Here is a 57,458-nt window from a genome sequence, read left to right as displayed (position 1 = left end):
GTCCTTGATTTGGGGAGTTCTATAATTCTATCAATATCTATCCAGTAAACTTCAATTCCATGCAAAGAACTAGACAGATTACTCATAAACAGATTAGAGAGTCCACTACCCAAAATGCTGGCAATGCACACAGCCTCCTCCAAGGCCCTCCATCAGCACCTCTCATCTCCAAGTACCTCTTTAGTCTGACCTGAATAAAAAGAATAACAGTTATTGCTTAAATAAGCCATTAATATGATACTTCAGAAATGGACCAAAATTCAAACAGTAAGAACCTCAGGAAAAATTGTTGTTAGGTGATTCTCCCAATCATTAAGGGTTGGCAATTCACCAGGAATGCAAGGAAGTTTTCCAGCTAGGAAGTCCTGACAAGCAATTAATAAAATTTTAGGGGCAGAATGAGGACATTTTCAAGTTACAACACCACTAAGGATAGATGTAAACCCTGAACGTCATTCCAGTGCAGTCAATGTACTTCTTCTTCCGATAAACAAAATACATTGGAACATCAAGGGCATAATCAACGTACTGCTCAAACCTGCAAAAGATTTTGATAAACACAAAATTCTGTCATGTGATTAAAATGACAGGGAACACCCCTAAACCTTCCAGAGAGATTTCATTCAAGCAATCTCACATGCATGCAACACGTGCAGAGAAAGAGATGTCAATTCCCTACAAGTAAACAAAATTTTAAACTCACCCGAATGAGTCATCAAAAACAAAAGGCAGCATGCCAGTACGATCCTTATCCGTATCAGTCCAAATTTGGCTGCTTAGAAAAGAAGGGTAACTAAGAAGTCCCAAAGAAGCAGAGAGAAAAATAGCAAGTACAGCTACTATGTGATGATGAATATAAACCTTCTCATGCTGAGATAACCATTTGGCTTTCCTTCAGTGAAAGGTGAATTTGCAAATAGAGCTGTTGCTATCTGTTAGTTGGGACTTGTTAGAAAAATGGAATTGGAGAAAATTTGAGTTAAAACAGAATCTGCAAATTTCTCACCGGTTGCAAAGCAAGACCAGCACGGAATTTCCTTATCATGTCAGCTTCAGAACTGAAGTCCAGATTAACCTGTGGAAATGAATTTTGATGTACAAAGATTACTGAGATTGTTCTTAATCAGAAAAATAAAAGGATTCAGTATTAATAACTAAATTAGACAGCAGAAAAGAGTTTGCTTCAGAATGGCCAAATCAGAGAAAATATACAGTTCATCAAACCTGAACAGTGCATGTCCTAAACATCATATCAAGTCCTAAAGTGCCAACTTTGGGCATGTAATTCCTCATTATCTCATATCTTCCCTGAGATAAAATGCAGGAGAACAAACAAGTAATTAAAAAAGTTTCCAAAAGCAGGAAAAATCTGAGAAGGCATAGGGACGAAACCACAGAGCTGAAAATATAAAGTCGCAGTTAATATTCCAGGACGAAGTGGAAAGGTGACCTATGTGAATATTTTGAATAATTGGAAGCAGATAACTAGATGAACCTTTTTCCTCATGACAGACTTATAGTTCATTTTATGCAATCTAGAAAGTCAAAACAAGAAACAGAGGATTTGTATAGTTGCCTAGTCGAGTAAGAATATAACTAGCATCAACGAAACTAGACAATTATCAGGAGATAGAATATCAGATACTGAGCTAGCTGACCGGCCAGAGATAAATCCTGTGGTATTTCTTATGGACATAACTATCACAATCTATATGTTGCAAGTTTTTACCTAAAAAAAGCTTTAATGGCAGTCTATGATCCTTTATATTAGAAAGAATCAACATTTTATTTCAAGCATCCACTATTTTCCTTAATAATTAGGGAGTTCATGTGTTCTCCATAGTAAGGACTTCAAATAATACCTTGGGCATAATAGGTATATCTTTAACTCCCCATTTGGGCTGGAAACCAATTCCTAAGAATCCGATTCCCATCTCCTCTGTAACAGCTTTAACCTGGAAAAAGATAACATCATTAGCATTAATAAGCTCAAAAGCATATAAAACATGCTTCTCATAAGACGTGGTCAGCCAATCCTATGAGGTTGCGACAACAAGATACCACATAGGAAGACAAATGGTACGATAATATCAATACACCATCAAGTAACTACTGAATTTGCATCTACTAAAACGTTTAGTCCCCTAGCCCAAGAAACCTGTGAAAAAGAGCCTAGAATTTAAGTAATGCATAAAAGACTATTGGTAGTGATGATTGTCAAAATATTATAAGCTAAGAACCTTTTATGTTGTGCAATTTCCAGAAAATAATTTATCTTGTTACTGAAGGAACAAATAGTATGGCAAACATTTACCAATATTATTTCAGGCGAAAATGGTTAGGATTATGAAGAAAGAGAAGCACAAAGACTTTCCCTAACAACCTGTTTGTTCTTGCAAATGATAGTTCAGCATACCTGATAAAGGTGTGAATTGACTTCAGCACAAGTTTGATGCAAAGTCTCAAGTGGTGCACCACTAAGCTCAAACTGACCACCTGGCTCTAGTGATATGCTCTGCTTCCCCTGACTCAAGCCACATAAAATATTCAATATTATTCTTATCAGTTTCAGGAACCAAATTCTTGATAGCTGCTGAAACAGTCACTCTTGAGAAATTAATAGAAGAATTTGTTGTTTTTCCTCAAATAGAATACTAAGTGTTTCATGTGGCACAAACAAATGCAAAGAAATATAAGGCATTGCATACATACAAGATGCAATTATATGGAAAAGAAATAAAGATAATTGTGATAACCATTTTACCTGTTTGAGTCCTATAATGTAGTCGCCTTCCATTACTTTCTCCCAATCAAATCTCTCAGCAATACCATTAAGCAATTCTGCAATTTGTTCATATTTCATAGGACGTAAAGTTCCAAGTTCAAATCCAAACTTCTCATGTTCTGTACCTATTCTGTGAAGAACAACATACTTAAGTTATTAACTATTTTGAGAAAAATCTCAGTTCAAAGACAGCATTTCTCAATGTTTAAAAATACAGTCTAAATAAGTTGAAGCACGACATGTTCAACTTCAGTCCGACTAAAGTGCAGATAGAAACTCTTCCTCTATAGAAGGTACTGATACAATACTGACAATAAAACACATGGGCTGCAATATTGGCTTCCTTGTACTTGAGGCACTTGTAAGCAAACAAATCAACCATCAAAGTTTGACTTTACTTACGTTGCGGTTACTACTTAGGAACATTGTAATATATTCACAGAGGACAGAATAAATCCATAAACATATAAAAGGGAACAGATGAAATCAGCCGACAATTAGATATTGAAAGCAATATTTTATAAGAAAGAAACTAATAAACAAAGAGATATGTTGATCTCGCTAATGAAATAATAATACAAACTTTTATCAGAACATGCATGTACCTCCATTTTTCCTTAGGCTTGCAGCCAGAGGCGAGGTATCCTACAAGATCCTCTTTAGTTAGTGGTTCTGTAGCAATCACCGCGTCCTCTATAGGAGGGCTAGCAGCAACAATCATTTGATTCCCTCTTCTACTTCTTACCCATGAATTTTCTGAACTTGGAAGCTGAGGTATCTTAGTAGAATTACATGACAATGAAGAAAATCTAACACATGTTTCCTTCAGTTTAGATGTCTCAATGCTATTAAACACACCAAGCACCGCATTTTGTCCAGTTTTACACCTTGTTATGTCAGTGGGGACATAACATGATGGACCTGCCTGGGAAATGACCGGCATACCTGCAATAATGGACATCCGTTCTCTCAATTAATGAAGTCACAACTAGCCACCATCACCAAGCATCCAAGAGCAATTAATTGTTCGGAAAGTCTAAAAATGCAAGAATTCAGTTAAATTGAATTCTATTTAGTCAATTGTTTGGAAAGCTGATAGCTTGTACATTTCAACTCTTGCAACTTAATCGAAAGAAATGAGAATCATGTCAATTAAATTCTTCCACATGATTTATTCCAAGAAATGCCTAAGATACAGAGAAATAACGAAATGTAAGAAAAGCAATAAAAAAAGCGTATTCGGCTATGCTCAAGGTAAATTTGGACAGCCAATTTCAATTACGCATTCTTGTTTCAGTAGCTACTTTAAGATAAACACATTCTCCGCACTTTAAAATTTGGCGATTAGAGAACAAGCGAAGGTCAATAAGAAGATTATTCTCATGAAATATTTACAATATCATCAAAACAATAATGCCATTTGCAAAATTTTGCTATCCCTTCTGTTAGAAATAATAACTTATCTGACAATTGGACACAACAGCTGGCATGCCCATCTCAATAACACAGAAACTAAATCCCATTGATGCAATCACCAAAACTAATAATAACACTAACTGGTTTCAAACCTAACTAATGATTGCATAAAATTTACAAGCAAAGTAGAACAAAGTTCAAACCTTTAAATAACCAAAATGAGCAGCAGAAAGAGAGGCGGGGAAAAACAAAAGATGCGGATAGAGAAGCGAGAAGAGAGAAAAGAAGACAAAATTCACCTAAATGAAGCAGAAAGAAGTGATGTTTAGGGTTTGGAGATAAGATTAGGGGTATTCAAGTTGGAGTCTTTGAGCTTTTTAAAGGAGGAAACTTATTTTTAATTTTGTTAAGTTGGAAAGAGAAGAGAGGGAGTGGAGGAAGAGAAAAGAAGTTGGTTTTGTTTTGTTTTGTTTTCTTTGTGCTGAAAGTGAAGTGATGATGAAGGTGGCTGAATGGTGAAAGGGATTAAATTAAATAGTACTATAATATGCTACTTTATGCTGCACGTCAACTTGGCTGCTCACACGTCATCAACTCTTTTTAGATTCCTATCATCGTCGTCCTCTACTTTGTGTGGGCCACCGCTTGATTCCTAATCATTTTAATTTAATTTCTTAATCAAAGGTAATTATGAGAGTATCAATCTGGTGATTAGATATTAAAAAGTAATTTTTTAACTAAAGATAGTTAATTTAAATTTCTAGAATGGTTTATCTAAAGTATTTTATTACATATTACAGGTTTGATTTGAATAAACTGAAAATATTATATTTAATATGACGTCATATGCCGGGTAAGAACGAGAGAGAAGAAAAAAGACAAATTGAAATGTAAATTTTGGCTGTTTTCATGTGTTGTTTGGACGATAAAATGGAAAAGTTGGATGATGTATTTGGTGACGCTGCTACAGTTGCACAACTATCTATCTATATATATTTATATAATGTTGAAATTACCAACCAAATCATCGGATGGTAATGATTCATACATCAGAGTTTGGACAGTAAATTATTGGAAAGTCTTTAAATATATTTATAGTATAATTTATTCTCTAAAATACTATTTCTTAATTTTTTTTAAAATTCATATAATTAATTTCTATTGTTTTTTAGTTATTTTAAAATAATTAAATAAAGTAAAAAACAACTAAAATTATAATCTAAAAAGTTAAAATTATATTTTTAATGTTTTAAGGTAATAAAAATAAAAAATATCATAAATTTGATATAAAATAATAAAAAAGAAGATATTTGTAATATTTTTTCTGAATTATTTGAGATAGGGCTTTCCCTGTCATGCCTCCAAGATTAAACCTCTGCTTAAGGGCCACTTAAAGCAACCCAACCCATTATAGACAGGATGCCAGACACTTCCAAAAGAGAGAGAAGAAAAGAAAGAACAGTTTTGTTTTCATCCACACACATTAGAATCCTCAGAATCCAATTCAACGCAAATCTCTTAATACACAAGTTACTGAAGAAAATGAATTTAAAAAGAAAAAAAGAGTTACTGAAGAATTTTTGAGAATGAAAGCTGGAATCGAAGCAACAATTGCACAAAGTTAAAACTCTAAGCAACACTTTGACTTCAAAAGATGAAGTTAGTACAAATTAAAAGAACCCTTCCTCGTTAAGCTTGTCATGCCTTCTTTTCCAGGAATTCGCATACCAAATACACTAATAATCAGCAGTGCCTTTAACATCTTCCATCGCATTCTTAAAAGATAAGAGACTGTTCCCCCTATTACTAGGTCAAATTGGATCAGAAATTGTGCCAGTAATACAGAGAATCACCCCAGAACCCTTGAGAAACACGAGTTATCAAAAGCCATTAGAAAAATACTGCTATGTCCAGAATATCCGTAGAAAGCACGAGAGAAGAGACCACTTTTGCCAATATTATCACCGGTCCTACCTCCAATACGCATTGGGTATTGTAATTATGGAGTTAAAAACAGAGAGAAGCACAGCCAAATAGATTACTGAAAGACAATTTTATATATATGGTACAGATAATACATACATGATAATATTAAGGTCGTCCAATGCAGACTACCTTCTATATTTTCCTTTTTTTTTTTTTTTTCTCAATCTTTCTGTTTATCCTCTTTCTTCACCTTAACCTTGTTTCCCCTTATACACAAGGGGTCTAACAATTTGCAGTGTTGTTATATGCGATAATATAAGACTATTGTTCCAAGAATTTACTGTACAATTCACAGGAGTCACCAGAAAATATCATCAACTCCAACTGCTGTAGATCGATTCTCTTCCTCCTCCAGCTCCATCTCTGGCTCAAGAGACCCAAATTCTGGTGATTCAATATCAGCAAGGTTCTTCAGATCAACAACTGAAAGCTCATCTAGGTGCCTTACCACTAAGTCTGCAGCACTGAGTTCATACACAGGATGCTTGCTAGCAACAGCTACACACTTCATCCGAACATCATGAGCAGCCTCCACAGTCTGATTAGAGTTCCCAAACACAATACAACGCTCTGGAATAAACTTTAGAAGTTGTGCTGCATAAATAAACATCTCAGGGTCAGGTTTCCCTCTATGAACATCTTCTGCTGCAACAATAGCACTGAAATACCCTTCAATCCCAATGCTTCCAATTGCAGATTCAAGAGTCTTCCTTGGACGCGTAGATATCAATGCCATCGGTATCTTGTAATGCATCAAAACATTCACAAACTCTTTTGAGCCAGATCGTAATCTATATATCCCGCCTTGCAAAGCTTGGTATATTTCTTCCTTCCTAGTAGCCATTCTTCTCAGTTCTGCTGGGTCTCTAGACCAACAGAGAACTTCAGACATTGCTTGCTCATTCTTCATCCCTTCTATACGTCTTAGGAGGAAAGCTGGAGGAGGAGATTTCCCTTCTTCTTCAGAAAGAGCAAGCCAGGCTTGCTTCTCAAGATCAGGATTATCCTCAATTATAACACCCTCCCACTCAAATATGGCACCTAACCAGCCACAGCCCATCCTTTCTTGTCGGAGCAAGGGGTTATTCAATGACGCGTTATCTGCTCTATTTTCTGGGGGCCACAAACCTGGTTTTCGATCAACACCAGTGTCAGCCTGGTAACCCCAAGTTCGTGGTATTCTTTCCTCCTCCTCCCGAAACGAATACGTCTCTTTTGTCAACTCCATTGCGAGAGCCTTAATTGATGTGACCACTAACCTATCAACTTTCCATCCCAACAATCTAGGAGATAAAGCAACAAGTTTTCTGCCTGTAAATTCTGATCCCAGCACACGACAGTTACCCGAAGATCTCCTTTTGCAAGAAGCATCCTTAACAGAAAATCCCCTGCACAAAGGTCTATACCCAACGAGAGATGTTGCTGCAATCGAATCCGCCATAGTTACCAAGTAATCGAACCTCGAGAAAACTTAATACCACTAACCCTTTTCACTTCTTGTAAACTATAACAAAATTACAACTCAACTTTCTAAAATCAATCTCTCTAGCCAACCTAACTAACTAACAATTAATAACAGAAACCCCAAGTTGACAATTAAAGAATAAAAAGAAGACACCATAATTATTCCCTTTCAAGACAAAACTAAGCATAACCCAAGAATCCCAAATATCTAAAACCCTCAATTAAGTAATATAAACAGCTAAGGAACCTAAAAAAGAACCAAACCCATAAGTTATATACTATATACAACAAAATCCATCAAAGAAAACACAAATCACAGCCTATAAATTGAATGAAACTTGCAATACAAAAATAGGAACTTTGTTATGTATTTTTATTGTATATACAGAGAGAGAAGAAATAAAAATTGAATATATATATAATGAAGAACCTGGGTTTGAGGGAAAGATTGAAGAGAGAAAACTAGCTTCTTCTTGGGCTAGTGAAGGGGATATCTTGAAATTTTTCTCTCTGATTTTTGGAATGTTGAAGAAAGTGGAGGTGTGGTATCATTTTTCCGATTTTGTGGTTTATAATAATAGAGGCCTTTAAGGCCTCTAACAGTGACCGGTTATGCCGGTGAGAATGACCGATTAAGAGTACACGCGCCGGTTTTCCCCTGCTTAATAAACTCTTTTCCTACCTAATTAACCTTTTTCCATGATTTAATGCGATTAGGAAAAGTTGAATAAAAAAAGAAAAAGAAATAAGATTAGAAAAAAGTTAAAGATAACAAGACACCTTTTATTTCATTGTTTCATGTTTACAAAAAAGAAATATAACTTTATCTTTTTACGACATCCGCTTGTACATGAATAATATTTAAGCTGAAAATTTATATAATATATAAAATCTGAAGTTAAAAAATATATTTAATATAGAGTAAAAGAAAATGTTTAATTTCAAGTCTATATGGTCTTTCCAAACATGAGTTTATTGGGAAACAAAAAAGAAAAATATCTTATTTAATTAATTGAACATATTTTGTAAAAAGTATTCTTATTATCTGAACAATTATTTTTCAAAAGTGCTTTAAGTACTTAATTAGTATTGACTAACTAAAACCAGACTCGTTAAATTATATAAATTAATGATACTTAAATTCGAGGTTTAGTTTAAAATAGCGGCACCTTACTATTAATAACAAATAAACATATATGCTAGTAGAAGAAGATGAAGGCGACAAAAGATTGGGCAGGGTAATATTCTTGTCGGTTTTGGCCTTGACACGTAGTACGCTTGAATCTTCAGAAATCAAAGCAGCTTCCATGAAATTGCAATAGCGTGCAAGTCTGCAATACCAATGTTTATTATCCATTTAGATACTATTTATAAATTAATGTAACTCAAATGTATTAAATTGAATTTTAATTAATAAATCGGCAATTAAATATTAATCTTAATCAGTACCTTTCTTTTTCTTTTTCAGGAAAGTTCCATTGATATCGTTCACTATGAACCCATTAGACATTATATTATCCAATGATAATGAAGAAAAAACATTGGTTACTGCTACAATTAACGCGATTCTTATCAATTCTTTTATCGTTTATTTAGCAGCTTATTATATTTTTTCCATTTGGGATTATAAATGTGGCACCTCTTGGCCATGATAGTTGTTTTTGAATTCTTCCTACTTAATAAATTTTGACTAAAAATCGCATTCAAATATTTTATTTTATCACAATAACTAATTTAGCTTATACTATTACCAAAATTAACATCAAAAAATAATAAACTAACAAAATTCATTGAAAAAGATTATAGATTGAATATAAAAATTTAAAAATAATTCTATAAACGATGAATTTATATTGTTAATAGAAAAGAAAAATATAGTATATAAATATAATATAATAATTTTTTTAATTTAACTAAAATTTTATTATATTATTATATTAAAATTTTTAAAATAATATTTTTATAAATAAAAACTATATTCAATAACTTTTTAGATAGTTAAATTAATTTTTGAGGGCTATATAGGACGTGACTATAGACTGATCAACGAGTTTACTTTTCTCCTTTCTCTTTTTTGGAAAAAAAAGTGGAAGTTCGTTGTCCTTGAATCCAGTCGCAGTCACAGTCAGCGACTTTTCTTACAAATACTATTATTATTCTTTCTTTATTTTTGAAAAATCATAAAATAATACTTAAAATTTTAAAATTTACCATAAAATATTGCTAAACATTCAAACATTTACAAATACAATTAACATAAAAATAAAAATCTAATGAGAATTTTATATAATATTCTTATTAAAGAAACTATTTTGATGTTATTATTAATATTGTCAATTTGGGATTGATTGATTAAATATTGTCATTTTTAACAAAGAAATTTTATCGATTAATAAAAAATCTATAAACATATTTATATTTTTTTTTCTAGTTAAATAATTATTGGTTAAAAGTTTAACTTCTTAGAAAATATGTTTTGTACGGGAAAGAACTTTATATATCAAAAAAGGATATTAATATTAAAAGAGTCATAAATTAGTTATAAAATAAAAAACTCGAAATTTTTTTTTATTCTTAAAATTTATAAAATCAATTAATTATAAAATTAAAATAGTAAAATATGTGAATCTCAAAAAAAAAAAAAAATAGTAAAATATGTTTTAGAGTTTGATTTTACAAAATAAGTGGATTTATTTTAGCTAGTCGGCACGTGGCCTTCTTAGCGAAGTAAAGGAGCTTGGACTTCGTTTACCTGCGGTTTTCTTTTCTAAACTCCGTCCTGCTCACCAACTGTTCGACTAAATTCCGAACAGAAACCTTGAAAGTTGAAAGAACCATGGGCAAGAAAGGAGGGATTAAAAAGCCACCATACACGCCAACTCCAAGTCACACATCAATCTCCTTGAGACAAGAAACAACCGGCAGAATACAAGCCAAAGGCGCCACTGTTCGTAATCCAAAATCATTCTTGAAACTCGAGCACTTGCAAAACCTGTCATTATGGACCGCCAGAGAAGCTTCTATCCCCTCTCTATCCGCCTTCTTCGGACGCCAACTCGCCGCTGCTGGGGAAGCATTGGGATTCCCTTCTGACCCTGCTCTATTTCCTTGCCAGAGGTCTGTATCTCGAGCTTTCTTTGATATTTACTTGCATATAATTGTACTTAAAATTTTCATCAGTTTCTTGGGTTTGCAATTCTTAAAGACAAATCTTTATTCACAGTTGAATTTGTTACAATGTTTGAAAGTTGCTGAAATCTTTCTCTTTTACTAGGGTGGGTTGCTGGTTTTTGTATTTGGGCTCGACTTTATGCATTTAAACTGCTGCATGAGGTGTTAAAGATGATATTCGTTTGAAGTTTTTTAATTGGTTCAGTTTCTTGTTGACAGTATAGCGCCCGAGAGAAATATTTTCTTGGCATAGATTCTGAAATAATAGTATTGATTGTGTGGATTATCTTTTTCATGCTTAACTAGTAACTACTAAGGTCCTAGAGCTAGAGCGATGATGATTTTCTCTACTTCGTGATTATTGTCATTGGTAGAATTGCTTCTGCTCCTACTGTTTTGCAGATGTGAGATACTTCTTCAGCCTGGTTTTAACTGCTAGAGCTAACCCATAGGCTTTCTCACTTCGGCTTCAAATTGTAGGGTATTGTTGCTTTCACAAATGTAACAGTTGATAATTTTTTTAATTGGAGCATTTGTTTGTTAGTTTATCTAGTTCTATGATTTTAGCTCGTTGTCTTATCACTTCTGAAATTCCATGGTTCTATAATTGGTAGAGTTCCTTCTGCTTGAATTTAAATCCCACTGTTTTGCAGATGTGAGACACTTCTTCAGCCTGGTTTAAACTGCACAGTGCGAATCGCGAAGACCCTTGCAAAGTCAAGGCGAAGACACAAAAAACCTAATACCTCAATGCAGAATAACGTGGTTTACAATTGCCACTTCTGTTCACATCAGAATCTAAAGAGAGGATCTACAAAAGGCTATATGAAAGAAATATGCCCATCTAAGCCAAAGCAAAAGCCATCAGCTAGGTCAAAACCTTCCAAGCCAATGCCTGAGAAGTCTGTCAGCTTGGAGGATGTATCAGAAATCAAGGATGAGATGGTCAACATGGATGAGATAGCTTTGCCCCCATTATTTGGCGATACTTGTATCACAAACAGCTCACCAACTCCATTAGTAAAAAGTGGAGCCACTTTACTGGATGCAAAGAGGAGAAAGAGAAACAGATCAGGAGCTAAAAGATCAGAGGAATCTGACAATACAAATGCTGCAAAAGATGGTGAAAGAACTGGTAATGCATCGAGTAAAAGAAAGAGAAAATCTTGGACCAGCCTGAAGGAAATTGCTGAGAGTAAAGAGCATGATAGCACTCAAAATGTTGCTAATTTGGCAATCCCATTTTTCATATGAGTTCACCAATTTTCATGGTGTTAAGAGAACTGAGAAGGGCCTAAGGGGTTCTTTGATCATGTGACATCAATTTTAAGTGAAAGAGAGTGCAGTTGTAAGCTTTGTTTATAGAAAAGGGGTTTGATCTTATATTCCCTTATTGGCAAATCAGCAGTTTTGTTGGTAACATCGTTTTTCTTTTAAATGTGCATTTACTGGCGAATCATAGGTTAGTCTTTTGTTTCTAACTTTCGCTGTGAACCAAATTAAAAAGATGGTTAAATTTTTTGTACGCAGCTCATGTCTGTCATTGATTGAAGTAGTTGGAAGGTGGTATAGAGTTTTGATGCCACTGGTAGATATTGTAAAAATTATTAACAATAAAACTAATCTATTATTTGTAGATGTTAGTAATAATAACATCTTTTGTGTACCTCTCTATCTTTTCCGCATGTATGTAGAATAATGCCTAATGAATAAATAGCCTCTTCATTTCCTTTTCTTGAAGATAATTGTAAGAGCTTTAATCCTTGTTTGACATGCGCTGATTTGACGAAATAGTGGCTTCCATTGATAAACATCGCATAATGATTTTTTTTTTTTTTTCTGACATAATTTATTAATTAATGAGACTTGATTTTTTATATATTCTTACATCTTACCATTTGAAGAAGATATTCTTGTCCAATCTCTCTTCTATATGCATATTCTCTCATTGATATTATATGAATAGCATATACATTCTTTTTATTTTTTCAGCTTCCGTCAATTAATAAGATCCATGAATGACTATTATGTTGTTGTAGACATTGTTGATTTTCCAAATAAAAAGAGCATGAGAATTTCCTTTTCTTTTTAAAAATTTATTAATTTCACAAATATCTTATTATTAAAATTATTATTTTTTAATAAAACCTTAAAATTATAACTCAAATAGCTCATATAAGTGCAAATTCTTTCATAGTTGTGTTGTTATATTGTATTTGCTATAATGGAAAAACACCACTTTTCCTTACATTAGAATAAATTACAAACATAAATAAAAAGAGAAACACAAATATAAAAAATCATATATTTGACCTAAACAACGTAATAAGAATTTAAATATATTTTGATCAAAATTATCTAAGTATCTCCAAGACAATAGTCAGTTCACACTAATCATAAAAATTAAAGTTAAATTTATTAATTTCACAAATATCTTATTTACTGTTTTTAAAGGGTGAAGCTTATGTCATAAAAAAATTGTGATTTTTTGTGTGGATGTTTTATTAATATCTTTTTTTTTTTTTCTAACATACTTAAAAAAAAACTTAAAAATATTTGCTTTTGCAAAATTAAGAGTAATATCCTATCCCAGTTAATACGTCTTCTATTTTATTTTTTTTATAAGAGAATTCGTATTAGGCAGAGCCACTAGAATCCAGAATACAAGCTTCTAAAGCAAAACTAGGAAAGTTATCAGTCCAGAACAATAAAGAACATGGAAAAATATACTTTGCCAGTAAATGAGCCACGTTGTTCCCTTGACGATGGACGAACGACCACGAGCAGCTTAAGAAAAAATGTGAGTTGAGGTGGATATCATCCAACACTATACCTATCTCGCTCAAACACTGATCATCGTTATTCAAAATGGAAATGACATGCAGCGAGTCACTTTCAAAAATAGCATTTGTAATACCCATATCCTTTGCTGTTTGCATAGCAAAAAAGATTGCCTGAGCCTCTGCAACATCAGCCGACCAAGATTCACGACTAAGCTTGTACGTCATGAACACCACCTTTCCAGCACAGTCCCAGCAACGGCCCCAAGACCCCAATCGCCATCTCGACGTTGACCAGCTTCCGAATTAATATATATGCCATTTGCCCTTGGAGCCCTCCAACTCGGAGTCACAATGGAGGGTTTTGTCCAACTGATTAGAATTTGCCTATTTGTAGTCAGCAATTACTCTGGAAGCTAAAGCTATGACCTCCATCGGTTCAGTTGATTTTTGTTCAAAAACAAGTTGATTCCTAGCAAACCAATTACTCCACATAATTCCACATACCAGAGACAGACCATCCTCATCCATCGTATTAAGCATGCTCAAGAACCAGTCAACTATTGAAGAGTTTTCAAAGCCCTGAGTGTTCAATCCTAACACTGAGCCAAACCAAATGCATCTGACCCATCTAAAATGAACGAAAATATGATCAGCATTTTCATCAGAGGCACCGCATCTTTCACATATATTAGTTCCCAAGCCTGTTCTTTTAAAAAGCAGCTCTCTTGTTGGTAAAATTCCTCTCACAAATCTCCACATGAAATGCTTTAGTTTTGGGGGAATAGCAAGTCTCCAAATTTGAGACCACACTAAAAGAGTTATTAAGACCAAAAGAAGAGTTGCTAGCATTTCCTAATCCTTCGCTGTTCATTAGCAAATGGTATGCAGTCTTTACCGAATAAAAACCTTTTGATGAGTAGTGCCAGATCAATTTGTCTTGTCCAGGATTAATACTCAAGGGGATTCCCATAATTGAATCTGCATCATCCCTAGAAAACTTCTCTACGATTAACTCATTATTCCACCGTCTTCCCCCATCTAGCAGCAAATCACGCACTAACGCATCCCTACTCAAATCTCCTGTACCTTGCCCAACCATAAACGGCGCTGTCCCAGGGAGCCAGCCATCATTCCAAACGCTGATGTTTCGACCATTACCCACTCTCCATCGCACCCCTATTTTCAGCTGTCCCTGTGCATCCAAAATACTATTCCATGTAAAATTAGCATTTGCTCCTTTCCTAGCTCTAACGAATGTGTTCGGATAATACCTCGCCTTCAACCTTGTTTAGCTAGGAGTGCAAGATTGAAAGCTTCAGAATTACGGAACCCAAGCCCGCCTTTCTTCTTTGGTAAACAAACTTTATCCCAACTTAGCCAATGAATAGTTTCCTTCTCTATGCCATGTCTCCACCAGAACCTAGCCACTAAGGACTGAAGATCATCGCACAAGCTCTTTGGTAGCCTGAAAACACTCATAACATAAGTAGGAATGGCTTGAACCACTGACTTAGGAAGGATTTCCTTACCCGCCTTCGATAAAAAAATTTCCTTCCATCCCTTAGGCTTTTTCCACACACTTGCTGACAGCATACCAAAGATTTCCTTCTTTGAACGACCCACCATTGCCGGGAGCCCCAAATATTTTTCATGTTTCACCATACCCTCGACTCCTAAGAAATTGCATAATGGTCTCCTCCTATTGTCATCGACATTGTTGCTGAAAGACATGGAAGACTTATCAAAATTGATAAGTTGGCCAGAGGCGTCCTCATATAGTTTGAGGATATCCTTAATCACTTCCACTTCCTGAAGGGTAACAAGGCTAAATATGATGTAATCATCTGCAAAAAATAAATGTGAGATTTTTGAGGCCTGTCGAGCAACTGAAATGCCGTGGATCCTTCCTTCCAATTCAGCATTAGCAATGAGACCTGAAAGAGCTTCAACACACATGATAAATAAGAAAGGAGACAGTGGGTCACCCTTTCTAACTCCTCTTTTTGGAGTAAAATGTCCCGAGGGGAACCATTCAACATGATAGAGAAGGACACAAAAGAGATACACTTCACGAAGAAGTTTGTATAAATTTGTATTGATAAAACAGTGATAAGTATTTTACAATTCTGAGTTTATATAATTCTGAGTTTATGTACAACTGATTGAAGAATTTATACTGATACTTGTATATGTCTAACGACTACTTTTTGAGAGGGGAAAGGTAGAAGTGACCTTTCCTGCTTTGCAGGAAAGGTTGCTCCCTTTCACCCTTGGTCAGTGATGAGAAACCTGCACAAGCAATCCAGCCTGTGCAGTCTCTGAGACCATGCCTTCCATGTCCTTCTTTCTGCTTTCTTTAACACTCCCCCTCAAGCTGGGTTCATATAGGTTTATTGAACCCATCTTACTGAGAATGGACTTATGACTCTGCTTGTCAAGGGCCTTTGTAAATATGTCTGCCAATTGATCTTGACTCTTGACGTAAGGAGTTTCAATTTCTCCTTTTTGAACCTTTTCTCGGATGAAATTACAGTTGACTTCGATGTGCTTGGTCCTTTCATGAAACACTGGGTTTGATGCTATGTGCCGAGCGGCTTGATTGTCACAAAACATTTTCATAGGCTCCATCGTTTCTACTTTCATGTCCTTGAGTACTTGCTTTACCCAAATGAGTTCGCTGGCCGTGGATGCCATCGCACGATATTTTACTTCGGCGCTTGATCTAGCAACAACGCTCTGTTTTTTGCTTTTCTATGTCACCAAGTTTCCCCCGACGAATATACAGAATCCAGTGGTTGACTTTCTATCACAACTTCCAGCCCAATCCGCATCCGAGAAACCAACTGCATTAGTGGAGCTATTTTTCTTCATCCAGATTCCCTGTCCGGGTGTTCCCTTTAGATATCTGAGGATCCGATCAATGGCTTCAAGGTGGCTGGTACGAGGAGCATGCATAAACTGACTTATTATACTAACTGCAAAAGAAATGTCAGGTCTAGTGACAGTTAAATAAATTAATTTCCCTACTAAACGCTGATAGTGCCCTATGTTGATCAAAGGATCTCCATCTTCTAAATTGAGTTTAGTTTTAGTTTCCATTGGAGAGAGAGCAGGTTTGGCTCCTATCTTGCCAGTTTCCTTTAATAGATCAAGGGTATATTTTCTTTGGGATAGGAATAAACCTTTGCTGGATTTTGCTATTTCTATGCCTAGAAAGTATGATAACTGACCTAGATCTTTAATGTCAAATTCCCTTTTTAGACATTGTTTGACATTTTCTATCTCTTGATTATCATTCCCGGTTATTATGATGTCATCAACATATACCAAAAGAATAATGGTGTGTGTGCGAGTGTGTCTAACGAACATGAAAGAATCAGAATCACACTTATTGAAATTGATACTTAATAGGAAACAACTGAGTTTAGCATACCATGCCCTTGGAGATTGTTTCAGACCATAGATTGCTTTCTTGAGCTTACATACTAGGGATGAGTCTGAGTTTGTCTTATACCCAGGAGGAATGGCCATGTAAACTTCTTCTGCTAAGTTTCCTTGAAGGAAGGCGTTCTTGACATCCATTTGGAATAGATTCTAACCTTGATTGATTGCTACTGAGAGTAGGATCTTAACCGTATTCATCTTGGCCATTGGAGCGAAGGTCTCTTGATAATCGACTCCGTAAGTTTGAGTGAAGCCTCGGGACAGTTCTTGCTTTAATTTGAAAATATGTGCGAAGTTGTTTTGATGGCCGTAGAAAGTCTTTATTTTTTCCCATATTGCTCTTGATGTCTCCATAAGGATATATAGTCGAGCTATTTTGCTGTCCATTGCGTTGGTGAGCATGGACATGACCAAATGGTCAGATGATTGCCACTCTTCTAGTTTTTCTAATTCTTCTTATGTTAGTGCTTTTGGAATTGCTGGTTTTGGCTTTTGTTTGCTGTCTATGATGAATCTAATTTTTTTTTCTGGCATTGAGGGCGATAAAAATGGATTTTGACCACTCGAAATAGTTGTGACTGCCCTGCAACACAATATTGGTGATTTTGGTGGTTTCATTGTGAGCCATTGTTTTGAGTGTTGAACTGTGATTTTTTGTTGTGGCTCGATAGGTGATGACTGGCTAAACCAACTCTGATACCATGAAGAAGTTTGTATAAATGAAATAGTGATGAGTATTTTACAATTCTGAGTTTATTTACAACTGATTGAAGAATTTATATTGATACTTGTATATGTCTAACGGCTACTTTCTGAGAGGGGAAAGGTAGAAGTGACCTTTCCTGCTTTGCAGGAAATGTTGCTCCCTTTCACCCTTGGTCAGTGATGAGAAGCCTGCACAAGCAATCCAGCTTGTGCAGTCTCTGAGACCATGCCTTCCATGTCCTTCTTTCTACTTTCTTTAACACTTCATGACAAGAGAAATCCAAAGTTTAGGAAAACCCAATTTAATCATCACCTGTTCGACAAATTTTCAGAGCTATAAAATCTCTATTTCCCCTTTTTTTATTTTTCATAGCATGAAAACACTCATATAAGGATATTATCGGTAATAAGCCTTCCTTTCACAAAAGCACTTTGGAAAGGAGAAATAATATGCGGCGAGACCAGCTTTAATCGATTTTTAAGCATCTCGGATACTATTTTGTAAAGCAGATTACACAGGCAATACGTCTTTTGGAATTTAGGGGATTGGTTTTAGAACTTGGAAAGAAAACCTCAAAAAATTAAATATGTTGGATTGAAATAGGTTGCAAAAGTTTGTAACAGGAGACCAGTTCAAAAATCTTTATATTAGATGGGTAGAAGTCTTACCACAAAAGTTTTATTGAAGACATGATTTTACTATCGGACTCATATCAAAATAAAAATATTATGTGTCAAAATTTAAATAAATAATATTAAAAAATTTTAAAATTTAAAATTTAATAATATATATAGATTAATAAATAGATTTATAAAGTTTAATTAGTTAAAGAAATATACAGAACTAATAAAGAGTATTGTAAATGGAATAAATTACATTTTTAGTGAATACATGGTCTAATAAATAAATTCAAATTATCTCTTTCAGAAAAATAAATTCAAATTATTTGAAATAACACAAAATAACTGAATAAGTAAAATATGAATATAGTGTCTTTTTAAACAGAAAATTAGATATTTATTAGGATCAATGACCTAATTAGTTCTGATGTTTTTAACTTTCTTTTTAGTTTTCTTTAGGAGAATTGGACGAAACTAAAAAGAAATTTAAAAGCTTAGGATTAAATATATCATTAAGCTTATTTATTGAGGAAAAGATATAAATTTTTCCAACTATTTTTAAATTTGCCTGTTAAAAACTGAGCTGCACATAATAAATCAAACTTCGAAAAGTATCCCAGTAATACTAGTTTAGCGTGCCATTTTGCGGCAGCAAACGAAACATAACCGGAAAAAAAGGCCAAAAATGGGAAACCGGAGATTCGCGCAGGTATCCACCAGCGACGACGAAGACGAAGCGCTACCGCCGCCACCGAAAACTCGGTCATCGATGGCGAAGTCAGAAGACAATGAGAAAAACAAGAACAAAAAGAAGAAAATGAAACTTCTAGAAAAAGATGAAGAAGATGAGGAAGAAGCGAAAGTGAGAGGAGGGAAAGCAAAGAAGAAAGGAAGAGGAAGGAAAGGAGTTGAATCGGAAGAGGAAGAGGAGGAGGAGGAGGAAGAAGAGGAAGAGGCGCCGCAAGAGGATGCGAAACCGATTGGTGAACCGATTAAGTTTTCTGGTAAAGGAAGAGGAAAAAGGAGTCATTATGAAGCTTTTGAGTTTGATGGAAATAGATATGAGCTTGTAAGTTTTTTGGGGTTCAGGATGGTTAGTTAGGGTTTCTGTAAATCATGTTTTCTTTGTGTTTATACACATTATTATTTTATTTATGCAGGAGGATCCTGTCCTTTTAGTTCCTGAGGATAAAAAGCAAAAACCTTATGTGGCAATTATCAAGGTAAGAAACTGGGATTTCTTTAATATGTATTGAGAATGTTGTTTTAGCTATCGAAGTTATGCAGTATTTTTATTCGATAACATTTTTGTTTGGAAAATAGTTGTTCTAGGTCAAGTCTTTTGTAGTTAGTAGCACTTGGTTCTTTGTTAGGTAAAACCTATTACCTGTATTATTAGATTTTGTCAGTCTTAATAGGGTCATGATTAAGCATTTTGGATATTCAGGTTTATGTTGAATTGGGATTTAGTTATAAGTTTTAACTTTTAACTGAGTTTCAAGATCATAGGAGCTCCCCTGTCACTTCTGCTGCTCTTTTTTATGTTTCTTTTTTGTACTTTTTTCTTTTTTCCTGCTTCTCCTAGTACTAGCTAAATCTGGAACATTAAATGCATGTTTTACGATTTCTCTATTTTTATTCATACAGAAAAAAGTTCTGCCTTAGGATAATAAGTAGGCATCTTTTGAATTATTCTAGCGCTTTGTATAATGGCATTGCTCTTCTTCTGATAGGATATTGCTCAGACACAAAAGCTTAGCATGATGGTCACTGGACAGTGGTTTTATCGTCCTGAAGAGGCAGAGAGAAAAGGTGGTGGAAGCTGGCAGTCACGTGATACCCGAGAATTGTTTTACAGTTTTCATCGTGATGAGGTTCCAGCAGAATCTGTAATGCACAAGTGTGTGGTGCATTTTGTCCCTATTCATAAGCAACTTCCAAATCGGAAACAGCATCCTGGTTTTATTGTCCAGAAAGTGTATGACACTGTAGAACGGAAACTTTGGAAGTTAACTGATAAGGATTATGAAGATAATAAGCAGCATGAAATTGATCTTCTTGTTCAGAAAACTCTATCGCGTTTGGTAGACCTTCCTGATATTGAAACTGAAGATTATGCTGCTGAACAACCAGAAGATCAGTCAAAGTTTAAGAGAACTCTCAGGAAAAAGAATATTACTCCACTTGATGTTTCAAGGGAGGAAGAGGCATCTGGCAGGCATGACAATTTAAAAGCTGAAACACCAGGAAGCTGTACAGCCAATACCTCGGAGTACTATGCAATCTTAGAAAAGTTTGATGTACTAACTGGAGATACTCATCGCGAAAAATGGTTGGAGAGGCTTCTTCAATGTATTCAATACATGTGCAGATCTCCTGACGATGAAAAAGTGAAAGCCAGTTCTGATGGCATTGATGGTGAAAAAGAGAGCAAGACACATAGCAATGGAAATGGATCTCAAGATAAGAGTCCTAAAGTATGTAGCATTTAGCTAGTCTTTGTTTTTACTATCAATATTCTGGTTTAACATGATTGACGATAATGAACAAAAAGAATGCTATCCCAGGCTTCAGCTATTTCTATCCGAGTTCTTTCCTCTCTTTTGTATATTCTTGAATTTTAGAATCTAAAGGTTCTTTGGTTCTGATGTTATCCTTTGTTGCTTTTGACAGAGTAGCAAGACTTTTCGATGGCCTGATGCTGCTGTTTCTGCAGTATGTGCCCTTGAGAAGGCTTCACATGAAGCTCTTTCCTCTGATTTTCAGAAATATAACCAGAAGTTGCGTTCTCTTGTTTTCAACCTCAAGGTCAGTTTATCTACTTATGCATGCATGGTTTTACCCATTTCTTTTCTCTACATATCTTTTGTTGATTTTGTTGATTTGATTCAAACCTAGTTGGGAATGGAAATGTAATTGATTTGTTTTCGTTCATTTCATCCTGTCTAGAGGAAAAGGCTTTGATGGAGTGGGTAGGAGTGTTGTGGAGGACTCATAAATGATTTGCAGTCATGGATCATAGTATGGGATCACAGATTAAAATGTTAAATCTTGTCAAAGTAAATATTCAAATATAAATTCTAAATGAAGCAAACTTTTTTTAGTTTTCTTTGTTCATTGGGCAAAAAAATTGACTAACTCTGACAGAATTTATGAAGGTGAAAGTAATAATATTCAACCATTGTTGGTAATGTGGTACAGTAATCTTATTGGCGGAGGATGTGATACTTTATGTCTCTGTTTTTGCTGTGCAAGAACAATGTAGGACCATTTTTTTTGTTGGAGTTGGAAGTAGAGGAGTTTGTTCTGACAAATATCTTCCCTTGACAAAATTATATTAGCCCCTTTGTGGTGTTTGCAACTGACTATTGTAATTAGTTCCGTTTGTTTTCATTTTTCTGTCAGGTGCTGGGTGCACGTGTGTGCTTCCTGTTCTAGGGCTGTGCTGCCTGCCTTTATGTACTTCTCTCCCACTTTGTGGGTGAATTTGTTGCTTATATTACATGTTTATATGTTATTTGGGTGGAATGGGGGGATTAAAAGAATGAACTGCATTATGATCGATTGAAATAGAATGTGAAATAGCTAGATATGTTTGCTTGAAAGATCATCATTTGTTGCTGACTTTTGCTGAGTTTTCAGCTGTACCTCTAAGACATGTTCCTTTTCTTACAGAATAGCACGCTACTGGCACGGCGTTTGCTCAATGGACAGTTGAAACCTTCGAAAATATTAAATATGTCACCAAATGAATTGAAAGTATGGTCTTCTGACCCCCCTATATGTTATTTTTGTCCTCCTTTTTGGGAATGTTCTCTTGTGATCTGATTTGGTATTAAGTGAATAATGTCTGACTAATTAATTTAACTTTAGGAAGGGTTGACAGCTGAGGAGACAGCAACAAAAGAGCCCGACGAATCAGCAGGCATGCAGGTCATATTCTACTCTTTTGGCTATTGTCAAATTTTCTGGAGCTTCTCACTTGTGGTGTTAGATGTATGGTTATGATCACTGTCTGACCTGTTGCATTTGTAGCAGATGACTGATGCTTGTTGCTCAAGATGCAATGAGAACAAAGTTGGCGTAAGGGACATCATCCAAGCTGGACATGGAGATCGCTATCAGGTTCTTGCCTATTTCCTTCATACACACGCACAAACTATGTTCCCTGCATAAATGTTAGTTTTAATGAGCTGAGGTTGTTATCTTATAATAATTTGCATGTGCAAGGACCTTGCATTCTACTTTTCGTGAATAAGGGTTCACCAGGAAAGATGGCATGAAGTATGAATGACTGACTGCTAGCCTTTTAACTTCTTGGATTTCAGCTGGAGTGTACTGCCTGTGGAAATTCTTGGTATGCTTCCAGGGATGAAGCATCGATGCTGACAATAGATGGACCGGGTTCTGCCAAAAGTGTAGGCACTGCACCCTGGGCAACTGCCAAATTTGAAGAGGTCGAGAAGAAGCTGGTCAGTCCCCGCGAACCTGAGAAGGCAGCTGAGGTCATGAAGAAGACAAGTGAACCATATATACCTATTGTCGATTCCCAGAGGCCATTTTCCAAGTCCAAGAGTGAAGAGAATACTGTAGCTAAGAAGGGAGCTGAGGTCATGAAGAAGACAAGTGAACCATACGTACCTGTTGTAGATTCCCAGAGACCGTTAGCCAAGTCCAAGAGCGAAGAGAATACTGTAGCTACAAAGAATGCGGAGTGATGCATATACTACAAGAAGTTTTCAAGTTGTACAGCTAAAGTTAGTGCGTCTGTTGTACATAGGTATCCTGAGTTTCTGAAGCAAATTTCTTTCTCCAGTTAACCAGTTCAAAGTTGATATACTCTACAAAGGAGTAGGAATAAGATCGTATTAGTTTTGGCTTAATCTCCAAGTAGTGTCTTGATGGATATATGTCTGTATATCTTCGGACCATTGCATGCCCTTGTGCTATTTTGAAATGCATTTGAGGTGAATGTCAGATCATTTAAGCCACCTAGTAATCAGCTCTTCTTGTGTTCTTAACTTGTTAATATGCTCCTTGAAAATAATTATCTGTAAGATTATGGTAAAATTTGCTAGTTACTCTAGAAAATGAGTGGACGTCCAAGGCTTTGCAAAACTGAATTTATTTAAATTACTGAATTTTAACAAAGTTGGTAAAATTGTTAGATGAATTTTATATTAGTAACTTAATATGTATAGTAAGATCAGACTATTTTTCAATTTTATTATTTTATTTATTTTTTCATATCTCTTTTTTTTAATATTTTATTATAATTCATTTTAAATAATTCATTTCATTTGAAGTGAACCTATAGATATTATTTAATATGTTAGAATTTAATTGTAAATAATTTTATTTATAATTTATTTGTAAATAAAGTGAATTTTTGTATTTCAATCAATCATGAAGTTAGTATGAGTCAAAATTTTAACCATTTATGCAGATTTTTATATTATATAGGGTAGTTATTTAACTAAGATAATTATATTTTTGATATATAAATTTATCAAAAAATAACAATCAAATAATTGAATTTTTAAAATTACTAATTAAGAGTGAAAATCTGTAAAAAAAAGTGACAAAATAAAACGTATTTTTATTAAATCATTAGAGTCTTATAACGCAATAATATTAGAATTTATAAATTGAAAATTAAGGATTAAGACTACTAAATTCAGAATTAATAGAAGTTAGAGAAAAAGAGTTATATAAGATAAAATTTACCCTGAAGCTATATCACTTGTAACTACATTTTAATTTTTTACGTGTTGAATAATTTTTGCTCTCTCATCTGTATCTGTAAAAACTTAAAGAAAATCTGAAAGTTAGATAATGAAAATTCTATTTTATTATTTTTTTATAGATTGACAAATTTAATTATTAATTTTAAAAATTTAATTATTCAATTGTTATTTTTTGACAAATTTAAACACTAATAATACAATTATCCCGTATTTAACCTGGGTCTATAACCATAAAGGGGAGGAACCGATTAAATTTAACTATTTGTTGAATTTAAATCAACCTTAAATCTGAACATGAGGTCTAAGCTACTTCAATTTTTAAATAAAAAATAAATAAATTAAGTGAATTAGATTTTTAAGCTTATGCACTTAAATTTTATGGTTAAAATTGTTTCAATTAAATAAAAAGATATTTGATCGTATAGAAAATATAAAATGTTAATTGAGTTCATTTGAATTTTAATATTTCACCAAATAACAAATGGTGATTAAATTAAGTTATGATTTTAACTTTCATGTAACATGTATGATGTGTCTTCTTTAGTACTCGCAAGTGCACGAACCGTTCCTATAGTAAGGGTAAGTTCACCACGAGGTCGATATCTCAATGAACTATAAGGCCACTTATTATAAAAACTACTTATCAACACAAAACAATAAAAGTAAATTTAAACACTCTAAATCGTATGTTTAAGAGGATAATGGTCATAAAGCAAAGTAACTAAACAATAAATAAATATGCAATGCAAATGCAAATGCTTATGATCTAAAACTATATGCTAAAAATAGTATTTAATCTAGCCATTTACTTAGTAATCTCCTTGTTTTACTTTAAGCCTGATCTAATGAATGAGATGGTGATGTGCCTTTTCCCTAAATCACTCAAGCTAATGATGCAATTTAGGTTTGTTATACCAACATAGATTAAAGTAAAGATGATGTTTCTAATACTTTTAAACCTAAAGATTTTCATAACAATTACTATTGCTAAATTAATATGATGGTTAACTAACAATAATAACTGAAATTAATAAAGATATGAAGGTAAAGAAATCATTCATTAAATAAATAAATAACAAGGTTCATACAAAGTAAAAAGACTAAACTAAATACTTATGAAAACTAGCCTAACATATTTAACCCAATGATCATGGTATTAAATAGAAAGACATAAAACAATAAAATAAAAAGCTCCCTTAAGATCCAGAATTTCTTCAAGTAGGAAGAAGGTTGGTCCTCAGTCTCCACTTCTTGAAAGGCTCCTTAGATCCTAAAAGAACAATGAAAACTAAAACTAAGTGTTTATGAAAAACTGTAGAGAATTATGGAGAGAATAATAGTGGCAGGTGTAGAGAGCAGGTAGGAGAAACCTCCCCTCCTCTTTTTTCTTTCTTGCAGAGATTTATATAGAGGAGAGTCCTCCTCTAAATAAATCTCTCTAGAGATGAGTATACTAATATAAGTCTATCTAAGAGATAAGACTTTAAGTATCTTAATTTCCATCAAATACTATCTCATAAATAACTCTTAATATAAATCATAATAATTATACAAAATGACTAAAATACCCATTGGGCCTTATAATTAGCAGTCCATGCATCTTAATTTTGGGCATTGGCACGAATATGTCACATTAAGCTTCTTTTAGCTCTATATTTTTCTCTTTTTGCTAATATTCTTGAAAATAGACAATTAAGCTTAAGTGAGGCAAAAACATATATTTTCACCATTTTATATATAGAAATATATCATTAAAGCTTTAAAATACTTTTAAATATTTATACATAATTTGGACGGATCAATGTACTTATTATAACAAACATTATAAATAAAATGTACACCTAATGAATTAAAGAGTGTAATGGATTTAAATATTAATCTAACAATATATAATATTTTATAAATTTTAGATAAAAAATTTTAAATTTTCAAAATTTGAATCAAGGTTAAACTATAAACTAAATAATAATGAAGCAGAATTATAAACTGGCTCGAATCGTTAGATTCTTAAATATAAATCAAATGTTTTCTAAAAAATAATATTAACTGGTTTAATTTTTAAACGAACCATAAATTAGGAGTTCACAACGGATTTAGACTTTTTGCAAGACCTACTTTTAATCCTTATATTACTAATCCAGTGGTGGAGATTCAGAAAAATGTGAATATTTTGATAAGATTGATGATATGAATATATAAAATCCCAAAAGAATTCCTTTTGCAGCTAATATAATAATATCACATTTTTTGATCAATGCTCTAAGAAAATTGCTTCTCTCTTTAACACTTTGTAGTGTGGCAAAATATTTCTTTTTGGTTATCACTAAAAAATTTCAAATTGTTTCTCCTTTTCTTAATTTCCTCCAAATATTTTAATCACCAACTTTGTTCTAATTTAAAAATTTACTTTTAATTATATCCAATTTAGTAAAATTAAAAAATTAGCGTGTGCATAGACGACGTATTTACCATTTAAAAATATATTTATTTATTATTTAAGTTTGTGACATGGAATATAATAAATAAAAGTGTAGAAAAGAGAGGGCAATTGGAAATCTCTCATTCTTTCATCATTATCAATTGAAACCCTAATACAAAAACCTACAATAATAATAATCAACATAAGATAAAAGTTACTTGCTTTTTTTTTTTTTATTAGGTTTGTTCTTTAGCCATTGAATTACAGTAATAGTGTTTTTTTCTCTTAAATATTTAGTGATAATATCATGAAATTTGGTGAGAGAAGAACGTGAGGTAATTTTTTTAGACTAAAAGGAAATATTAGGTTAAAAGCCATGTAAGCAAAGGGTAAAATATAAAACTACAGTCCACAGTTTTCTAAATGGACACGTGATCCATACGCAGAAGCTAATTTCTTAATTTCACTAAGTTGGATATAATGGAAAGCCAATTCTTAAATTAGGGTAAAATTGTCAAAAATTAAAAGATTTAAATAAAATTGGAAAAATGCGAGAATATTTGGATATTTTAGCGATTAAGCCTTTTTTTTTCTTTTTATTTTCCCTTTGCTTGAAAGCATGCTTACCGTTGAAAACTGAAAATAAAATTGATTTACGGTCATTCATTAATTGGTTAAAATGACAGCTCGTTTCACATTCTGTCGCCATAGCTTCTGGTTCAACCGAGTGCTGTGCTAGGGGTGCTGTGACTGCACTTGTTTGCGGTGTGTATCGGCCATTCCATGCTCGGGAACCAATCTTAGCAGTTGAACAAAGCTACATTACAATCAATTAAGGTAAGATATAAATACTCTTCAAGTATACACCTCTCTAAGCAAAACTCAAAACCCAAAATATACGGTCTCAAAATGTTCGTGAAAATGCCACAACGAGACCTGATTTCATTGTATGTTTCGTATGGTTAATAGATGAAGTATATGAAGCCCATTGCCTTGTTCAATGACTTGATGAAGTCTAAATCAAATGGACGCTTACTTGGGTTGGACGTCGGCGACAAGTATGTGGGTTTAGCAATATCAGACCGTCATAATAAAATTGCATCACCTTTAAGGTATATTATATGTATTTATGTCAGTATAGGTTTTAAGCTGTAATTCATATATTCAGTCCTATCATAAGTCATAATATATTTAAGTTGCATTAACTGTTGTGAATACTTGTCGTAGTGTCCTACTAAGGAAGAAATCAAACATTGATTTGGTGGCTACTGATTTCCAAAGTCTGGTGAGTTTTTGAGTCATATCTTGTTTATTCTTATTTTCCTTTTTTTTTTTTTATTTGTTATTTTCATTATTTTGAGGCAAGGCTTGGGGCGCTTGATAGGGTAGTCCTATTTCTCTGTCAAATTTTTGGAGTTGAGGAGTTGGTGGCGTTAAAAGAGTTCTTTTAGAGTATCCTATGAAGTATTAACTATTAACTAATGGATTCAGTGGTTCGTCTAGTTGTAATCTCCTGCTTCCTTTTTGTTGACCCTTTGTCTGGCCAACAGATTATGTGATGGCCCATTTCACTGCCCTTTAATGTTTTTTTCTTTAAAACTTTTAATTTTAGTTTTACTTCCATTTTTCTGCCTTTAAGCGAAGGTAACCTATCATTGCTTGAAGAACTGTACTCATTTGATTAGGCATAATGCTTTTCTTGATGGCTATCCATTTTGTAAACCTTCATCATGCATGGCCATGGGAAGGCTAGAGAGCGATAGATATGTGATATGGATTTTTTAGATCTGACTCATTCACCTATCTATACATGCAGATCTCTGAACTTTCGCTGGCGGGGTTTGTTGTTGGCTATCCTTTCGACAGACAGCGAAGTACCCCTGATGTGTGCTATCATCTAATCATCTCATTAGTCATTATTTTTCCTTTCTCACTTCCTGCTCTTATTTTATTTTCTTCCTTAATTAGGCTTTGCACGTGAAGCTTTTTATTGATGACCTCAGAAAAATCGGGAAACTTGAAGGTTTAAAATACACATTCTGGGATGAGTGCTTCACATCAAAGGTGATTGCTTATAGCTGATTGAAACATTTAATTGAACTTGAATCTCAGTTCGTTGTTATATTTTTTAAATAAGCATACTGAGGGGTTCTTATTGGGGAAGCTGTTGCCATTCAGGCCATAGTACTTGGTCAAGCGAAATTGGAAAATGACTAATTTTGGCCATCTACTGCTACTGCGTTAATATTCTTACTTCGAAAAATTTCACTCCCTCTACTGCATTAACATTCTTTCTTTGATTTGCATCCTGGATAATTGTTGCTAATAGCATAGAAGTTCATTGTTCATGTCATTGCAGAATGTGGAACTACTAGTACAGCCTTTAGATTTGCATCCAGTAGAAGCAAAAACCATAATGGACAAATTTGCTGCTGTTGGGATACTTCAGGTATCTTTTCTTGTATCATCCACTAAGAATCAAATAGGATTAATATTGCTGTCTTAAGATATTTCAACTTCGCATTGTTAATATTTCAGACTGTCGACCTTTTTAAAACATATTAGACCAATTCCTTTTCTATGGGATATTACTTAGCTGCAGGAGTTTTTCCTTGTTTAGATTAAAGGTCCAGGCACTCACTTGCATTACTTAAAAAAGAAAGGGTTCCAACTTGATATTTTCTGTGAGAATAAGTTCATGTTTGGCATTCTTAAATATAAAGTTTAATTAGTTTTTAATTGTATCAGAAGCTAAATGAGCTGATATAGGACAGGTTGGGATTTTTAAGTTTCCTTTTTTTGATAATAATCTATTCTAACTTGATTCAAACATCGCTGATCCATGGCAGGGGTACCTGGATTATGTTAATAGGAAGCTGAAGTTGGAGGCACCAGAATAAGGAGTTTGGAATAAATGTAAGTGCCATCTTTAGCGATTAACAAAGAGGAATTCTGTACTGTGTCGGATTGACAAAGAGCAATTATGTGTTGTGATTGTGCTAGAATCTAATAGATGAAGTCTGTTCGTGACCATTGTTGACAGCTTGCTGCAATCCCTTACCAACAAACACTTGGGAGTTGGGATTATTTCTGCATTGCGAATCCTTGAAATCCTTAAAAGAGTTATTATCTTGATGATCACTATTTTGTGGCTTTCGAAATGATAACTCATATATGGCTGCACTGCGGAAGGCAATGTGATTGATCTAGCAAAATAGGGAATGGTGATAAAACTTTTGGATGCACATAAGTAGTATCTTTAAAGAAATTAAAGTAGATATTTTTCTCTTCGTTTATCTTTTCCATTTCTGTTTCTTCTGAAGTGTACCCCTTGTATTAGCGGCTACTTCGGCTCTGAACATTGTACACGAATTTATTATGCTTATCAGTGTTCGGCTATAGGATCACGGTCAATGAGTGTCTTTTTTTTTTCATTTCTTGAACTATAATGCAATAAATTCATTATATGAGGAGTAAATACATCAGCTCACTTGGAGATGAGAATTACCATCCTAGAAACTGATTTAAATAAGGAGCTCTACTTATCCTATTTGCAACTTTGTCGCTTTACATGAATAAAAGCACACATAAAATTGATATTTCTTAATAAGAATCTTTCTCTTCATATGGATAATGCAGTTGCAGAGTTGCTGATAACAAGCAGAACACCTTATTCCATTTGAGATAGATTGTTAATCTAATTGCAGATCTAAGGGTTTCTGGGCTTCCGCCGCTAACAGAGATCTACAATGGTGATTGTTGACAGTGTGATTGAATTAGAAAAGAGGTTTTGCCTGTGTTTGCGAAATGTTTGGCAATTAGAACTGGCGTGGAGTAACTTGGAGAAACTAAAACGGTAGGCATCACCAACCTGTGTTTCTACCTGCGAACATAATTTTCCTACAACAAAATCTCTGTTATGATATTTGTACCAGAGTATTAATTTATTCTTCTGCTGTTACACGGTTCTTGTGATCGTACACTACCATAATCAACTACAAAAATCTACTTCGCTAATGGGAGTTGTTCATATGAGATGAAAATTTGGGTCTGATTATACCCCAAGTATATATATAGAAGAATCTTATTTAATTTAGATAAAAACGAGTTGTTGATTTGAGAATCAGATGACAATATTTCAAGTGTTTAAGCTCTAACCACTTCAAATTGGCAATTAATAGTGACTTAATCTGCGCAAAATCTAAATGGGACACTGGGGTTAGGCATTAATGTTATCACTGAATATAATACAAGAGGGGATTTTCTTTTGTTTCTTTTTGAATTTGAAAAACTGCATGATATTAAAAGTTTAGGCTCAGTTCCACCTTCCAATTAACCAAAAATAAAGTCTTTGTTTGATGTCTATGGGCACCAGACAAGTAGGTAGCCAATTGGCAATTGTCATTCTATTATTCCAGGCAAACGTTTCTCCAAGAAGCATTATTACTACCCTTCTTTTTCTTTTTCTTTTTCTTTTTCTTTTCCTTGATAAATAATATACAATTACTCTATTCAATGCCTTTCCCTTGTTAGAACATTGTTTTGTTGGTTTCTCCTATTCTCACTCTGTCTCAATTTACATCAAAGTAGTAACAGTAGAACTAAAAGCAAAGCTAAAGCATCAGATCAGACCCAACTTGTAGAGAGAGAGAGAGAGAGAGAGAGAGAAAGGAGAAACAAGAACCAAAAGAGAAAAAAAAGAAGGAAAATAAAATAATGGGGCTCACTGCCCTAAGACATGGTAAAACCTGATAAGGACATCTGGTGGTGTTAGGGTTTTTAGTACTTTGATTGGTAGGCCACCACACACACACTGTCACAGTGTCACTTACTCACAACTCTTTAGTCAAAATACTTGCAACACGTACACTTACACACTAGCTAGCTACTTATATTTCTCTCTCTCTCCTCATGACTCTACTTATAAAAACAATAAAGAAAACAAAAGGGAAGGTCTTTACTTTGAAAAACTCTTTAATTCAAAAGCTCCACAACAACACAACATATTGCATATTTTTCAATTCATTTTCTCTCTTTCTTCTTGTCTTTTCTATGCCTTCCTTTTCTTTACCAGCTCCCTCCTTCAATTTTCCTCTCCAAAACCCTAGATTTGAAATAATCTAGGGCTTTCTTTTTTTCTCAAGGTGCTATAAATTCTTAAGTTGGTGTAACTGTCCTGTTTCTTTTATTCTCCTTCACATTTGATTTCATTATTAAATGGTGAAAGTGGAAAATCTTGCTTTTTAACTTCATTTTTACTCTTTTGCTAGTTGGGTTTTTGTTGGATTTCTCGTTGGGTTGTTTCGATTCTCTCTCCATAGACAAAAACCCCTGTAAAACCCATGTTCTGAAATTCTTTTGTGTTGATATTTTAATGATTTGGGGTTAAGGCTTTTCATTTTATCGTCTTTTCTCAGTCTTTTCCAAACTAAAAATTTGAGATTTTTGTTTTCTCAGCATTTCCCCTGGTAAGAGAAAAACCCTCGCAAAACCCCTTTCATCAACTGTCTTTTTTGGCTCTGTCCTTCGTCTAATCCCCAAAATATTTGATTTAGTTAGAAGTTAGGGTTAAAAGTTCCCAAAGATACTAGCTTTAGCTAACCAAGGGAGGTAGGAATTAACTAGAAAGAAAAAGGTGATCTTTTCGCTATTGTGATCTTGCATTACTGCTCTTAGTAAATGCATGGATGGAAGAGAAGCAATGGCATTAGCTAGTGGGTCAACACCATATTACATTCATAGAGGAGGTGGGGTTGGTGGGTCTGGGTCTGGATCGCAAGCTGGTGGATTTCATTCTCCACCAGGGTTCAGACCCTTGGCAAACCCAAATCTACTAGCTCATTCCAATACCAGACCAGGTTCATCTGGGTCATCATTTTCAATAGAGCCGTCAAATATCAATTTTGTTCATGGCATGAACGTAGCTGTGCCCTCTGGGCTGCCTGTGGGTGAACCAGTGAAGAAGAAAAGAGGGAGACCCCGGAAATATGCCCCGGATGGGCAGGTTTCTCTGGGTTTGTCTCCATTGCCAGTAAAACCTAAGCCCTCTTCAGGGCAGGATCCATTGAGCCCTAAACGGGCTAGAGGTAGGCCACCTGGAACTGGGAGAAAGCAGCAATTGGCTCTTCTTGGTGAGTTTTATGTTTGGAATATGTTGACTGTAAAGTTGGTATAATGTATATTGTGTTGATGGTCGGTTACATTTGCGGTAATGTTAAGTGGCAATCTTCGTCTTCTGGCATGATTGTTTAAACCATAGACACCAGAGGTTAATCCATGCCTAGTTCTTGAGGGCTTAATTGTAGATCCATAAACGGCAGTAGAAGACACAAGTGCTATAAGCACGTACCATTGAAATAATGATGTTAAATCTAGAAATGGACTTACAGTGCAATTTCTGTTTTAAATTTTGGCGTTGATACACAGAAGGTAGGAATGTGAGACTTTGATTTCTGCATACTATTGTGGTTACATGTTGTCTTTAAGAAGCTTTACTTATCAAATAGCTGATTGATTTGAATTCCTCGTCCTCATTGAATAAACACGAGGTTAGTGGATTTCTTTTAAATTTCTGAAGTGATTAATTGATGTAATAGGTGAGTGGATGAATAGTTCTGCTGGAATAGCTTTTTCACCACATGTCATCCGCATTGGAGTTGGAGAGGTATGCTATTTACTCTAGAGTTTCTGTCCTTTGCTCATAAGGTTTATAACTTCTATATTTTCTTGGCTGCAAGACTATAGGAACAAGAAAAGCTTCCCTTTTACAAACACCATTTAGGCCCCAATTTTGGGGATTTTGTAGTTTGTTTAACATGTTTAAATTGAATTCACGAGGTTCTCTGTGATGGAAAAATAATAATGCCATGATAATTAGACTTTTTCCTTTCCTTCCATGATATTTTAGCCTCCTAGATTCTTACAAATGTTGATTTTTTATTATGTAGATGTTGGAGCTAAGGTAGATCTGTTAGTGTAATTGTTCAAATAGGAAAAAAGTCCATATTTATGAGATACTTTGGCTCACTCATAAAGATACATTTGGACATAGAACTGCAAGCATACACTCGGATGATTTTCCATGGCTGTTGATTTCAAACTTTTCCAACTGCTTTTTGCAGGATATTGTTGCAAAAGTACTATCATTTGCCCAACAAAGGCCGAGGGCACTTTGCATCTTGTCTGGAACTGGTACAGTTTCTTCTGTAACACTACGTCAGCCAGCATCTTCAGGGCCCACTCTTACATTTGAGGTTAAAGAAGTCAAACAGCTTTTCACATTTCCTTTTTCAACTATTGCATTTCAATTAGTGGTCTTCCCTGTTTTAGCAGTCTCTTATTCTAGAATTGGGTTATATAATTGTGAGTAGAGATGTTTTGTGGGAATATTTCCTTTAGTTCTTTGAATGTATGTTCTGAAGATGCATAGCGAGGTGCTAAAAATTGGAGGTGTGAGAGCCTGTCCAATATGTGGTTGTGGCTCAATTACTGCATTCAAAACCAGAAAAGGAATGAAATAAAATCAATAACCAGAAAAGGAATGAAGTAAAATAAATGTAGATTGTGAGCAAAAAATGTAAAAACAATGGACAGTAAGGTTCTGATAATCTGTCAATTATAAAAAGGATGGAATCAAATAAATTGGGGTGCAGTAAGGCATTGAAATGAATTTGAAATAGAAGGTCCACTATATAGCAAAATGTGTTAAATTATGTACTTGAAGTTTGGGCATAGGATGCTTGTTTTAAGAAATAGAGCTCGAATATAGAATGTGGTTAAATATAGACTTTATTAGTACTTGAGTTTAGGCTGAGTCTGTGTTCAGAGTTTTGTATGGGATGAGATGGATTTCTGTGGGTTCTGGTGATTTGAAATGCATTTGGTAACTGTGATTTCAGGCACTATTTGAGTGTGTTTATTTTGGTAACTGAGCTCATATGTTGCTGCACGGTATTGGGTTGGATGGGTCAAAAGTGGGTTGGACAATGATTCTAATGTCAATATCTGCAAATATTTCCTCGGTCTCTTGAAAGATGGAAACATCAACTTGTATCTTGGAAATGAAGATAAAGTGGGTGCTGGAAAATATTTCTAATGTTACTATCTGCAAGTATTTTCTCAATCTCCTGAAATATTGAAACATCAATCTGTATCATGGAAATGCAGATTTTGATGTTGAGCACAGAAATTATCATATGTCAACACAAAAGTTGTGTGTACACAGTGGAGGTGCATGTTTGCTTATGGTAATGTTGAAGAAAAATTCACATACTGGTTTGGCTGCTTTCAGCCGGTGTATCCCAAGTTGAAATTTCCTGTTTATGTGTATGCTTAAGAATTGAGTGATGTGGGTGTCAAGTGGAGCAGTAAGTACGATCATATTTCACCAATTTGTGTGATCTCATATACTTGAAATTGGATTGCTGAGTAAGTTTGATACCAAATTTTTTAGGGCGGCTTTCAAATTGAGATCTAGGTTGCAAGTTCTAATGGACTTTTTGAAGACACTTCTTGGTCATGCTTTGTTGAGGACGGATATTTGTAAGTGCACATGGAGTTCACCTTTTCGAGGTCATGAATTGTGTTTAATTGTGTGTGCTAAAAACAATAGTAGAAGGCGAATCATGTTCTTCTGATCTTTGGCATCTGAGTTGTTTTTTATCGGTTTAGGTAATTTAATGATTTAGGTTTTAGTTTGGAAAAAAAATTGATCTAAAGTGGGTGGAGAGTTGTGGGCCATTTGATGGCAAATGTTGAATTTTTAAATATAGTTGTTTGATTTTTAAAGGGACAACAAGTGAGATGATGCTGATACAAGTTACAGGGGATAATCTAAAAAGAGTTGGTCAATAATTTTCTCATCTTTCTTAGTAGTTTAGCTGTATGATTTTAATTTGCCTTATGTACAATTAGGGTGAGTAAACCTACACGGACTGTGCAGTGAACCTTGCTCGGGGAAATGGTGGACTGATGCTCATCACATGTGTTAAGATGGCATCAATGCCTACTATGTTGATTTGAGTTGGGGTCAGTTGCCAAATTAGGGTTGATATATTGAGAGGAATATACTTTACCCAAGTGTGGATTGTACTTCTCTTGGTTTGGTCCATCTGGAACTATAATAGTTTGATTTCGGCTCACCCTACTTTTTCTCTTTATTTCTACTGTTCTATATTAGGGAAGATTCTATTCCAAGGGAATCTATACTGGTGATTGGATTCATCAGATTGTATCTGTGGAGACGAGAGGGAATAGTTACTATATATGTATTCTGCCACCAAAATAAAACAACCAAAGCTATTTCCTGCACCAAAACAGACCCCCTGTCCTGTTCCTGGAAAGAAAAGAATAGGAACCATTGCTTGAAGATAAAGAATAGAAACCGTTTCTTGATGATATAAGGTCAGCAATTGCTTGCCATTTCTCTCCTCCTTTTCCTAAGGTCAGTACAAGCTTATATGTTTGGGCTTATCTGCCCTTGATCAAACTGGGCTGCCATTACAATTTGCATATATCAAACTCCTAACTTGACTTTACTATGTGGTCGAACCTGCATAATTCCTTCGACTACTGGGATTATCATTTTCCCTTTGCTTTATCCTAGCTGTTTCTTACTATTTGAGATGCATCCATTAATTGGCTTAGGGGAAACTTACTTGGTACGTTTATCCTGTATAGGGCCGTTTTGAGATATTATGCTTGTCTGGTTCTTATTTGGTTGCTGAAGATGGTGGCCCTCGGAATCGCACTGGTGGTATTAGTGCTTCTCTTTCCAGTCCTGACGGTCATGTCATCGGAGGAGCAATTGGAATGCTTATTGCAGCTGGTCCAGTCCAGGTATTATTTTGATTACTTTAACTTTATGTAGCCATTCATAGAGCCAGACTTTACAGTAAAGCGAAGAATGGAATGATCAACCACTTGGAACTTTTCTAACATTCCTTTCATAAAACCTGGTCATAGCTGCAATTCAGACATCGAGTCTCATCAAACCAGCATTTGCTCGACCAAACCTTGTGGATGACTCTGAAATGAAAAACATGGAAGAATATCAAATCGAGCTTTAAAATTTCAGATTACACGATTATTTGAGTGACTTTAATCGATGATAAAAGAGTTAATGCTTACTGAAGTGGTGAATAAATGTTGCTGCTTGTTGCAGGTGGTGGCATGTAGCTTTGTACATGGAGCTTCTAAAGTTAAGGACAAACCAGTTGGCCGTCCCAAAATTAATAAGGAATCTGCATCCCATTCTGGTGATAAATCGGTTACCCCAAAACCAACTCTGCCTACAAATGTACCGCAAAGTTTCACTCCCTCCCCGATGCACGTTTGGCCCATTTCACGGTCAGTTGACCTGAGAAACCCTCACAGCGACATTGACTTGATGCGAGGATAACTGCTGCAACAGACACATGGCAATTTTTGTACATATGTGTTGTTGTATATGTACTGAATCTATGATAGTTTTAAACATTTTCAAGTTCCACCTGCTGCTAGGGGTTCCTGTCCAATGTGTTTGTGCTAACTTAGTCTGTAACAATCATCATTTTTAAGTTACAATGGAAACTTGTGAAAAGATTTTCTTGTAGTCTGGAGGACAAATCTGTCAGTAGAAAAAGTATAATCACTATTCCAGGCTATTGCCTGTCATTCTTTGGACCTTGGATTTTTGTGATGCCCATGTTTCCATATTTCTACCATGTTGCAACCATTCTTTTTTTCTTTTTTTTTTTTCTGTTTTAAAATAAATTTCTAGTTAGAACTCGGGAAGATTTGTATTTGGTAGGACTTTTATATTGAGCTTGAGTGTGGTTCTTGTCTTTTTGTACTAATAAATGAGTTAAAAGTTTGAGTTCAACTCATTCAATAATTGAGCTCGTGCAATATTCTGCTCATATTTGAAAGGAATTGTAAGTTTAATATACTTGCAGGGTTTAAAAGAATTACTACTAACATCTGTGATTGATTTTTGGACCACGTGGACTTTTTGAGTTAAGTATATGCCCTCAACATGAAAATCACTTGCATAGTTTTGGAATATATTTCTTTGGTTAGACATCCAGACTATATAATTTAATGTATTATTGAGATGAAAATTGATTATTGTATAAGATATTTGTCCATATATTAGTTAGTTTTGATGTAGGGGAATATAAAATAAACAATGTGGGATAAACTCTATTGCCCATTGCGGAATTTAATTTTGTTTCAAATATCGTAATTTTCTATATATACTTTTCAAATATACTGTTTTCTGTACACAATAATCCGGTGGTGTATAAGTGAGTTTAAATTTTCGTTTGGCGTCTAATCAACCGATGTGCCATCTCTCATGGGAACTTTGCAGGACAAATATTTGTCACAGGTTTAGTTTACAACAAATGAACCAATGCAAGCGTTCCAAACATTGGTGCGTGGGCCTTGGTGTATGCCTTGTAAACTAAATCTGATTCGGATACAACAATTGTTTGCCACTAACAAAAAACATATCCAATAGTTAGTACAAGATGCGACCCAATTATTTACAAACCAACAATTGCAAGGGCAGTGAGCCTCACCTTTGAATATTCCAGGAATCCAGTCACACATACACTATTCAGTTGAAGGAATGGTGTCATGTCAACAGCATCGAAGAACTGTGCATCAAACTCTAAACAACACAACCAGTAATGTTTTGCAGTTGTGCAGCCATGTTTATATGCACGTTGTGGCTCCCGCTATATGCGTTAAAACATGCATTAGATTGTAATATACCCAACAAATGAGCTTTGGCTTAGATATTGGTTAATGACTCAACTGATCTAAAACAATGAATCTGTTCTCCATAATATTGACTATGATACAGACTTGTTCTGATGAAGGTATCAACTTAAGGTCTTGGAAGATGGGTGTATACACCTAAATTCAAAAGAAACAAAGTAATGTGAAGTTCCAAGCTTTCAAGTCTTCATTTCTTCAGCCAAGTAATTTTCATGCAAGTGCTGAACCAGTACTTGGAGGCCTTGTACAGCCCAGGCCAGCTCCATCTCAACCGACCCCCACGAATGGAAGTGCCATATTTCTGAAGCTGATGAATCTATCTCTCATATATACAAGTATATATACACCAAAAGAGATTAAACATACCAACAATGATGCGCTTTTTGGATCTTACAAAATTTAGACTAGGTAGCTTCACTTATTAAATTGCGTGCTTGAAAGAGGATTAAAATACTGAATAGTTACAGCATTTACTCTATAAGTGGTGATGATAATTACTGATTTTTGGACTACTTAATGGACTTAATGATGTCAACTTCTTCAATATGAATTGGATATTAGTGCTGCTATGCGTTGTTCGTGCTTTGATCACATAAACTCCCTACAAGAACGCACCAACTTTTTTGTTTTTATCATTTTTTTCCCACGTATAGCCAATTCCACAGAACATAAATTAGCTTTGTTCTTAACTACCCTCTCCAATGCCTGGTATCAGATTATCACACTAGGATTTTGTTGAAAAGAAAAATAAATATATGCTTTCTTAACTCTAGTCTGTTCAATTAATAACCCTTGTTAAGAATTTCATCATGAGGCTTTAGCTATTCATAACTAATGATTCCATAATGTTGAACTTTTCTAGACCATAAAACTGGAATCTGTACGTATTGCCAAAATAAAACAACCAAGATGTCATATTACCTCGAAGCCTAGTCACTGTTTATTTATATATGTATTTGCGTATTTCATTAATAAGAAAACAAATTAGAAAGGGCATCCAGCTTTACATCTTTTGTTTGCATGTGCCATCTCTCTAGATCCCATGGGACCTCTAACCGAATCTTCCGGCGGGTGAACCTTTCGAGGATTCCTAGCTCATACAACTGATTTTCAAATCCTGTGGCCTAATGGCATTGTAAAATACTTACCTGACATGCCAGAATCCTTGTAAGCACTGAAATTCTATACCAATAATAATGTTGATTCTGCCCATTATAAAATATTGCCAGAATTATCAATTCATGAGGCAGTCCTGTCCTCTTGTAGTTCCAGCCCCATCTTTCTATATTTACCCACAATTCCCTTTATCTTCTTTGCACACCAAGCAATATCAAATCTTCAAAAATGAAGAAAGTTCGCATTACTTGTCTCCTACTCTTGTTTGTTCTTGTAGCTTCTGCTACTGTAATGGCTGAGGCGCAGAAATGCAAACCAAGTGGCAGAGTGAAGGGAAAGAAGCCTCCGAATGAATGTAACCACAACAACGATTCTGATTGCTGCGAAGAAGGCAAGTTCTACACTACCTATACGTGTTCACCACCGGTGACTAAGAGTACAAAGGCGACTTTGACCATCAATAGCTTTCAGAAAGGTGGAGAAGGCGGTGGACCGTCAGAATGTGACCAAAAGTACCATGACGATGATACGCCTGTGGTGGCATTGTCGACTGGATGGTTCAATCACAAGAAGAGGTGCCATAATTACATAACCATTCATGGGAATGGAAAGAGTACTAAGGCTATGGTGGTGGATGAATGCGACTCTACCATGGGGTGCGATAATGAGCATGGTTATCAGCCACCATGTGCAAATAACATTGTCGATGCATCAAAAGCAGTTTGGAAAGCTTTAGGTGTTAAGGAAAGTGATGGCAGATGGGGTTGGATGGATATCACCTGGACAGATGCTTGATTTTCCAACATCAATAAGGCCTCATTTCAGAAATCTAGCAATAATGCATGTCGAACTCTTCAATACTTGTTAAGGAGTTCGTGCCAATAAGATTGTTTACATGCATTGTACCGACAGCAATGCATCAGAGCATGAGAGTACAATAAAAATGATTACTCAGTTTACTGAAATAAATCTTGAAGCGTATCTAGATTAAATCATAGCGTTACTTGTATTGGCCACTATATTAGTTGCACACACAAGTCAAATTATTGGATATACTTGGTGCAACGTCTGGAGAAGGTGTTGCATAGAACAGTATCCATAAACTGGCATCTCTATCACCAGCAGGCTCAGCACTAGTGCTTGCCATGATCAACGTCTGGAGAAGGTGTTGCATAGAACAGTATCCATAAACTGGCATCTCTAAAACAGCAGGCTCAGTACCAGTGCTTGCCATGATTACATGAAAATAGGTACCAAGAGTAACCAAGGCAAAACTCAAACTTCACAGCCAAACTAAAAAGAGGAAAAGGCAAAAAGTAAGTGCTTGATCTTCCAACCATATAACAAAGGAGGTGTTCAGAAACTGCATTTGGCAATATTTCATGGGCAATATTTCATGTCCCATACAATCATCACGTTCTGCACTACAAACTTCACAAGGCACACCAACATGCACAAGAAGAGATTAAGTCGCTAATCTTTGACACCCCCAAGAGCCCGATGAGGTTGTATCATCTCAGAAGCTAATTAGACTCCTAGAAGCTTCTTAATGTCATGCTGCAATATCATAATAATCTTGAAGAATTAACATGATAAGTCAACGAATTCGGACTAAATCCAGGCAGGTGCCAGTATAAACTCGTATAAACTCAAGAGATCTAAACATGCTCAAAAAGTGAGTTGCACATTTACCTCAAGGCTTAAAGGAGAAGTGGTTGGGTAGTATCGATCAACAACTTGCCCATCCTTATTGACTAGGAACTTAGCAAAGTTCCACTGAATATCATCACCAAAAATTCCCCATTTTCCTGACTTTAAGAACTTGTACAGTGAAGAAGAATTCTCACCATTTACTTCAATCTGATACACCAAAAAAGTGAATGACGAAGATTATCAGCATACAGAATAAAGTAATCATATAAAACTTCCAGATGCTAAATAAATGGCCAAAAATTCACATCAAACTATTCATTGATAATATCTTAAAGGATCACAATTATTAATCACATGAAATTGCCCTTTGACTTGCTTCAATCTAATACGAAAAGTGCGAGGAAGATCAAATTATTGTTCACAATAAAGTAATCAATGTAAAATGACCATTGATAATATCTCCAAGACTAACTATTTTAGTTTACACCACACAATGTTCATTAGTCATTTTCACTTCAAATTACTATGGGCAGAACTAGACAAGTGGTTAGAATATAATCTTGCATGCTTCAAGTGAAAATGATAACATCTACGGTACCAAACAAATTGGCAGTCACATAGAGAAACCCGGCATTCAGAAAATTTTCAGTATCTTAGCAAGATTTCCTATCAGAATTTATGCTTGTTTTAATCTTATATGGCTGAAATGAAAAAGCAAGAGAGTATGCAAATCTACTTGTGTCGACCAATCAATTGGAACCCCTACCACCTATCCTAGCTAAAGACAATCAAAGATTTAACTGCAAAAAGAAGGAAGAATGAAGTTACCTGCAGGGTAAAAGGTATTTCACCAAGTAACCAACCAAGAGAAAACTTAGAGGTTGGCTATTAATGCTTCATGAGTTTTCCAATCTTATTCAGTGGGTGTTAATCTCATTTATTAGTAATTAGAAATGCTAAGTGGTCAATCTGTAATGAAGTCTTAGCTAAACAAAAGTACAATAGAACAAACTAAGTTAATTTAAAAAGCCAAGGGAAGTAAGCCAATATTCAGATTTTTATGTGAATTTAAATATCAGACTATAACCTTGTCAAAGATAGGAAATTCTGATTTAAAGCGAGAGCAGACAAACTCTGTAATCTCATCATTACTTCCTGGTTCTTCATCACCAAATTGATTGCATGGAAATGCCAATATTTCAAGGCCTGTACAAGATAAATAAAGTTAAGAGCTAGATATCTTCTAGAGAAAGAAATAAAAAAAACATGCCATTTTGATTTTTTTTTTTAAGTGGAAAAAAAACCAAATATCTAGATACACTACTGAACAACCATCTCAGATATGCAAATTTTAAGGAACAAGGATGAATGAAATATTAATCAGACATAGAGCGACAAAGACAAGCATGCTGAACATGGTCGGAGATATGAAGATAGGAAGGCAATGAGATTCACAAGCAAGAAAATTATTACTTGACAATATGATCCAAAGCAATGGCTTTCAGGCATTTAGGCAACAAGCTTCTCAAGGTTGTTGAGATGAAAAGCATTGAATGTAGAATGCAAGTATAAATTGCTAACCTTTATCTTTATACTCGTCATATAACTGATTCAGCTCCGTGTAATTTGAGTTGGTCATTCCACTATAAAATCAAACAACAATGAGCAACATCAACAGATAAAACCTTCCCCCAAAACAAGAAGATGGCAGGTGGAAGAGAGAGAAAAAGAGCAAAGATTATGTAAATATCCAGGGAGGACTGAAGAAAAATACAAGATTATGAGAACTTTAACTGGAACCTTGAATAATTTATAAGGTCTAAAGATACAGTGCAGTAGCACACAAATACAAAGTTTAAACTCAATCACATAAAATAAAATGAGAAAAAGAAGATGAGAATACCATTTTGAAGCAACATTAACAATTAATAAGACTTTTCCTTTGAAAATGCTGAGATTTACATCATTTCCCTTAGCATCCTGTAATTGGAAACAAAAGATGCACGTTATTTGTTTTGTTCATTTTTTGGAGAAAGACAGTCATGCTCCTGCAAGTGCTAATATTGTCTCAAGAGGAAAGGGGATAATAAGGACCACAGTCACTAGGCCACTAGTCCAACTCAACCATTAGTTATAACACATGATTATTGAGTAATGCCTTCAGGCATTTGCAGGTCTTAGATGCACTCCAATACAAGAGCTATCTGAACGGAGCAGTAAATATATAAGAATCAATTATTCTAGTCTTTCTAGATCAACATACTTAAAGGGCTGACTCATCATAAACAGTTCCTTCGATAGCTAACAAAAAGAGATTTCAGATTTTGGCTATTGGGTTTTCCAGTAACATATTATAGCAGTAGAATTTATGATTGAATATGAAGGTATCGACTTCATCTATATCCCTTGTAAAGCTTAACAAATTTGGTTCTCTTCTTGCCTATTGTGTTCTGCCATAAATCCTTTATTCTAAATCAAAACAGAATATGAATTGTTTCACATTGATACAGCTACACTTGGTTAAATATGAACTAGCCGCAACCTAAACATGCCTAAATACTTGATAGTATTAGAATATAGCCACACCCTATAAGCAGTCAATCTTGGACAAGCTAAGCAAACCCATGTCAGTAAAAGAAACAAAATGCAGTTTTTGTTTCGTATATAGAAGCAATTGGCATAGAAGACCAGGCAAAACAATTAACTATGAATCAACTGATTAAAACTTAGGCCAAGGAGCTAACCTTGACAGCAAAGTCATGGACTGATTCTGGATATTTTGAGAATTGACTTGCCATGAAATGAGCAAGCAGAGAAGGCAAACACAAGTAAGACAACTAAACAAATAAACAGTTTCAAGAAAGGGAAAGTAGCAGGAAAAGAAAACAGAAACAAAAAAATATGACTTTTTTGAAGAAAGGGAAAGTAGCATGAACAAAAAAACAGAACCAAGAAGTATGCTTTAATTGTTTATTTGACTGTTTGGAACTCGCACGTATCCAGCTGTATAAAATTATACTTTTGGTGTCTCACACGTGCTTTAGAAGAAAAAGGTCCAGGAAATGGGAAGTAAGCTGCCACCGTATTCATCGCGAAGCCAATGAGTGTGCTTATAGGATAGCAAAATCTGCTATGACCCAAGATTCAGGTTTCAGATTCTTCCTGATGCCTCCTGAAGAACTTTTTCATTATTTGGTTCAAGATTTGTTGAGAGCGATTTGTGAATTTTTAGTTCTTATTGTTTTTGGGGCCTTCCCCCCCTTCCATTACCAACAAAAAACAAAAGAGTTGCAAGCCTTTTTGCCTGTAGTGTTGGCTGAAATTGAAGTCGTGATGGAATAGAATAATAGACAATGGAAGGACGAAAAAAGAAAATAAGGAAATTTTACTGGCCACCGAGAGACTTTAACAACTCGCATAAAAAGGTGAATTTTTATAAAATTCTCATTTCAATAAATAACGAATATTTTCAAAATCTATTCTCTCATAATTTAATAATAAAAATCTAAGTTTATACGAATTTATAATTTCACAGACAAAATCTATAAAAGCTCGTTTCAAACGAAAGCTTAAACTAAACCTAACTTTTCTTTAACACTTTATTTGTTTAGAAAACAAATTATTAACAAACAGGCAATTATTAACTAACTGGACTTTTGATTAATAATTAGTTCAACGGTTAAATGCCTCCTCATAGTGTAAGAGGTATGGATTTCAAAATTTTCAACCTTATTAAATCTGAGCAAAAAAAAAAAAGGAAATGCTGCTAGATCTTTTATATAGAAACATCAAGCATTTGGAATTCTACTAGAGTATTTAAACAATCAGAAAATAAGTCTGATCATGGAGTTGAAATACACATTTTCTATCAGGGAAACAGACTATAAAACTACATCCCTTCTTCACAGTGCTTATTCGTTGTGATATCTTCACTTATTCTCCACTATTTGATTAAGCCTGCCTTCCGCTACTCACGCAACCCCCAGCAGTTTCTTAACATCTTTCTGCAGAGGGTATCAGCATCAACCAGGATCAATATTAATTTTCCAGATATATCAAGTCTAAATAACATGATTAAATACAGAAATAAAACAACACAAATGGGCTTCACCTCGATGCTAAGAGGGGAAGTAGTTGGGGCATAACGATCGACAACATTGCCATCTTTATCAACCAGGAACTTGGAAAAGTTCCACTTAATGCCGTCCCCAAAAAGTCCACCTTTACTAGACTTCAAAAACTTGTAGATAGGAGCAGCATTGTTTCCATTCACATCAACCTATCAACATGATCAGCCAGATAATTATATGGCATATGGACGTGGTTTATCTTTATGTAATAAACTCAAGATGTTTAAAAAACTAAATGAAGCTATCCTTTCAGTTTGTGATATAAAAAGTATGCGCAAGGAAGCATAAGTGAATTTGTAATTATTCTTCAATATGTTATATAATTATGATTTGTTAGCAGGGAAAATTCTTGGCTAGAACAGGTGTGTCTATGGAGCCATACTCTCATCTGATGAATGATGAAATCCCACAATACAAATGGGATGTGTTTAGATTAGTGTAGAGTCCATCATGAACCCAGACAACCCAAGAAATTCCCGTGTGAGCAAGTCAAACTTCAGCTCCTACCTTATCAAAAATTGGATACTCAGCCTTAAAACGAGTACAAGCAAACTCCATGATCTGTTCATTGGTGCCTGGCTCCTGAGATCCAAATTGGTTGCATGGAAAAGCCAGAATCTCCAAGCCTGCATCAGTATAAAAGCAAGTGCTAAGATAAAAGTTTCCAATTCCATAATAGCAGAATTATCATTTTTGGAAATCATGGCCACGGTCAAGCAATTTCATATCCCTATTGAACTTCAATGATGAAATATATTCCTCCAAAAGAAAGTATAGGAGCATTCAACACAGTAGTCCAGCTACTGCAGAATATAGGTGTATACATTTTCCTAGGATATAAGTTGGAGCATGATTATGCAAGCCTATAAACTAAGAGTATCAGAGCAGTATAAAAATGCAAACCTTGATCCTTGTATTTCTGGTATAACTGAGTCAGCTCAGTGTAGTTTGAATTAGTCAAGCCACTGTATCAACAAACAAGATAAGCAATCAGTATTAATGGTGTCAGAGATAAGTTGCGGAAAAGGATCCTTCAGCCTGTCGGCCACCACAAGGGGGTTTTTCCACTGCCCTTATTTCTCAAGCGATGATGTAATTGTTAGGCACTGTAATTATTGGTGTAGGAGTTTCATTAAAAATAGTGGAGTCATGAAAAATATCTAATCTTCAAAGGAGGAGGAGAAGAGGAGGCAGAAGCCCCTCAACGTCTTCCCCTCAGGCACAATAGGAAAAGGAAAAGGAAAAAAAAAATGTATACCATTGCGAAGCCACATTAACTATCAAGAGAGCCTTCCCCTTGTAAATGCTGAGATCAACATCATTTCCCCTAGCGTCCTACATAGGGAAAAAAAGAAGCATGAAGAAACAGCATATACAAGTAAAGAATGATTAGCTCAACACAGAACACTAGAGAAAAGAAAAAATAGGAACTCGGTATATCTACATATAAAGTAATCACAAAAGAATAGCGAAAATTGATCTCTCGATAGAAACCTATGTTTCCTCTGGTTAACAGGAAACTACAAATATAACATACGCTTGATGTATTCAACTTTGGAAGCAAATCGAAAAATTCAAAAAATCAAAGGTGCGGACATCGAATTTCCTCCTGCAAATTAAACATTAGAAAGGTGCCACTTTACTTTGTTAAAGCACCCTTTTTTTTTAACTCAATCCTCCATTATTTTATAACTATAGATTGAACTACTGTTGTTGACACCTCATTAACCCTAAAAATAAATAACTTTTCTTTGTCCAATTAAGCCATAATCCACAAGAAAAACTAAAGCAAGCAAAACCCATTTCCCAAAAAGGGAAGGGAAAAAAAAAGAAAAAAAGCAAAACCATGATGGGCAAGCCTCCATTCCTAAAAATGAATATTCCATAACAAAACTGAAACTAAGAAAGAAAGAAAAAGAAGAAAACAACAGAAGAACAAATGAACTACCTTAACAGTGAAGTCATGGACTGATTTAGGTTCAGATGGTGCAGCCATCGTATGATCAAGTCTTAAAGAAGAAAACACAGACCTTGAATTCCCTGTTCTATTAATGGAGCGAGAAACCAAAGGAACAGTTGAATTATGAAAAGATTGCAGAAGGGTTTGCTTTGAATTGAAAGATGATTGCTTTGAAACAAGAAACGAAGCTAAGCCAACACTTCTTAGAGAGAGAAATCTAGTTGAAGAACTACAAAGCATTGATCTTTTTAAGCACTAAAATGGCCCCAATAAGGACAACGACTCTTGGATCCTCCAGATTTTATATCCGGTTTTGTGTTGATCATAAAAAGAACACGCGGTGGATGAACAGGAGTACACGTGGGTGAGAATTGAGCAGGTGTCAGAGCTGATATCTGAGGGTGATTCGACGGTGAGGATTAAGTGATGCAATTTGCATCGCTAGCATAGAGATGACTATGACATGAGGATAAATGTGAACGGTGAAGGTGAAATTCTAGTACCAAATTTCACATTGAATTGGATGCATGAAAAAGAAATACTCAACATTTACTTCATTTTGTTCACACATACAAGGTCAAAAGTCGACACTTCATTTAGTTTCTAAAATCTTTATCTTGAAGCAGATTTGATAGTTTCCAGTAATTTTTTTAATCAAAATAGAGAAAATAAATTATGAGAAAAGACTTGCTTAATATCCTCAACTCTATGCACAACAGGAAGTGCCATTCACGTCTTTGCAAATCTTCCGTTTCCTTTTTGGCACAGATAATCCTAACCCACTTGATAAAGTTGGCGAAGTTGATGAATGTGAATACAAATTTATTTGGGATGGAATTGAAATGACATTCTTTTCATGGTTTTTTCTTTCTAAATTCATATTCGAATAAGATTTTTGTCCATATTTTATGAGATTTATCTGTATTTATAACTTAATAAATGAGAGAAAGCGTATATATTATCCACTTCAAATAAAGAAAACAATTTCACGATTGTCTGCCCTTTCTCTCATCCACGATGCAAAGGGAAGATCAGAAATTTTGTCAAGGCCATGGTTTAATCCGATTCTAGATCAGTTCTAGCCTACATCCTCAATAAAATTGAGGTGCTTTGGAAATTCAGTTTTTGTTCATGACATTATGGCATCATACACTAGTACTTGTTGTATTTTCCGTTCTGTTAGAAGGAAGGCCAATTACATGACAAATTGGTTAATTACAGGGTTGTAATTAAATAGTATTTTTACTCTGATTGAATTTAATTATAGAAACTAGAGGCTGTGTTTTACTTAATTCGATAAATTTTATGAATTTTAAAATTAAATATAAATAATATTAATATAGAGTGGAATATGAATATATTTTTAAAATTCGATTTGATTTTTCTTGAGCCGAAAGCTAACGAGCTGAAAGTTGACTAGACAAACTGCTAAGATATCCGACTTCATAAAACTCAGTCGATTTTGAACCAATCTGCTTGCAAGTTGGCGCCACTCATTTACACCTCTAATTAACTAAAGCTGTTAGGATGTGTTTTTATTATCCTCGCAGTTGGATCTCTTCTCCTCCCAGTTCTCTTGCTATCCTGTTATCTTTTTGATTGCTGCTCTCCTAGTTCTCTTGCTATCCTGCTATGCGTATCGATTTAAAAATTTGATAAAAAACCTGCTGTAGAACATTATAAGATTATTTGAACTGAATAAAATAAAACAATGTAAGATTGTTCTCCACTTTGAAAGGTATACACAGAAAAAGGCAAAATAAAAGAATCTCGACTCCAAATATACAATTCATTGCAATCTGTTGACTCTCTCAAGCAGATTGTTCACTGTAATAGAAAATGCATCCTGAAATTTGTCAAGCTGAGAACTTGAGTCCCCATATACTAGCCCAGGCAATAGTTCGTATACTATATACCTCCTCATATCCTCTCTTTCCTTTATACTAACATTCATTAGTCTCTCCACTGCATTCACCTTCATTTGTCTCACTTCTTCTTGGTCTATAAACACCGAGTATTTACTATGATCCTCAGGTAAATGCCATGGATACTGGTAGTAAGCTGTGAAAGGATTAAAAAGTACTGGTATGCAACCGGAAATAAGCGAATCGAACACTGACTTTCTTGTTGGACTGTCACCAGGAGGCTGTAAGCAGAACTCGGATTCTGCAAAGAGCTCTATAATTGTTTCAGGTCGGTCACATCCACCTGACTTGCAATTCAAGAATTTGCACTTATCTCCAGCTGAAGTGCATTGATTGATCAATATTGACCTTATGCTCTCAGGTTGATCAGGCCTTGCTGCCCCAGCAAAAGTCAATAGGTTCTTTCGAGTTGTTCGAATAATCTTTAGCTGCCAGGCAACAATATCATCATCTGAATGTGGGTGAAAAAATGTAGGATGTGGAATTCCAATGTCGTTGACGTCCCATGGTTGTCGTTCTATCAAGAGTTTTACTGGGTTCTGCATTTGCTGCAGCTGTAAGAATCTAGTCCCCCAGGAAGAATCAATTTTTCTCCGGAAGTCCCATGATATTTTACCAAGAACAAAGACATGATCTTTACCAGAATTCTGAAGCCAGGTCTTTCTTGATTCAAGCCACTTGAGGAGCTCTAATGCCAAAGTGTCTTTAACATCATTAGAGACATTCTTGAAATGCCATCTTAAGATATCTAATCCACCATAGTAAGGAACATAAAAGAGCTTGGCTTCATTTTCATTGTAAACCCGGCAAGGATGCTTTAAAATTCTTGAATGAAATATAGGCTCTAGTGAGTACTGATGAGTTAGATACCAGCCTTTGCCCAATTTTTCAATAGGCTTGCCAAAAGCTTCATTATCAAAATATTTGCAGAAATCGGTCCACGGAATCATCTCTCGACATTGACCTAACAAGTCTTTGTTGAACTTCGATGGAAGGTCATAGACATATATTCCCCTTCCATCACAGGCTGCAGGATTCGTATTCGACATCCATGATCGATGTAATTGCAGTTCCTCCTTGACAACCTTCTTGGCATTTTCAAGCTCCTCATCTCTGTTATTGTTGATTCTTTCTGTCACAGTCAGATTTGGCTCCTCCTTAACATCATTGACAATCTCGTTTACGTTCTTGTTGGTGGTAACAGAACTGACTAGGGTGTTTTCGTTGCTGACGCTGCCATTGGTGCTTGAATTGTCATCCAAAATGCCATTGAGGCTAGAACTAATGGAACTATTGTTGACACTAGGAATTGGGATTTCAAAGTTAGGCTGAGAACCTGCAGACAGGCAATAGAGATTATTGAGTTTCCGCGAAGAAATGCAAACATGGACAATGTTGCCAGAGATGATGGTTGTGGAGGAGGACCATAGGAAGATAAGGATCAAAAGAACAGCTACAGCTGGGATTCGATATAGAAGTTTAAACCAAATTGTAAAACAGGAACAAAGTTCTTGCCTTTCTGCTTTCTTAGATGCTCTAGATTTCTTTCTAGACATAGAAATGGCCATGTTCTGAAAGCGGGTTGTTTGTCCATAGGACCATAACTTTGGTTCTGGTTTTCTAGTTGGGGAGGGGGTGCATCTTTCGTACCAAAAATGCACTTCTTGGACTTGGCTGCACGTATTATGGTTATTGCCCAATTTGTATGCACGTCCGTCTGTCTCTTTAAAATTCGAGTTCTTTATAATTTAGAGTTGAGAAGTAATGTTCGTGAGATTCCTTGATGCTGACATGGGTACCTCTTTCTCAATCCTTATTTGCTGGCTAATCAACAAGTACCTGTCGGATTATGCATTAATCATTCCATTTCCTCCCAACCCTTTAATCAGTGACAAGCTATAGATTAATTAACTTCAAAGTGCTTGTTCAATTAAATAAAGGCTCCAAATTAAAGTGGTAATTAGCTAAAATAAAAGTAAAGGAAAATTGGGTGAGCTCTTCAAGAGAAGAAATTGGAATACAATAGTGTCTTTTACCCTTATATTCTATATAAGAATAATAATTACAATATCACCTCTCTATAATAACTTTTATATAGTTATAAAAAATTTAAGTTAATTAGATATAAAAAAAAAAATTATGTTGTGACAATCATGATTTTTTAGGTCCCGTCACATAATAATAATTGATATATATGTTTTAAAAAATATATAACTATAATAAATTAAAAGTTTAAAATAATTTATGTTTTAGAGTTATTACCACATCTTTGAACATGTGCGGATGTAATAATTTCTAGCATGAACACCTTGTTATCGAAGTTAGAATATTTTTAATTATATTTATCTCTTTAATCAATATATATTTTGAAAAATTATGTTTATAATTTTCTTAATGTATCTATTAAATCTTGGCATACTTTATTATTTAACGATAATTAAATCGAAATAAAAAATTTATAACTGGATCTTTATTGAGTTATAATTTACTCATAAGTACTAAAATTAATTTGGTCCAATAACAGAATTATAGAAAAGTTTCATCGTATAAGTCTGACCACATAAATTAATAGGTTGAATTTGCAAGAATGCGAATCATAACCAACTGTAAATTTGACCTGTTCCTGAACAAAGCATTTTATAAAACATAATCATATTATTCTATTTCCGTGTGGCCACATATGCCAGAAGCAAATTATTCATCGTCGATCTTAGCAATTACAACTGTGATGGCCAATACATAGTAAAGAAGAAGCACAGGGAACTAACAGTAAATAAAATGCAGGTAAAGGCGCAAAACACTTACAAAATTTTAATATACCGGTCTAAAGCACCCAATATCCAATTTACAGCATACTATCTGTCCTAGCAGGCAGCCGTCGGAAGAAGTTGATGGGCACTGATGGAGTCCTGTAGCGAAATCTTGGATGCCTCATGGCATAGAAGCCTGACAAAGCTGCTATCACCTGAAATGGTGTCACAAACAAAACCAGTGCAGCTACAAGGCAAAATAAAATGAATATCGCAGTAGCACGTGGGTCTCGCCAGCTCAACAGTGACTGAAACCGCTCTCCTTGGGTTGCTATATCGCCAACAACAGTCTGAATCCTACCGGCCACACTCCGTAGCCTATCATACCTCATTCGAACTAGTTCCGGGCTCCTGCTTGTTGGGAATGTGTCAAATTCCTCATCTAGCTCATCTGGATGCACCGTCTCAGCTTGTGAGATCTTTGTGTTCATATGGGGTGGGTACCTTGGACGATACCGATAATTCCATACCCCTATCAGAAACATGTATAGGAAAACTGTGGGCAGAATGAGTTCAGGGAAACAAGCAAGCATAAGATAGAGCACATGAACAAGCACTGTAGTGATAGGATTCCTCCACATGCAAATATCTCCAAACCATTTGCCGGCAGCAAATAATCCTGAGAACACGGTCATTAGCCTGAAGAAATTTGCCTTGCTTCGTCGCATGCTCCAAAGGTGAGAGTCCACATCTGACATGTATTCTACTACCTCCTTTCGCAATGGAGGTTCCGCCCGTCCTAATCTTAATGCCACTATGTTGACAGACTGGTGACGAAGCATGTCTAGCTGCATCACCGTAAAGGGCCTTACATAGTGCATTTTAGGTAGCAGAGGTTTTGAATATTGATAAAGCATGTTGACAAAAGATGTGCATGTAAATCTTATTGCCAAATGCAATTCCCCCATCTTCTTGACTCCAGTAGGATGAAGAACCAGCAGGGGATAAGAGTGCGTATAAACACGGCTAGTTTCAAGAGTAGAGATCCGAATCCGAACCTTCCCAATCTTCTGGTCCTTACCATTTGAACCTTTTTCCCCAAGCTGGTTATTGTCAAATACACCGACAGTCAAAACTGTAGCTGGATCAAAGACCTCCCAGGTATACTGCTCATTGTATTTGGGATGCAGGTTGTCAATTAAAGTGCGTGTTCGAACCCATTTGTGCCCATATTTTGCCACACAGTATGTATCTGATGTGCCCCTCCCATCTCGTGTTTTCATAGGATGTAGTCCTACAGCATTTAAGATGCCGAGTTCCAATAACCCAATTGGTGGCCTCCAGAGCTGTTTTGCTGTGGGTCGGAGATCACTGCTGTAATGAGTTGACTCATCAAGAACATGGTACCCACCATCTAGACAGACTCGAAGATGAATGCGGCTTGAAAATTTCTCCTTCTTCAACTGATCTACATCCACAGCAACAGGCTTTTCAAGGTTAAACCAACGGGAATGAATTATCCGATCATCAGCACGCTTCTCCACAGAGCTCAGTGGTATAATGACCCTCCCAATTATCTCATCTTTGCCAGGACCTACGCGATCCTCAACCGAAAGAACCAGATGGTCTTCAAAAGTTTCAGATGCAACAAATAAAAGATCCTCATTCCAGAATGCACTTAAACTTCGAGCCTGACATGTCTTGGTCTTCAACACCTGATTCCCAATCTGCACCTTAACATACACATCCGGAAAACGGTTCTTCTCCGCTGGGATCAAGTCTTGTGCCTCAACAACATTAACGCGTACATACCACAACCGTGGTGCATGATAGACCTTTGAACGTATCATTGTAGAGGCAGCAGGCACACTATCTAGGGGCATAGCTGCATCAGAATGCCATGCATCAGAAAAAGCCTCATCTGCTTGGGTGCCAATCCAGACAGCAAGCATCAGCTCTCCCTTGATCTTTTCTCCCTTCTTATCCTCAAGCCGGTACCACTCAGGAGCCAAAGGACTATCAGGCGGGACTCGCAATGGAATCTCATTGATGTCAAACCTTACAATGCCTACAAAATCATCTTTAACAAGATCCTTATCCTTAATTACAACTTCTAATATAGAAGCTTGCATGCGTTCTCTTGAAAAGGCAAACACTTGGTTCCACTCAGGATTTTGCTTTTTCTCAAAGTGCTTTGTTATTCCCTTGTAGTTTCCAATTTTCACCTCGACGAATGGATCAATACTTCCTGTAACATCCATGGCAGGAAGGTCACGAGCCTTAACTACTCGTACATACAGAAAAAACATCCGTTCGACAAGATCATAAGTACTTGCAGTCTTGTCACCATGAATCACACGGCCATGGACAACTCTTCCCCCACCAAGGAGAGGACTTGTCTCTTTAAGTGCATAGTCAACAGGTTGTGATGCTGATGCAGAGTACATGCGAACCAACTTCGGAGGTGGTGCTTCAGCTTTCATCTCATCAGCCACATACTTTGGCACATGATGGGTGACTGCTGGAGCTGAAGAATGATGCTGGTGCTGCTGTTGCTGGTGATTTGTGTTGGGGAGATGATGAAAGGTATGTCTCTGGACTCTATCCTGAGGTACAGAAACTGATACAGGGGGAACTAGGTGATCCTGACCATGATTCAAACCTGACTCCTTAGCTGGCAAGGACTCAACTGCAGGAAGTGGGGTAGAAGACTTTATGGATGGGTCATCAGTGACATATACTTTTAGGCCAAGTTCTCCGCGTACACGTGAGAAAATGCCACGCTTTTCCAGGGGATAGTGCAAGACAACGGCATCAGAATGGGGTACAAATGAATTCCCAGTGAGGGAAACCTTCCCAAGGAAGGTTCTGGAGCTTGTAGCTCTGACATTATTGTAGACATAGACATCAAGTGTAAGATAGTGGAGGTTGGTAGGGTCAGAAATGTTGAAGTAGAAACTCTCATTCCAAACTGGATTGAGGTCTTTCTCTTTGATGGTGGTACGGAACCTCTGACCATCAAAATAGAGCTCCACAAAAGCACTGGATGAACCCTGCCCATCTTTTGGCAAGAGATTGTGAGCACTAACCACGTCTACCCCTAGCTTAAGGTTGATCATGCTTATACAGAGAAAAGTGGACTTCTTTTACAAAATGTAAACGGCCAGCACGGCAATATAGTTACAGTACCTGCATTGCAGAGAACAGCTATTGTTATTATGTCAGCAACCTATAATGCAGTGGACTCAAATGCAGAAAGCATTGTATAGAAATGCACAAAATGAAAGAAGATACTAAATGAATTAGAGTATCTCAACTCTCTAATCTAACAAGAAATTTAGAAAATGTAATCAAAGAAAAGTGACTAGTATCCTTATAGGTGATGGGTTTTCAACATTGACAGATAACAGCAAAAAGAAGAAATATATCTTTGTGCAGTCAGGAAATGGTGAATATCTCAGAGTTTGAAATGGTTGCAGAAGTGCAATATTTGCATGCACCTATGGTGATTACATGCTGAATCAGAATTGTCAAATATCTCAGTTATGCAATTATACACTTTAGCTTTAAACCAAGAAGCAATAAGGAATTGACAGACAATAAAGAAAATATCAAAAAGGACCACAAGAAAAAAAAAAAAACAGTTTCTTCCTTCGAATGGACCGATAATTTGTGAAACTTTAGATAGATGAGAGCATGCAATTCTGACCAACGGCTGCATATGTTGGTTGTCATATAGAGATGATACTAAGCAAACAGCTGCATTCGCAGTACTTCTGATAATTATAGAGACGAGAGGACCGAGCTAAATGCAGCCATTCACAAAACCAGTACTGAAACCAACAAGGTAAATAAGAAAACACTTCTAACATGTAAACCAATTTACAAGCATAATGACCAAATTTGTTTGATTTCTTCTGTCAATGTAATGACAAGATACCGAACATTTAAAACAAAAATTATGAACTGTACCGAAGAGTAGTAGCTGGCAGAATTTGCTCTGCTTTTAATTTTCAGATACCTTTTTTTCCTACTTTAAGCTATTTTTCAACGATAGAATGAGGCTTTCCTCTCATCAGATGGGTGGTTATCTCACATATTAAGTCTACTTTTGGATAAACTAGAGTACATTTAGCTATGATATAACCAAATTAAAAAAACAGAGAAAAGAGTCATCTTATTTAAAACTAAAAGTAAACAAATTATATATTTTTTATTAAGCACATTAAAAAGTTGCGTAGTATCAATACTGCTTGATGACTTAAAATGGTGAAAGTGAGGTGTCAGATAAAGGAATTGAGATTTGAGAAAGGGTACAGGTTTACACTTTTCAACAGATCATGCAGCTGATAAGATCTAAGCATATATATTATATAAAAATACGTAAGATCCTAAAAGCACGCTTAGGACACATGAGCTTTTTCTTTAAACAGAAGATGACTCCAATTTCCACAAAATTACAAAAGGAGTAGCAGTCAGTTATACTTTTTTTACTGATCCGTTCCCTTTGGACTTGAGCCAAAAAGAAAAAATCAAGATACTTTTTCTAAATGCATGGAAAACGAGGAGAAAATAGACTATCTGCCTCAGATTTTAACGCTATATTTTCCTCAATTTTCTCAGCAACCAAACAGAGACTGAAACATTATATACTGAAATGAAAAGCAAAAAAAAAAAATCAAGATTGTTACAAAAAAATGTTACCAAAGTTTAGTTGCCCAGAGATAATCTATATTTTACCTAAACATTTCAATAAATTACTAAGAAACTATATGCACTCAACAAACCATAAACGAACTCACATTTCACATATCGTAAAATCTACAGTTTCCGGTAGAAAACAAAAGCGAAAAATCGGCATTCTCGGTCAAACTATTTTTTTTAAAAAATAACAAGGAAAAGAAATTATTGGAAAAGAAAAAGCGAAAGAAGAGAAGGTTACCTTCGTTATTTAACGACAAATCTTGAATCCTATGGCCATTTTTGAAGAAATGAAATGCTGACTGCTGAGCTCTAATCCAAAATAAAATACAATTCAAAGATCATAAATTTTAAAGTCTGTCTATTAGAAGGGAAGGAAGAAGAGAGAGAGCATGTGTAAGTTATGGCAGGCACGAGTTACGATGAGGGAGCAAGAGAAAACAATACTAATATGATTACGAAGGAGGAAGAACTGAAGCGGTATTAATGCAATGCAGTTGGACTTGGACTTGGAATCGTGCAATATAAAGAGATGATGGGTCTTTCTATTTTATATATTATACACCGCAAATTCACAATGCTTTTGCTTTGCAATTGGTGCTGCTGCTGTCTCCGATGCGGACTGCAACACCAGCTTCCCATTTCTTAAATTTTCCCGGTTTTTTTATTCTTTTATATAAAACAGAATGCAGGAAGTACTACTGTGAGGACGACTTCATTTTTTGTTACTGTGAGCTCTTCTTTGTTCGTCTAATTAATACAATTTTTAGATCTTTCTTTTCTTCTTTCAGGTGGTCCTTACTACTGCAAAGACTTCTAGTTGTGCGTGCCAGATAAAATTTGCTTCCACCAGCAACACAAATGGGAAATTCGTTCTTATACTCGATATCGGTAGGGTTTGATTCTCGATTTTTAGTGT

The 57,458-nt window shown here is 35.2% G+C and overlaps 11 protein-coding genes across 19 annotated transcripts in view; 5 read left to right on the top strand and 6 right to left on the bottom strand.

Moving 5' to 3' along the window:
* The window catches only part of LOC8266472 (glutamate--cysteine ligase, chloroplastic), a 6,167-nt gene extending 1,455 nt beyond the window's left edge, over nt 1-4,712 (bottom strand). For 2 of the 4 annotated variants that reach the window (XR_007215795.1, XM_048373892.1), the window contains exons 1-12: nt 4,245-4,323; nt 3,391-3,730; nt 2,765-2,915; nt 2,417-2,524; nt 1,863-1,955; nt 1,225-1,308; nt 1,007-1,075; nt 862-932; nt 704-772; nt 445-538; nt 276-365; nt 110-190 (exon numbers count right to left, since the gene is read on the bottom strand). Coding sequence is in view for 3 of the 4 variants with exons in the window: in XM_048373892.1 (XP_048229849.1) it covers nt 110-190; nt 276-365; nt 445-538; nt 704-772; nt 862-932; nt 1,007-1,075; nt 1,225-1,308; nt 1,863-1,955; nt 2,417-2,524; nt 2,765-2,915; nt 3,391-3,730; nt 4,245-4,308 (1,314 nt within the window). In the remaining variant the exon portion in view is untranslated. Of the gene's footprint in view, nt 1-109; nt 191-275; nt 366-444; nt 539-703; nt 773-861; nt 933-1,006; nt 1,076-1,224; nt 1,309-1,862; nt 1,956-2,416; nt 2,525-2,764; nt 2,916-3,390; nt 3,731-4,244; nt 4,324-4,404 lie in introns of those variants that run through there. The other 2 variants (XM_002509754.4, XM_048373893.1) reach the window with 2 other exon arrangements.
* Nucleotides 4,713-6,239: 1,527 nt separating this feature from the next.
* On the bottom strand, nt 6,240-8,211 carry LOC8266471 (5-amino-6-(5-phospho-D-ribitylamino)uracil phosphatase, chloroplastic). Its single transcript, XM_002509753.4, has one exon. The coding sequence runs from the start codon at nt 7,626-7,628 to the stop codon at nt 6,486-6,488; it is 1,143 nt and encodes a 380-aa protein (XP_002509799.1). The 5' UTR covers nt 7,629-8,211; the 3' UTR covers nt 6,240-6,485.
* Nucleotides 8,212-10,180: 1,969 nt separating this feature from the next.
* Nucleotides 10,181-12,458, top strand: LOC8266470. Its single transcript, XM_002509752.4, has 2 exons — nt 10,181-10,768; nt 11,476-12,458. The coding sequence occupies exons 1-2, from the start codon at nt 10,488-10,490 to the stop codon at nt 12,074-12,076; spliced, it is 882 nt and encodes a 293-aa protein (XP_002509798.1). The 5' UTR covers nt 10,181-10,487; the 3' UTR covers nt 12,077-12,458.
* A 6,470-nt stretch (nt 12,459-18,928) lies between these two features.
* On the top strand, nt 18,929-23,374 carry LOC107260905 (ABC transporter F family member 4). Of its 2 annotated transcripts, none has more exons than XM_048374622.1 (8): nt 18,929-19,444; nt 19,536-19,598; nt 20,109-20,852; nt 21,049-21,183; nt 22,051-22,134; nt 22,249-22,308; nt 22,414-22,500; nt 22,606-22,727. In XM_048374622.1, exons 1-8 carry the CDS (start codon nt 19,061-19,063, stop codon nt 22,627-22,629), a joined length of 1,581 nt encoding a protein of 526 aa, XP_048230579.1. In that variant the 5' UTR covers nt 18,929-19,060; the 3' UTR covers nt 22,630-22,727. The 2 variants fall into 2 exon arrangements, with proteins under 2 accessions (XP_048230579.1, XP_015571926.1); XM_015716440.3 differs by having other exon boundaries at nt 18,933-19,444; nt 22,704-23,374.
* A 3,791-nt stretch (nt 23,375-27,165) lies between these two features.
* LOC8266467 (putative pre-16S rRNA nuclease) lies at nt 27,166-30,558 on the top strand. Of its 5 annotated transcripts, none has more exons than XM_048374012.1 (8): nt 27,166-27,378; nt 27,511-27,653; nt 27,769-27,826; nt 28,358-28,426; nt 28,510-28,605; nt 28,901-28,990; nt 29,391-29,457; nt 30,249-30,558. In XM_048374012.1, the coding sequence occupies exons 2-7, from the start codon at nt 27,511-27,513 to the stop codon at nt 29,439-29,441; spliced, it is 507 nt and encodes a 168-aa protein (XP_048229969.1). In that variant the 5' UTR covers nt 27,166-27,378; the 3' UTR covers nt 29,442-29,457; nt 30,249-30,558. The 5 variants fall into 5 exon arrangements, with proteins under 5 accessions (XP_048229969.1, XP_002509795.1, XP_015582905.1 ...); XM_002509749.4 differs by having other exon boundaries at nt 30,181-30,558; XM_015727419.3 differs by lacking the exon at nt 30,249-30,558 and adding an exon at nt 29,555-29,955.
* Nucleotides 30,559-31,478: 920 nt separating this feature from the next.
* Nucleotides 31,479-37,203, top strand: LOC8266466 (AT-hook motif nuclear-localized protein 5). The gene is made up of 5 exons (XM_002509748.4): nt 31,479-32,672; nt 33,138-33,205; nt 33,663-33,794; nt 36,220-36,378; nt 36,704-37,203. The coding sequence occupies exons 1-5, from the start codon at nt 32,225-32,227 to the stop codon at nt 36,938-36,940; spliced, it is 1,044 nt and encodes a 347-aa protein (XP_002509794.1). The 5' UTR covers nt 31,479-32,224; the 3' UTR covers nt 36,941-37,203.
* Nucleotides 37,204-39,514: 2,311 nt separating this feature from the next.
* On the top strand, nt 39,515-40,389 carry LOC8266465 (kiwellin-1). The gene has a single exon (XM_002509747.4). The coding sequence runs from the start codon at nt 39,649-39,651 to the stop codon at nt 40,213-40,215; it is 567 nt and encodes a 188-aa protein (XP_002509793.1). The 5' UTR covers nt 39,515-39,648; the 3' UTR covers nt 40,216-40,389.
* On the bottom strand, nt 40,354-44,673 carry LOC8266463 (probable glutathione peroxidase 8). The gene is made up of 6 exons (XM_002509745.4): nt 43,818-44,673; nt 42,977-43,053; nt 42,655-42,716; nt 42,161-42,279; nt 41,113-41,280; nt 40,354-40,977 (listed from the first exon to the last, which is right to left on the bottom strand). Exons 1-6 carry the CDS (start codon nt 43,869-43,871, stop codon nt 40,948-40,950), a joined length of 510 nt encoding a protein of 169 aa, XP_002509791.1. The 5' UTR covers nt 43,872-44,673; the 3' UTR covers nt 40,354-40,947.
* A 151-nt stretch (nt 44,674-44,824) lies between these two features.
* On the bottom strand, nt 44,825-47,453 carry LOC8266462 (probable phospholipid hydroperoxide glutathione peroxidase). The gene is made up of 6 exons (XM_002509744.4): nt 47,152-47,453; nt 46,462-46,538; nt 46,107-46,168; nt 45,711-45,829; nt 45,185-45,352; nt 44,825-45,077 (listed from the first exon to the last, which is right to left on the bottom strand). Exons 1-6 carry the CDS (start codon nt 47,401-47,403, stop codon nt 45,045-45,047), a joined length of 711 nt encoding a protein of 236 aa, XP_002509790.2. The 5' UTR covers nt 47,404-47,453; the 3' UTR covers nt 44,825-45,044.
* Nucleotides 47,454-48,925: 1,472 nt separating this feature from the next.
* On the bottom strand, nt 48,926-50,656 carry LOC8266461 (xyloglucan-specific galacturonosyltransferase 1). Its single transcript, XM_002509743.2, has one exon. The coding sequence runs from the start codon at nt 50,654-50,656 to the stop codon at nt 48,953-48,955; it is 1,704 nt and encodes a 567-aa protein (XP_002509789.1). The 3' UTR covers nt 48,926-48,952.
* Nucleotides 50,657-51,723: 1,067 nt separating this feature from the next.
* LOC8266460 (FT-interacting protein 3) lies at nt 51,724-57,206 on the bottom strand. Its single transcript, XM_025156755.2, has 2 exons — nt 56,781-57,206; nt 51,724-55,027 (listed from the first exon to the last, which is right to left on the bottom strand). Exon 2 carries the CDS (start codon nt 54,955-54,957, stop codon nt 51,934-51,936), a length of 3,024 nt encoding a protein of 1,007 aa, XP_025012523.2. The 5' UTR covers nt 54,958-55,027; nt 56,781-57,206; the 3' UTR covers nt 51,724-51,933.
* Nucleotides 57,207-57,458: the final 252 nt, after the last annotated feature.

This window comes from Ricinus communis, chromosome 5 (assembly GCF_019578655.1).
Source record: "Ricinus communis isolate WT05 ecotype wild-type chromosome 5, ASM1957865v1, whole genome shotgun sequence".
Classification (NCBI taxonomy): domain Eukaryota; kingdom Viridiplantae; phylum Streptophyta; class Magnoliopsida; order Malpighiales; family Euphorbiaceae; genus Ricinus; species Ricinus communis.
The sequence above is the reverse complement of the archived record's forward strand: the minus strand, read 5'-3'. Positions and strand labels throughout refer to the sequence as shown.

Excerpts from the sequence above, each read along its gene's own strand:
- LOC8266471 (XM_002509753.4), bottom strand. The coding sequence starts at position 7,628 with ATGGCGGATTCGATTGCAGCAACATCTCTCGTTGGGTATAGACCTTTG.
- LOC8266470 (XM_002509752.4), top strand. The coding sequence starts at position 10,488 with ATGGGCAAGAAAGGAGGGATTAAAAAGCCACCATACACGCCAACTCCA. Across the intron at positions 10,769-11,475 it reads GCTCTATTTCCTTGCCAGAG|ATGTGAGACACTTCTTCAGC; the intron begins GTCTGTATCTCG and ends ACTGTTTTGCAG.
- LOC107260905 (XM_015716440.3), top strand. The coding sequence starts at position 19,061 with ATGGGAAACCGGAGATTCGCGCAGGTATCCACCAGCGACGACGAAGAC. Across the intron at positions 19,599-20,108 it reads CTTATGTGGCAATTATCAAG|GATATTGCTCAGACACAAAA; the intron begins GTAAGAAACTGG and ends TTCTTCTGATAG. Across the intron at positions 21,184-22,050 it reads CTCTTGTTTTCAACCTCAAG|AATAGCACGCTACTGGCACG; the intron begins GTCAGTTTATCT and ends CTTTTCTTACAG.
- LOC8266467 (XM_048374012.1), top strand. The coding sequence starts at position 27,511 with ATGAAGTATATGAAGCCCATTGCCTTGTTCAATGACTTGATGAAGTCT. Across the intron at positions 27,827-28,357 it reads CTACTGATTTCCAAAGTCTG|ATCTCTGAACTTTCGCTGGC; the intron begins GTGAGTTTTTGA and ends CTATACATGCAG. Across the intron at positions 28,991-29,390 it reads CTGCTGTTGGGATACTTCAG|GGGTACCTGGATTATGTTAA; the intron begins GTATCTTTTCTT and ends GATCCATGGCAG.
- LOC8266466 (XM_002509748.4), top strand. The coding sequence starts at position 32,225 with ATGGATGGAAGAGAAGCAATGGCATTAGCTAGTGGGTCAACACCATAT. Across the intron at positions 33,795-36,219 it reads GGCCCACTCTTACATTTGAG|GGCCGTTTTGAGATATTATG; the intron begins GTTAAAGAAGTC and ends TATCCTGTATAG. Across the intron at positions 36,379-36,703 it reads TTGCAGCTGGTCCAGTCCAG|GTGGTGGCATGTAGCTTTGT; the intron begins GTATTATTTTGA and ends TGCTTGTTGCAG.
- LOC8266465 (XM_002509747.4), top strand. The coding sequence starts at position 39,649 with ATGAAGAAAGTTCGCATTACTTGTCTCCTACTCTTGTTTGTTCTTGTA.
- LOC8266463 (XM_002509745.4), bottom strand. The coding sequence starts at position 43,871 with ATGGCAAGTCAATTCTCAAAATATCCAGAATCAGTCCATGACTTTGCT. Across the intron at positions 42,280-42,654 it reads TGACGAGTATAAAGATAAAG|GCCTTGAAATATTGGCATTT; the intron begins GTTAGCAATTTA and ends TATCTTGTACAG. Across the intron at positions 41,281-42,160 it reads AATTTCCTATCTTTGACAAG|ATTGAAGTAAATGGTGAGAA; the intron begins GTTATAGTCTGA and ends TTGGTGTATCAG.
- LOC8266462 (XM_002509744.4), bottom strand. The coding sequence starts at position 47,403 with ATGCTTTGTAGTTCTTCAACTAGATTTCTCTCTCTAAGAAGTGTTGGC. Across the intron at positions 46,539-47,151 it reads TCCATGACTTCACTGTTAAG|GACGCTAGGGGAAATGATGT; the intron begins GTAGTTCATTTG and ends TTCCCTATGTAG. Across the intron at positions 46,169-46,461 it reads GTTAATGTGGCTTCGCAATG|TGGCTTGACTAATTCAAACT; the intron begins GTATACATTTTT and ends TTGTTGATACAG.
- LOC8266461 (XM_002509743.2), bottom strand. The coding sequence starts at position 50,656 with ATGGCCATTTCTATGTCTAGAAAGAAATCTAGAGCATCTAAGAAAGCA.
- LOC8266460 (XM_025156755.2), bottom strand. The coding sequence starts at position 54,957 with ATGATCAACCTTAAGCTAGGGGTAGACGTGGTTAGTGCTCACAATCTC.